At 39.7% G+C, this 72089-nt stretch overlaps 4 protein-coding genes across 12 annotated transcripts; all 4 read left to right on the plus strand.

Moving 5' to 3' along the window:
* The first annotated feature begins 8657 nt into the window (after positions 1-8657).
* LOC104437060 (peptidyl-prolyl cis-trans isomerase CYP95) lies at positions 8658-18087 on the plus strand. Of its 9 annotated transcripts, XM_039308135.1 has the most exons (14): positions 8667-8810; positions 9631-9751; positions 10327-10439; positions 10578-10721; positions 11018-11042; positions 12583-12621; positions 14035-14152; positions 14260-14387; positions 14511-14871; positions 15240-15358; positions 15981-16198; positions 16284-17083; positions 17211-17279; positions 17526-18087. In XM_039308135.1, exons 3-14 carry the CDS (start codon positions 10362-10364, stop codon positions 17830-17832), a joined length of 2406 nt encoding a protein of 801 aa, XP_039164069.1. In that variant the 5' UTR covers positions 8667-8810; positions 9631-9751; positions 10327-10361; the 3' UTR covers positions 17833-18087. The 9 variants fall into 9 exon arrangements, with proteins under 9 accessions (XP_039164067.1, XP_010048233.2, XP_039164071.1 ...); XM_039308133.1 differs by lacking the exon at positions 9631-9751 and having other exon boundaries at positions 8658-8810; XM_010049931.3 differs by lacking the exon at positions 9631-9751 and having other exon boundaries at positions 8659-8810; positions 15981-16197; positions 16289-17083.
* Positions 18088-18660: 573 nt separating this feature from the next.
* Positions 18661-19575, plus strand: LOC104439380 (U-box domain-containing protein 39). The gene has a single exon (XM_010052456.2). It carries the CDS (start codon positions 18661-18663, stop codon positions 19573-19575), a length of 915 nt encoding a protein of 304 aa, XP_010050758.2.
* A 2487-nt stretch (positions 19576-22062) lies between these two features.
* On the plus strand, positions 22063-23289 carry LOC104439379 (F-box protein At3g07870). Its single transcript, XM_010052455.2, has one exon. It carries the CDS (start codon positions 22063-22065, stop codon positions 23287-23289), a length of 1227 nt encoding a protein of 408 aa, XP_010050757.2.
* A 3920-nt stretch (positions 23290-27209) lies between these two features.
* LOC104439378 (F-box protein At3g07870) lies at positions 27210-28439 on the plus strand. The gene has a single exon (XM_010052454.2). It carries the CDS (start codon positions 27210-27212, stop codon positions 28437-28439), a length of 1230 nt encoding a protein of 409 aa, XP_010050756.2.
* Positions 28440-72089: the final 43650 nt, after the last annotated feature.

Below are 72089 nucleotides of genomic sequence, written 5' to 3' on the forward strand. Positions count from 1 at the left end.
AAGCTGGATCGAAGCTATGCAAGAAGAGCTTAGACAGTTCAACATCAATGATGCGGGAATTGACATCTAAACCAAAAGGTAAAAGCTGTTATTGGAACCAAATGGGTATTCGGGAACAAAATGAACGAAAAGGAAAAGTAAATACGAAACAAAGCAAGGCTCGTGGCCAAAGGGTATACGCAAGAAGAAGGAATAGACTATGACGAGACTTACGCACCCGTTGCAAGGTTAGAAGCTATTCGTCTATTACTTGCGTTTGCTTGTTACAAAAAATTTCAGGTTATTCCAAATGGACGTCAAAGTGCTTTCCTAAATGGATTTATCCATGAGGAAGTTTATGTGGAACAACCGCCTGGATTTGAAGACCCAAAGAAGCCAGACTCAGTCTTCAGACTGAAAAAGGCTCTGTATGGTCTAAAGCAAGCACCTCGAGCTTGGTATGACAGATTAAGTAAGTTTTTATTACAAAATGGTTTTGTCAAAGGTAAAGTAGACACTACTTTGTTTATCAAAAAGGAAAACAAAAACTTTTACTTGTTCAAATATATGTTGATGACATTATTTTTGGATCTTCTAATGAAAGTCTTTGCAAGAAATTTTCTAAGTCTATGCGGGATGAATTTGAAATGAGTATGATGGGAGAATTAACATTCTTTCTTGGACTCCAAGTGAAACAAATGAAGGAAGGAACTTTCATCCATCAAGAAAATATGCGAATGATCTTGTCAAAAGGTTTGGATTGGAAAAATGCAAAAAGATCGACATACCAATGTCATGTTCTCGGAAGATAGACAAGGATGAAGAAGGGAAGAAATGTTTGTATCTACGATATTTTGTGCTAGGTTTCAATCGGATCCTAGAGAATCACATCTCGGCCGTGAAACGAATTATCAAATACGTTGCTTCATCTTCAAGCATCGGTCTTTGGTATCCAAAGAGGGGAGACTTTAATCTTCTAGGATACTCGGATGCGAGATCGGCGGTTGCGAGAATCGATAGAAAGAGCACTTCCGGAACTTGTCAACTACTTGGAAACGAACGGTGTCTTGGTTTTTGAGGAAACAAAGCACGTAGCTCTTTCAACGATGAGCAGACGAGTATGTAGCTCTTGGAAGCCGCTCTTTGTTCGCAAATTCTATGGATAAAAAACAAACGGCTACAAGACTTTGGCATTGAAGACTCATGCACATAAATCGGATGTGACAACACCGGTGCTATAAATCTCACCAAAATCCAATCCTTCATTCAAGAGCAAAGCATATTGAGATTCGACATCACTTTATTAGAGATCATATTCAAAATGGAGAAATCTCGATTCAATTTGTTGATTCAAAAGTCAACTAGCGAGACATATTCACAAAGCCTTTGGAGAAGAATCGTTTGACTTTATCCGCTCAAGACTCAACATTTTGAAGCTTGAAGAAGTTAAAGTCTAGAGACTCACCAACTCTAAGACTACGATCTCTTAGACTCTAAGTCCCGAGACTCGGACATTCGTGGATAAAGGCGTAAGTTGTATTTCATCTAAAAGGTACTAATTGTCATTTAGTCACAAAGGTACGATCTTTTATTTAATAATTTTGGCGATTATCGATTTTGAAAAGAAGTAATCGTTCACTTTCCATTGCACCGATTGAACTTCCCTTTTCAAAAACTAAGTTATATATATATACAGCTTTTTTTCTTTCCCCAAATCTTCAAAACCCTAAAAAGCACTCTTCTCTCGATCATCGTTTCTACTCTTTGTTCATCGTCGAGAAAGTGGTCATTTTTCTTGGGAAAGCAAGTGAAGGAATCCTCCAATAGACAAAGAAATATGTCGTCTTCGAGGAAATCATCAAGAATCGCAAAAAGGGGACCACAAAGAATGAAGAAGGGACCGACTCATTTCGATCTCACTCGAGGAAGAAGACTTATGCAGTCGGCCGACAAAGTCCGATTCGCTCTCCTCCACGTCATTCAGCATCTCGCCCCACAAAGTGCAAGTCATAACTGGAAGAAGAGATAATCGAGGATGCCGACCCAAGAAGAGTTCAAAAGCCCTCCTTTTTGTATAAACTTTATCGTGCATTGAAAAGCACGAGGTACTCCATTGAACTACATAGATGACTTCCTTAAGGACAAAAATTATGGGAATGAGTATCTTTTTTCTGAAGAAAATGGAGGAATGGGGAATTGCCCCAAAAGGAAAAGCGAGAGGAAGCTCTTGCGAACATTCCAAGAGATCCTCGTATGCCGGGACAAAATCGATTGACGCGAATGATGATGACAAAATGTTCCTTGAATTTGAACCTAGAATGGGTGTGGCGGCAAAGGCGAAAGGAAATCGGATGGATTTGTTTAAATCCAAGGATCAAGAAAAAGTGTATTACAGTCTGTTGAAAAGAGGGTAATCAACCCTAGAAGTGTCGATTTTGACTTCCGGATTCCATCAACTTGAACCTAAGAGAGAAGTTGAATTTGCTTCAACTTGAGACTTTCCGCTCGACTCTGGCTGACGGGTATGATCATCCGACCGCTTATTTCTATTCAAATCTTAGCTTTTTGGATGCGAATAGAATTTCATTCATGTTCGAGACAAAGTCTATGTGGTAGATGTAAATATGTTGGAGACATAGTTGGAGTTGAACGGGGACGCTATCTCCCAATTAAAGTCTCACTGCTCGAACTACTCGGGATCTTGTCAAAGATAGGGATGTAGATAAGAAAATTATCTATTCCGAATGAACGCTATCAACATTGTGCTTCACAAGATTGTGATCAATTGTCTAAGACCTAAGTCTACTTCAAAGACTTCGTGTCTCTTTGAAGCAAAGTTGATGTATGCGATCAACTCGGGACGGAAGTTCTCTCTCCCGCACACTATTCTTTTCCATACCGTGTCAAAAGACAAAGGACAATTGCCTTATCCTGTGCGGTGACCAAGATCTTCGACATCTGAATATTGAACTGCCACATACTTTTGTGTTCGACCGTGTGATAAGATGGTGGTAGGGCTGAAAATGTTGATGAAGATGCGTCTGCAAGAACTTTCTAAGGCAATGGAGAAATTCAAAGTGAAATCTCCGGTCACCGTTTCAAAAGGGAAAGGAAAGAAGGTCATTGGTGCTTCTTCGAAAAGAGGAAAAGAACTCTTATTCTCGAGGATGAGGATGAAGATAATGAAGATCCCACTATTCCAAAGACTAACAAGAACAAGACGTTTTGTGTCTTATCCGATGAACTTCAAAGCGAGAGAAGAAGAAGAAGAGAGAGAGAAGGAGAAAGAAGTTGAGGAAGAAGAAAAAGAACAGTCAGCGTGATAAACTGGAGAAAAGGGAAATCAAGAGCATGATCATCACTCTTCCCCTTTCGATGTCCTAGAGACGGGGGAGTTAGCGAGCAAGAGAGGTCTCCACCTCATCTTCTTTGAAGATCTAAGACAATCTCCGTAAGACCCGTAAGAAGCTCGGGTCTCTCAATTGCTCGAAGAAGATGATACGACGATTCCAAATGCGGATCGTTCGAAGCGCCATCACCGCACACACACCATCTCGAGAAAGCCAATGCCGGTACACGGACGGATGATTCGTAGATCTTCGTAGTATCATGAATATTCTTCTCGGGAAATGCGTAACCGAGATATATATCTCGGACTTGTGAAATCCAATCTTTGAAGCATCTTTGGACAAGCATCTTCGATCTCTCTCGGAAGATAAATACAAAGACCTCGCTCTACAACTTCAAGCCAATGCCAAGAGAGAAGAGGTAGCTCATCTGCGAGAAGATCCGAAGAAGCTCGAAGGAGTAGTCCAGTCCATTGGGGATTTCCGGATCGTGCGCATTCCCAGCCAGACATGACTCCTTTCTCACCCTCTTTTTAATGATGACAAAAAGGGGAGAACCAATTTGAACAAACATTATTTTAAAACTTTATTTGACTTTTGTGGTTATGTTTATTTTTGAGTATGACTTGAGAACTTGAACTTGAGTGTTAGACTGAATTGGTTGTGGATTTTGATGCTTGACTGGTTGCATTTATATCAAGTATTGTTACATGGTATTACTCATGAAAGACTAACCAATTTCTGTGGATGCGAGTCTGGTTGTTTATTAATCTTTATGAGTTAGCCATATTGCTTGAGAAATGTTTTTTGCAGGTCAAAGTTGTTCAAATCTTCAAGAAAGTTTTGTCACCATCAAAAAAGGGGAGATTGTTGGAGAAATCTTTCAGAATATTTTGAAGCCGACAAAACATTTCTATCGATCTAAGTACGGATATCGATAGTTAAAGTCTCAAGATTTTATAGTCTCAAGACTTTGTTATCTCAAGACTCAAGACTCAAGACTTAAAGTTATTCTCACTTGACAGTCTTTCTAATCCGGTGTTGAAGGAAATCCAAAGTCGAGGTTTATGATTGAGGATTTGATCCTATCCTCAGGATAGATTCTTTGGTTGGATAATCATTTCGGATTCTTTATATCTTATCTAAGAACGATTGAAGATCCGATGGTCGACAAAATAATCTTGGATTATTCTATTCTTGGAAACCGAGATCCCTGATTGTATGGGCGAACAGATTGATGGGCTATCATCGATTCCTTATATAGCTCGGATGATCTTCTTGATTGATTCCGTCCAACGGGTAGATTGGAGGAATTCCTTTGGTAAGTGCCAACGGCTATGATGGCATGAAGGAGTATAAAAGGAAGACGTTCTAGTTGTTTTAAGAGTGTGATCGATAGAAAAATTCCAGAGTCGAAGATCCTTTGATTATTAGTTGAGGCGAGCGAAATTGTATACGAGAGTGTTTATACTTGGTGACGCCTTGAGCAAGTGTGGTAGATCATCTACACCTAGAAATCAAGGAAGATCAACACCGTAACAACTCTTTGATCATAGTGGAATCCAGCCAATCCATCGGTGCGTAAGAGTGGACGTAGGCTTGAATCAAGCCGAACCACTATAAACCGAGTGTTCAATTCTCTCTTTCCCTTACTCGATCTTGTGATTGAATTTTCAACATTTGCAAAGTCTCTAATTGTTTAAATATCGTGCAAACATCGAGAAATTTTTTGTGTATACCTATTCACCCCCCTCTAGGTACTCGTACTAGCTATCTCAATGGTTCGCTTCTGCAGATGTTATGTGTGTAGGCTTTAGTCTTGTTCTGTGGTTGGAGCGATTTCTGGGTGTTGATGGTCGTTTCTTCATTCAGAGTTCTGATGCTAGTGTTCTCAGTGATAGTGTCGGTGTTGCTTATTAGTCATATTGTGCAATCTGATAAAAATCAGTGCAAGAACTTGAAATTGTCAATATCTTGCTCTGTTGATGATTATCTGTTTTATTCACATGCCACTTGTCTATGGGATAACTGAGCCTGAAGTTCTCTCACAATCTAGTCCTAACTTTTTGGAAAAAAAGTTGACCATTAAGTCGTTTTGATGCATGAGGCTTAGAACTTCTTGTGTGCTTTCCCCATCATCTGAGCCATTTCTGCAGATTGCAAGAGCTACTGCTTTGCAACATCTGAATATTGTTAGCACATTCATCACCGATGAATCATTATATGCAATTGCCAATAGTTGTCCACATCTGATGGTGAGTTGCTCTGGGTGTTTACATATGAGTGTTGTACAGTAATTTTTTTGCAAAACAGATTCCAATATAAATAGGGTCAATCCTATTCCCGGACCAGAAAAAACAGGGTTGGCTGGGACAGGGTCCAATGCAAACAAGGTAGAGAACATGGTCCAAAAAAGGAGAACCGGTTATAACGGGATAGGAACAAGGTCCAGGTCTAGACCCTATCCACCTTGGACCCGCTCACCCCTAGTTTTGCTCATGTGTATGTAAATGCCATTTTCTAACTTTTTATCTAATGTTAACTTCATCTCCTATCCGGTGACTTTTATTATTTGTACAGTTGTGTACTCTAAAATCTGATTTGCACAGTCGAGTCCACTCACTTGTGAGAATTTCTTCAAGTACGTCCTTCTCATAACTTTTGTTTCAAATTTTCAATGATTTTGCTGTTTCAGCAATCCATAAAATTTTGACAAAACTTTTTTAACTTTCCATTAGTCAAAATTTACCGTCGAGTTCACTCACTTGTGAGAATTTCTTCAAGTACGTCCTTCTCATAACTTTTGTTTCAAATTTTCAATGATTTTGCTGTTTCAGCAATCCATAAAATTTTGACAAAACTTTTTTAACTTTCCATTAGTCAAAATTTACCGTAAATATGGGCTTAAGTTCGCCTGTATTCTCTGCCCACAAAACTTTTTTAACTTTCCATTAGTCAAAATTTACCTTAAATATGGGCGTAAGTTTCGCCTGTATCATCTACCCATTTTAACTTCTCAAACGCATCTAATGGAGACGAAACAGCCTCTCAATTCTAACATAGGCAAACAAAATTTATTAGACCTCTCAATCTTAATCGCGTTTCACTTTCTCAATTAGAGATGAAATAACCTCTGGACTCTAATCGCGTTTGACTTCTCAATACTTGTTGGTCATTCGATATTTTGAGCTATTGACATTTGGCATTCGGAGATGATTTATCAATTAGTATGGTAAACCATAAATAGATGTATTATTGAAAATAAAAAAGCCACGTTCAAACACCCAATACAATAAACTAAGAGTGAATAGCGTAAGAAAACCCTTAATTATACTTAAATACTTATGCCCAAAACATTTTCTTTGTGTCGCAAAAGACCCTAAATTATGCTTATTATAGCACTAATATTTTAAGCTTCTGTTATGTGTCAGAAAAACTCCTAAACCATGTCTATTTTACACCAATACCCTAAACTTTTGTCGTATTGCTATAAGTTTGGAGTATTGGTAACGAAAAAAATTCGGGATGGTAGTATGGTAGTGGGAAAACTTTTGGGTTTGTAGGTTGTAAATGGAATGTATTTTTTGTCAGATTGGCACAATTTGAAGGTTTGATGACATAAAAAAAATGGATTATTAATGTCAAAGTCGATTTAATTTACGGTTTTCCATAGTATTTTCCCATGAATGAATCCATCACACTTTTAGGTTCCATTTGTTTCACATAAAACACCTCACTTTTTTGGCATTTGAATCGCTTAGGAAAATGAGTCAATGAAAAAAAAATTAAAATGGAAAACCTATACTTAATTCTAGAAAATAATTTTTCCTTTTATAAAATCTCAAATCACTTTTCAAAATTCGACTAGTTATTGGCATTTGAACTAGAAACTTCGCACTTGGGCACAAAAACCCTAATGATTGTTCCCAAGTCCTCAATGTCTCCGAAGCCTAAATCCATCAAGATCGAGGGGCAGGATGCTTGTGCCCATGCTTGACTTGTTGATGCTCGCGATTAGGTCCATCAAGGCCAATCTCAAGACCCCAACTACACACAGGCTTAGGTCCACAAAACATTGTGCCCCGTTCACTAGTGTTAGATCTCGAGTCCTCAACACCTTATCCTAGGTCCACAAAAGCTATGTCCAAGTCCAAACTCTTAGGCTTGGGCTCCTAGTCCCCATGCCCAAATTCCCTATGCTTGAGCTTTAGATCTTGATGCTTGTGCCCAGGTCATCGAGGTCAACCTCGAGACCCCAACACTTATGTTTAGGTCCCTAGTGCTCGATTAGGTCCATTGAGGCCAAGCTTCGCACCTCGCACTTGTGCTTGGATCCCTCGCTTGAGCTTGGGTCAATTGAGGATGAGGCTTGAAACCCTAGTGTTTGTGGCCAAGTCCATATGTCTAGGTTTGATTAGCAAGATCCCCAGTCTAGCCTCGATGGACCCAAGCTCAATTGCCTAAGAAGTAAGAAATGGGCACCAAGGCCTAGAGCCCACCCTCAAAGGAATAGGGGATGGGCATTGGGGTCTCCGGCTTGCCACTAATGGACTTGGACTCAGATGCCATGGTCTCGAGCCCTACCTCAATGGATTTGGGCATGGGTGCTAGGGACCAAAGTAGGGGCACTTGGAATTGGCCTTAATGGATATGAGCTTGGGCACGGGGGATTTAGGCATAGGCATCGGGGTCTTAAGCTCAGGTGCCAAGGACTTAAGCATGGGCCCTAGGTCCTAGGCTCAACCTCAATGGGCCTAAGCTCGAACACCGAGGGACCCAATGGACTAGGGGCTAGGCCTAAGAAACGAGGTTCAATGATTGACCTTTGTGGGCTCAAGCCCCAGTGCTAGGGATCTAGGCATGGTGGGTCCTCGAACGTGGCCACTGTGGACTCCAGGCGGTTGTGCCAAAAGTCCTGCGCGGGCATTGGGATTGATGCCTCTTCTCTTGCCTGGGACCCAAGTGCTTTTCTCTCGGGTCCACAGCACCGAGGGCAATGTCCATCAAGGAAGCCTATCTAGGAATCCTCGTGCCCTTAGGTTGTTCCCGATCGTTTATGATAAGTCATTAACACCCCCAGTTACGTTCTCGAAAAAATTATCACGCTCTCCGCGAAACGAACCGGGGTATTTCCTTTCGCCCGCACCAGCATTGACAAACTCTCCCCACAGAGGCCGAAACCCCCGGAAATTACCGGAGCCCCCAACTCACAAGGCCCACGCGAGCGCGACGAGCGCATCACCCGCAGGGACAGCGCCGTAAATTCACCCGGCATCCCAATAGAAGGTACTAGGCCCGGGCTTATTAAGGCATTGCAGCCTTATAGGTTTATCTCCCCTCCCCTCCCCATCTCTCTCTCTCTCGCAGACCCGCAGAGAGTCGTCGTCGCTCGGTAGCTGCTGCTGCTGCTGCTGCCGCTGCTGCTGCTGCTGCTGCTCTTCCTTCCTCCCTCCCTCGCTCGTCGGCCCAGCGTTTTCCTCTCAGGTCGGTCGGCTCTAGGGTTTATCCTCTCGCCCTCTCCCTCTCTCGCCTGCCGTTTCCAGCCTTTCGGATTCTGTCTCGATCGCTGAATTCCCTTCGCCCGCTCCGCTTCGATCCCCAAAACCCTCGTTTCTCGCCGAACGTTTTCCGGTTTTTATTTTTTGGCGTCCCGCGGTTCGGCTTCGTTGGCGTTTGGGTAGGATTTGAGGTCCGATGTCTGTTGTGCGGTGATTCTTGATTGATTGATTGTTCGATTCGGTCGGAGCTCATTTCGAGCGACGCGTCGTGTGGCTTTCTGGGATTACCGTCTGGTGCTGCGGTGGACACGTTGAGGCTTTGCCGGTCTTTGGACGTGCGGCTTTTGCATTTGGTGTGCGGAGCTGATGGTTTGCTGAGGGCACGGTGTGATTGACTGATAGGCGGAGATTGCCGTTGCCTGATGGGGTTTGGCATTCGTTGGTTTATGCAGTTTTGCTTTGTTGGTGTTTGGCTAGGGTTTGAGGTCCGATCTCTGTGCGATGGTACTTGATTATTCGATTTGGGGTTTCTTTTCGGTTGAGCTTGTTCTGAGTGGGTACGTCGCGCGGCTTTCTCGGATTGCTGTCTGGTGCTGTGGTGGAAATGTTGAGGCTTGCCAATCTCGGCGTATACTTGACTGTGCGGTCTTGCATTTGATGTGTGGGGCTGGGGGGTTTGCTAAGGGCATGAATTGATGGGCTGATAGGTGAAGATTGCCGTTGCTTGACGGGGGTTGACATTTGTTGATTTGCTTTAGTGATTAGTGAATGGCATGGGGGATTGATTTATATCGCCTTCTTTTCAGATTAGGTTGTGAGGGGTAACTGCTCCCAAGTCTTTGTCTCGATATGCTTGTAATGAGAAGCTAATTTGGATGGTTTAACCTGGAGATTATGCTGCATGGGCACTTGAGTTGGGTTCTTCAGGTTGGCAGTTGGCAGTTGGCAGTTGCCATTTGCATTTTGCTTTGTGATTTTTGTTTCGTGATGGGGCATAACTTGTCTAGTTTGTGTCAAGTAGATCTGACGGGACTTGTAATACCTACGCAATCTGATTAGACTTGTTTTTTGATGAAGTACATCTATGAGGTGAGCTGTTGATCCACCGCCCCTTCCTCAAATCAAAGGATGGGATGTGTTTTTAAGTCATGAGCAAGCAGATTTGCTCGTCTTGTACTGAATTTTCGTTTATTAGGAAAGGGCCCATGTTGCTGATTTTACATCCTGTAATCGAGCCATAACTACTTGAGAATTGGTAACTGACTTGATTAACAATCTGTCTGCATCTCTTTTGATTATTATGCTGTTATTTTTTGTCCTTCACACGATATGTTTGACTGATATCTAGCATGCAGTTTGGATACACAGAAGCGTTTGAGTCGCATTATTTACCTAAAAGATTTTGGTACAGTAATATATCGAACCCTTGAGAGGATAATAGCATGTCTTCTGTTCTCTTTTATCTTATGAAATGTCACTCTAGCTTTTTACTAATTCATCAGGTCCTTGATTGTGAGCTGTTTTAGAGTCGGAGTAGATGATGAAGAAGAAGGATCTTTTGGTTTTTATGGATGTCTCCATTGATGGGGACCCTGCTGAAAGAATGCTTTTTGAGGTACTTATTTGTGAATGCGAATCTTAAATTTTTTTAACATCTGTATGCCCTCAGTTATTGCATTTCTTTTGAAATTTGCTGTGGTTTCTTCACAATCCTTATCTGTTGACTGGCTTTCTTGTGAATCCGGCTCAACAGCTTTTTCCTGAAGTTGCTCCAAAGACGGCAGAAAATTTCCGAGCACTCTGTACTGGAGAGAAGGGAATTGGCCAGAAGACAGGGAGGCCACTGCACTTTAAGGGGTCATTTTTCCATCGGATCATAAGAGGCTCTATGGCTCAGGTATGTTTGTTTGTTCATGTAAGAGCTTTGTTCTAGAGCAAGTTTGGCCTTTATGGTTGTGTAAGGCTAAATAGGTTCTTTTGGTCAGTTACCTTTCTTTATGCTGTAGGATACAGGGCTGATGCTCACGACTGCTTTTCTTGTGATATAGTTTTAAGGTTGTACTTACCATGTTGTCCACCCTTTGATCTTTTCTTTGGTTAACATTTCACATACATTTCTTTGAATATTATCTTTCTCACCATTGGATTTTTCATTGATTTTTTGTTATTTTTCTTTTTCTTTGCTTTTTGCAGGGTGGTGATTTTCACAAAAGAGATGGTGAGAATTTTTTTCATGGCTGTCCAATTTGTCTGTTTGTTTGTAATTTCACTCCTCTTCCTTGGTTGCTTTTGAGGCCTAAACTTTGGATTTGCTTGTTACGTGGTAATTTATTGAGGTTCTTTTTTCTTCTTTTGTCTTTGGTTTCTGTTATGTGCATCTCGTTGGTCAAGATGGACAACGCTACAAATTGCTACAGGTGAACAGGCCAATGGCCATAATATGTGATTATGTGCATATACGCGACCTGTTTACTTATTAGTTAGTTTGGATGAGTCTGGTACATGTCACTACACATTCATCACACCAATGTGTTCTTTGAAAGCTATGTTACCTTTGAATTTCAACAAAAATGCTGTTGGGTTTTGAATTAATAGTCTAATGTTCTTTGGGTTTGTCGGGGATGCATACCTTGAAGGTGTTTTTCTCACTTATAGGGCCTAAGTATGATGCTTTTTTGTGTCGGCAGATTGAATATTATCTATCATTTCTTTCTAACTTGTTTATTTAGTGAATGTTTAGATACTATCTGATATTTGCATCCAGATTACGAATAGATGAATTACTGGCTTTTGTGTTTATACAACTCTTTCAGGGCCTGCAATGAGTCTGATATAATTGGAATGTGTATTCTAAATTAAACTTGAGGTGAGTTGATGGTAATTGATGATTATGAAATGTCAAATGATAACGATAAAAGATATTTGGTGCTCTTAGTTTCGGATCTGAAAATGAGGACAGTGATTAGTTTGTTGGTGACAATGAATTCAAATGGCTCTTGGGATGCCAGTGTTCTGTTTCAGTTTTGTTAATTAATTGTAGCACATTCTCTCTAAAATTATCAGCTTGGCTGAGGTAGCGTCTGGGCATGTAAGTTGGAGAACATCGTGGTTCCAAAAGCGCATGCAGATGCCATTGAGCTAATATTTGTTTATAGATGATCTGAAAATTTGTTTGCAATCTTACTTTTCTTCCTGCTCGTACAATGATCTAGATATAATATACATGTCATGTCACAATCTTTTCTGGTGAAAAACTAAATGGCTTTAGTTATGTGAAAAAAAGTAAGGATGGATATTCTCTTCTAGTGCCCTGTTATAAAGGTTCTCATGGCTTGACCGTTTTTGTGGCCGAGTTGTGCTCTTTCCTTTCATTTAATGAACTGATTGGGGTTGTTTGCAGTTTAATGAAGTGATAATTTGTTGTTCACTGTCGATATCACATGTAGCACTTCATGTTGTCCTCTTGCTCTGAGTGTTCGAAATTTGCTTCATGTTTGGGTATTTGAATGGTAAAATTATGAATATCCTCATTGTGTCCTACATTGTTTTGTGCAAATTGGTTAGCTGTTGAACAGGCCATCTTTGATCTTCAATTCTTGGTTAGGTGATCTATGATAGAGGATTTCTCTGAAAATGTAGGACTCTAGATATGTGTGGATAATGCACAGTTATGAGATTTCCTTTTGGGTGCAAAACCTCAATTTGCTTTTTCGACATTACCTAATGAAGTGTATTTTTTTTGGGTCACTGTTTTATAGGAACCAGTGGAGAAAGCATTTATGGGGAGAAGTTTCCAGGTCAGACTGTTGAATTTGCTTGTTGTCCATGTAACATTATAGTATCATTTTTTTTAAAGTTCCAATTCTTGCTTCAATTTACCTCTCAATTTTTGTATGGATTAGCAATTTTCTGTAACAATTACTAGTTGTAGACTTGTTGATCATTTTAAAAAGATCAGAGAACTTCATTGATTTTGTCAACCTCATTAGCATTGTATAGTGTCTTCACATAAGTGGAGCATTTTGCTGGCAGAACAATGGGGTTCAAACTCTTCAACAATGTCGTTTGCTTTAAACACAAACATTTTCTCTAAATCATTGGTTGTTGAATTAAAGTATTCTCGTGGCTATTCATCTTAATGTCATCAATCAAAACTGTTCTTATACCTTTTACTGAATCGAATGGTTTAATTATTTGGGAGTCACTATCTCATTATTAGGATTTAACTCCCTGAATTGAATATTGTGTTACTCTGGAACACCTAGAATGGTGTGCTCAATGATAATAAAAATGTGATACCAGCAGGTTCTTTTACTGTTTTTCTATCATCACATGAGAGAACTGATCTTTATCATTGTCTTTTGAGGAGATATATTTAAAGTCCATTGTATTTAAAATTTTAATATATGGAAACTTAGATGTGTACAGTGCAGCTTGGTTTGGCAATTTGTGTCAAACATGTGCATTGGCTACATTTCTCATGGTTGGATCATGAAATTTTCCTGAACAATTTTACCACGTTTTGAGATTAATAATTCCAGCTGGCACATTGGTGTTGACATCAAGTTGACTATCTAGTGTAGGCATTCTTTATGCCCATAAGTGGAACTGTACTCATACTCAATGCGCTCTAGAAATTTGGTTGCAGCTTAATCCCTCTATTCTGACTTTTCTCCAATTGATGAAATTTATGGAGTTTCCTGCTGGTCATAAGATGTACTGTGTTAATAGGGTTGGCTAGATCACGCTTCTGATAATTGAACATGTAACATGAAACAATTCTGGGAAACTGTTGGTCCTATGAATTTGCAAGAGAGGAAATGAAAGTTCTTTTGGGCAGGCATTAAGACTAATAGAACAAACAGTTTACAGCTTTTTTTTTTTTTATGAATGCAATCTTGTGTGCGAGAAATAGCTGTTCCCTCTACTTTTTCATCTCACATTCCGCTCATTGTGTGGTACTCATCGTACTGATTTTACCCATGGCTGTTAAGTCTTTTATTTGTTGGGATTTGTCACACAAATTTTCTTAGATTAATGATTGTAGTTTTCCTTTTTGCTGCCATCAACAAGAACACTGCAAACACGTCTTAGATCTATATGCATGCTTTTTTGAAGTGCTTTGAAAAGTCGTTTAGTTCATTTTTGGTTGATTGGCTTGATCAACTGGCTTTATTACTGGTGACAATTGCTTCTCTAAATTTCTTCAGATGAGTCCCCTCGGTTGAAGCATGATGGACCTGGTCTTCTTTCTATGTTAGTTGCTGATCGTGATGCTTTAGGTTCTCATTTCCTTATTACCTTCAAGGCTGATCATCATCTTGACAGGTTTGTCTAAATGTTCTCACCGTGTCTTGGGGCTTATTGGAAGATATTATGATGTCTAGCATTTTATGGTCTTCTTATTCATTTTAATATTTTGGTGTACATGACAGGAAGTCTGTGGTCTTTGGGAAGCTTGTGCAAGGGCTTGAAGTATTGAAAAGAATTGAAAATGCAGGCGATGACGAAGGCAGGCCCACTGTTACTGTGAAAATAATTAATTGTGGCGAATTTTCGGAAGGTAGTGTGATCTGAGAATTCTAACACGAATCAATCTAATTTGAGGATACAATCAATTTATGATGAAGTCAAACTAAGTTCTTTGATCATGTTTTTATGTTTCATATGTGGGTTTTATGTATAGATAAAAAGAGAGCGAATAAGTTGAAAATGGGCAAGGACACAGCTTCTGAGGCTAACAGTCATGAACCGCGGAGAAAGAGTAAACGCAAGAAATCTTCCAGAGATAGAAGGAAGAAAAGAAGAAGATATTCATCTTCATCGGAGAGTTCAACAGATATTGATTCTGAGTCATCTGAAACTGAGAGCGAGTCTGACTCATATGATTCTTCATCATCTTATGTTAGTTCCTCAAGTGATGACAGGCGTAAAAGGAGAAAGAGATCTTCCAAAAGGGACAAGTCTAAGCGTGGTAAAAGAAGGGATAAACGGCGTGATAGAAAACGGAAGAGACGGGATAAGAGATCCAAGCGTAGATCCAGAAGGTGAAGCACTTGATTGTCTTGGTCATGTTTTTACTTGCATGGATAATTGACTTCATACTGGACCCCTTGTTATTTTTTTCTTTTTGGTGGAACTTTGGTGATGACGGACAGCATGCTCCTGTGCTTCTGGGAAACAACATTAAAACGTACTTGGCTCTAGAGGTTTCTGTTGGAGCTGTTAATTTGCTTCCTTTATAATCTGCCTTTTTCAGATTCAGTTGATATGATCTTTTAAGTTCATGATATGTATCCTTTTCAGACAGTTACTCATCTTTTGATGCATGACAACCCTGTATCTACTTCACTGTACTCTTTTTTATTACTGACTCACTTCACCTGACAGTAGGCTGATACTTTCCCTTTGTTAGGGTTTTGAATGGTTCTTCAGACACTGGAAGTGAGACTGAGAGTGGAAGTAACTCTGAAGATGACAGTCTGGATGCTTTCGGAAAAGATCGGAAAAAGAAAGATCCTTCTCAAAATTCTGGTAAGTTCTAACTTATTTTGTGTAGTTTCACATACATGAATGCCATTTCAGTGAGATTGAGATGCTGTATCATCCATTCTGTTGGGTGATTATTCTGATTCATAGTCAGAATTTTGTTGTTGGTATTGCTGTAAAAGCCATACTTGATGAGTTATAGAGTACTCACTCATTGAAATTTGCACATGCTCATCGTTGGTGATGCCAATCTAATGAGGTCCATAATATTGAAACTTTTGTCTTTTTGCTGGAAGGAATTAAAATTCTTCTGGGCCTTCTTCTGGTTTTTTTTCAAGGAAGGGGAGCAGGGTGCATAGGTACTGTTGATTGTGGTTTCTATACTGCATGTAAATGTTTTGGCATATGCATTTGGTTGGAAATGGCTTGCTTTCTATGAATTGCAACTTTATAAGCTATAACAAGTTAGCTCTTAACTTTACAGATGCAGTTGTATAGTTAGAAAGCAAAACTTTGTTATGCAGTTACATAATGAATCAAAATGTATGTGTGGTAATGAGTGGAATATTACTTTTTATGCTGTTTTCTCTTACTGTTTAGAGATTATCCAGGTGGTGGTAGTGTGTGGAATATTATATTTTATGCTGTTTTTTCTTAATTTTTGGAGATTATCCAGGTCCTGGTCTGTCTACTGAGTCCATCCAGAGAGAAGGTTCTGATCATCACAAAAAGAGGGAAAGTGCAAAATCGCATGGAAATGAAGCAGATGCATCCCTAAAGGTGAATGGAGATCGGCGAAGTAATGGTATTGAAGATGATGCTCACTCCAACGGGAGTCCAGATAGACGACCTGATGTAGTTGATGATCATCCAGGAAAATCCAGGTATTCTTGACATCTCAGTTGCTTTTTTTAATGGTTTATAGTTCTTCTAGAGTCTTGGGAATTTTTCATAAGGTGAAAACTGATGAAGCAGGAGCAGGAGCAGGAGCAGGAGCATGAGTCCTAGTAGTATCAGTCCCCACAGGAATATGAGCAAGAGCCCTGATGCAAGTCTAAAGAGGGCTATTAGCAGGAGTCCAAGTGTACCTAGTAGGAGCCCTAGTCCTCGTGGTGGGTCAGGCAGAAGCAGGAGTATAAGTAGAAGCCCTGTTAGAAGTGGTAGCAGCAGGAGCCCAGCTAGGAGTAGTAGCCTGAGCCCAGCTAGAAGTGTCAGCCGGAGCCCAGCGAAAAGTGTCAGCCGGAGCCCAGTCAGGGGCAGAAATGTTAGAAGTGTCAGCAGAAGCCCCGTGAGAGCTCGTTCTCATAGAACCATCAGCAGGAGTCCTGTAAGGTCCATTTCTCGTAGGAGTCCAAGCCAGAGTCCTCCAAGAACATCAAGAAGAGAGAGGGATAGTAGCCCTGTCAGAGCTTCAAGGAGCGCAAGCCGAAGTCCTGTTAAGTCCTCCCGAAGAAGCATGAGCAGAAGCTCAGGGAGGGTCCCTTCAAGAAGAAATGGTGGCAGGAGCCCTGTCAGAGCACCAAGTAGGAGTGACCGTCGTAGCTATTCTCGTAGTCGTAGCCCTCCTTTGCGTCGTGCGGCTAGATCCCCACCATCTGTTCGTAGAAGGAGTTATTCTCGAAGTGCTTCTCCAGGTGATTCTCCCAAGCGCATTAAAAGGGGGCGAGGTTTCAGTGAGCGGTACTCTTATGCTCGTCGATACAGGACTCCATCTCCTGATCGTTCTCCAGTGAGGTCCTACCGTTACGGTAGCAGAGCTGACCGTGATAGGTAAGTTACATTCCGATCAGGTTTTGATTGTCTCTCTCTCTCTCTCTCTCTCTCTTTTAAAAATGTCTTTTGCTTAATGTGGCAAGCGGATTTTACATTGTCTGAGCATGCCTTCAATTCCTTCTAGGTATCCAAGCTACCGGAGGTACTCCCCAAGGCGTTACCGAAGTCCTCCTAGAGGAAGAACTCCTCCAAGGTGATGTGCGCCAAACTCTTGTTAGAACTCAAAACCTTCTATTTCTCTACTCTCAAGCCCAGCTTAAGAATTATCATGAGATGGAAATCAGAAGAGTTAATATTATTCAAAAAGTTCTCAATCAAGCTAACATACAATGGAAGCTGGCTAGGATCTTCCTTGACTCTAATCTGTTTACAAGCCATGGAATATAAAGACACGAATGCCTATTATTTCCTGTTAACGATCTACTTGCTGGAACTGCAGATACAGAGGCAGACGGAGTCCTTCTGTTTCACGTAGCCCTCGTTATCGAAACCGTCGACATAGTCCAAGTCGTAGCCCCATTCGCAATCGTTCCCCAGTTGAGGTGTCTAAATCTCGTTCTTCCCCTCGCGATGAAAGGCAGAAATCATCTTCTAGGAGTCCAAGCCGTTCAGCATCAAGGTCTTCAAGGGATTCACCACCTCCTAAGCGTGCAAGCAAAGACAGATCCCGGTCATCATCCAGGAGCCCAGATGGAGGGGGTCTGGTAAATTATGAAGATGGTTCTCCAGATTCTAGTCGAAGATGAACCTGTAATATGGGTGGTTGTGTCATGGAGCTCGAGCTGTCATCTTATATCCGCGTGTGAGGTCTTTACTCGTGTAGTTCATACCCTATTGAATTTAGGCAAGTGCCTTGTTGGAATCAGTATTTGCAGACTGAAGTTTTGAACTATAGTTCTCAGTAATGTTTTTGTGAATTTGAATGTTTGGTATGGCAATTATTGCAAGGATAGAACGAAGGATCTTGTCGGCTAAATTAATTTGTCGGTTGGGGTTGGGAATTTCCGGCTGTCGAAATGGTGCGAGCATGGCATAGCTTTGCTGTTGATATGCACTTAGTTCATCTTATGCTCTTGAAGCACTTAGTAAAGACCTCGTTCTCTTGCATTCTAGCCCTCAATGCATCTCATCTTGATGCTGGTTTTTACCGATCTTTCTGAATTGCTAATTATTTCCTCTTCGAGTTTCACGTTAGCTTACAATTTTTTGTCTTGTCCTGATGACGAGAGCCGTTTCTCCTCTGCTCTTTTGCTTTTTCTTTCCTGATTAGGATGCAAGCGTCGGACAGCGGTTTGTAGGTCTTTATGTGTTTTGACTAGACAATAGATTACAATCTGCTTCTCGAATGCGTGTCCGCATTGATGATGCATGCAAGGGCGTTTTTGCTTTGTTCGTGCTTGTTACAACAAAGCAAAGGAGATACTTCCGAAGCTATCACGCCTTGGAACTATCTCCACCTTAATCATCATCACCTAGGTTTGCAGGAGTCCCACCTTTCTCCTATCGCCCATCCGAGCGCCTCGCCCCCCATCTTTCTTTGCAACAACTTCGTCGCCTCCAAGAAGACGCAAGACATGTCCACTGCTCGGACTCGCGACACCATCTCCGAATGCATCTCCCAAGCCCAGTCGGGCTCCAACGAAGCAAAGGAAAGAGCCCTTCAGACGCTCGCCAAGATCACCAAAGTCAGCCCTCTAAACCGGAGCCTGCTTGCTCAAGCAGATGGAGCGATCCCTGCTTTCCTCAGGCTCACTGAGTCCGACTCTCCCGTTGTTCGAGCCCTGTCGCTCTCCATCCTCTTCAACCTCTCCCTCAACCCGGACCTCAAGCGGCCCCTGGCAGACATGGAGACCATCAACCGTCTCAACTCCATCATCCTATCTCCTAGCTCCCCTGAATCCAGCAGGCTAGCAGCCTCCCTCGTTTGCAGCCTCGCCATGCTCGACAAGAACAAGGCCAAGTTTGGGGTCGCAGGGACCGTCCAAGCATTAATCAAGGCGATCTCTGGCCCAAACAGCGCGGCCTCACACCACTTGCTGAGCTCACTGGCTGAGCTCGTGCAGTTCCACGGCAATTGCACCCTGGCCGTCCGATCGGGCGCGGTACCAATGCTTCTCGGGTTGCTGGCCAGCACTGATGGCGAGGACTTGGTCGGGACCTCCTTGGCCATTTTGGGCCTGCTAGCCCGGTTCAATGAAGGACTGAATGCTTTGATACGGACGGACAAGATCGTCGTCTCGATGATGGACGTGCTGAAAGGGAGGTGTATGCTGAGCAAGGAAGGCGCAGCCGAGATCCTTGTCCGGCTCTTCGACGAGAGTGAGGGTTGCACTCGAGAGGCTCTGAGATTGCCGGAGTTCTCAACCGTTTTGGCCGATCTTTCGGTCCGAGGGTCGGCGAGGGCGCGGGAGAAGGCCAGCTTCTTGATGAGGAGGTGGATGGAGGGTGACACTTATGCTGATGGGAACCAGTTACTCCTCCAATGGTAGCTGAGGTTGCTTTGCCCTTGGCTTGCCTAGTGAACCTACTGATTTATTAGGAATGGTTAGGTGCAAGCAATAATCAGTTTGTTCATTTGATTTCAGCTTTTCTATTCTGGTCGATTATATGAGAATTGTTATTCATGATTTCAATATATCTTGCTAAATTAGGACGACATAAATTCAATTAAAAGGTAATTATTATTTTTTAAATTATCATTAAATAAAATGCGAATTCATATTACTAGAAGAAAAAAGCAAATAAGCAGGAGATTAAACTCCCAAAATTAATAGATTTCGATTGGAAGTCTCAAAATTATTTCTCACTTATATACCTTTGTATTTCTTACATAAAATATACGTTGAGTCGGGAGTTTCGAAAAATTTATAAAAGGGCAAGAGTTGAAAATACAAGTCGCCCCGGACATGTTTTAAATAAATAAATAGATAATTCCAAAGAAATTATTTCTAGATTCAGTCATTACTTGCATTTCTATTGTCAGTATCCTATGTTTCATTAAAGTAATCTCCGCCTGCGAAATCTCTTTCTTGCGGCGGTACTACATCTGCAGCAATTTATTATGGCAATTTCATGGCAAACTTCTCCTGCCACCGGAACAATAGGTATCCAGTTGCATAGTAAAAAAATTTCTATTATCGACTTATCTTCAATTGTTAACAACTTACTAGGCGTTCCAATAAATTAGCAAATTACCAACTTTTATATGAAATCACTAATCTTAATTTGAGAGGGCTCTCGATTTTTTTATGATAAAGTAACCAACTAGTTTGAGATTATTTATTTTTATTTGAACTGCTTATCATGTTACCAATGTTGATTGTATTTTTTCGGAATTACCATTTTCTCTAATGACATGCCGATTCTATTGGAACTACCATGTCCTTCATGGTATCAACAACTTTATTTAAAAGTACTTACCGGCTCTTTTTCTCGAATGCAGTTATCAATTAGTTTTTGATTATCTACTTATATTCGAATTACTTACTTCTTTTCATTTGATCAATGTAATTCATAGTCGAGTTGCGGCAAATCAAAAAGTTGTTTTCACCTTTCAAGAAAGCATTTTACATATCGTTTACATAGCTGACATGGTATAATCAATCCATGTAGTCTATGTGGTATGCCTAACCAACAATATATTTGAATTTGAAAATTTTCACACGTCACCTTGCTTCGTCACCACATGATAACCTCGGGCACATGAAACACCTCGTGTTTTAAGGACGACTTAATTACAAGTTGCCTATATCGTCCGGCCGTATTTGGAATAGAATCAGGGACAAAATCATTTATTAAGTAGAAGGAGAATCAGATTGCCTTCCTTTAACCCAACCTAAGTTTGAGATTTTTCTTTTCCTCCGCATTACTTCATCTACATCAATTTATTATGGCAATTTCACGGTAAACTTCTCCTGCCATCGGAACAATAGGTCAATCTAGTTGCAGGGTAAAAAATTTCTATTATCGACTTATCTTCAATTGTTAACAACTTACTAGGCGTTCCAATAAATTACCAACGTTCACTTCCACAACATATTAACATGTTGAAATTACCAACTCTAATATGAAATTACTAATCTTAATTTGAGAGAGCTACTGATTTTTTTATAATAAAATAACCAACTAGTTTGAGATTGTCAAATTTTATTTGAGCTGCTTATCATGTTACCAATGTTAATTGTATTGTTTTGCAATTACCATATTTTTTTAATAACATGCCGATTTTATTGGGACTACCATTTCCTTCATGGTATCAACAAATTATTTAAAAATACTTACCGGATTTTTTTTCTCGAATGAAGTTATCAAATAGTTTTTGATTATCTATGTATATTCGAATTACTTACTCCTTTTCATTTGATCAATGCCATTCATATTCTTGAGTTGTGGCGAATCAAAAAGTAGTGTCCACCTTTCGAGTAAGCATTTTACATACTGTTTACACAGCTGATGTGATGTAACTAATCCACATACTTTGCGTGGTGTGTCTTGCAACCGACAATGCATTGAATTTGAAAACTTTCACACATCACCTTACTTCGTCACGTGACATTGCCACGTGATGACTATCGACACGAAACATCTCGTGTTTTGAGGACGACTTAATTACAAGTTGCCTATATCATCCGGCCATATCTGGGATAGAATCAGGGACAAAATCATGTATTAAGTAGATGAAGAATCAGATTGCTTTCCTTTAACCCAACCTAAGTTTGAGATTTTTCTGTTCCTCCACAGCATCCTAGCAATAATTCTGAACATATATATCCATTTTTTCTTGAAATTTTTTTTGGGCCGTCCTTTGCCTATTTAACTAAACGGCTATATCAATCACCGCGGACATATATCAACTATATGCTTCACCAAAGTCCCACAAATTTTCTCACAAGTTTTGCCAAATTGCAAGATCAGTGAGTTTTTCTTTCTCCTGTCCTCTTTGATTCCTAGAACCGTCACCCGGTCCGACGAGTACCATGGAATCGCTCTCCTGTATCCTTCCGTCCGATATCATGGTGAAAATCCTTGCTTCCTTACCGGCCCGGTCTCTCGTCCGGTTCCGCTGCGTCTCCAAGTCGTGGCGTTCGCTCTTGTCTGAGCCATACTTCTTGACAATGTGGATGAATCGCAGCGGGACTACCCTCCTGGTGGTCCCGCTGGAATGGGGAAATCGCGATCAATGCTCCTTAGTGTTTGAAAACGTGTCCATAGGAGTGAAGAAATTGAAGCTGCCATTTGGGAACAGATGGTTCTCCTTATCCGTGGTTGGTTCATCCGGCGACGGCGCTCTAATATGCTTGACCGGGCTTTCGTACGTACGCCGTCACGAGAGCAAGCAAGCGGTTATCCTGTGGAGCCCGTACACGGGCAAAATCAAGGCCCTTGGCAACGAGGGTTGCGTCCAATGCCGTCGGTGGCCCGTTTGCACCGAATCTCTAGTTCAGGGCTACAATTCGGCATGCTGCAATCGATATGTCGTCCATGGTTTCGGGTACGAGCCGAATGCCCGGGACTACAAGGTCGTGAGGATTACTTATTCGTACGGCGATGTGAGACAAGTTTATTCTCTGGTAAGGTCATGGCATGTCGAGGTTTATAGCCTAGGCAGGGACACATGGAAGAGCCTGGGCAGGCCCAATTTCACCTGGACGGTTCGTGGCAATTCGCGGGCATTTGTCAATGGTTCCGTGCATTGGCTCGCGGCGCCTTATGCGAACGCGTGTTACAGCTCGATCGTGGCCTTCAATATGAAGGAGGAATCATTTGGAGATTTCATCTGGCTGCCCCGATCGGACGATCTCTTGCAATTCTCTCTGAACCCAAGAGGCAACGCGACACTCTCGGTATCATGCGGTTCACTGGCTCTGATTGCTTTCGGCAAATGGAACCGAGAGGAATGCGGCATTTGGGTGATGAAGGAGTACGGTGTGGCTGAGTCGTGGACCAAGCAGCATCACATTGTGCTACCGATGGGGCCGGTCCGAGCGGTGTTGGGACTCACCGGGCGTGGCAAGATGTTGCTACGCATGGTGGATGAGAAGTTGGTGTGTTGCGATGTTGAGGATAAGCAGATGAATGAGGTTGGAATCCAGGGAGGCAGCCCTGATTCATCTTTTGATGTAATTGATCTGGGAGGAGCAGATCCTACTCTCAGGAACCAAGCCGGGGGACGTTCAATGTTGACCATAACCAACCTCCAATAAAGAATTAGGTTTCCATACATTAGCAGAAAATCTACATATGCTTTTTCAAAATTAGATAATTTTCTAGTTTTTGTTTTGGTAGTATTGATGTTGTGCGCATTTTGAAACCAATCCGTAAAAGTTTGGTAAGAATTATTATGATTAATTAAGTTATGTATTCTTATGCATCATTTAGAAATAGTTGTCATCGCAAATTTATAAGTTCTCTTATATATACACACACATTTATACCGTGAATGTCACAGGAAATAATGCAATTTATTTCCTATGGGTGGTCAAATTTGTTTACTCAGGATGAATATGTTGTACCCTTTTTTTGTCCGCACCAGAAGTTTATTTATTCCTTTGCAATCAAACTTTGTTCTTCCTCGTATTGTTCATTTCAAACGCCCGTCACACTTTCACTCGACAATAAACTAATTCCATCTGCTTATTAATGGCCGCATATATGAAAAGATAAGTGATAAAAGCGACCTCAGAGTTTTCCATCACCAAAAGCAAAAAAAGCTAAGGGAAGAACTAGCGGGGAGGATGACGGGAGTTTTAAGACTTAAAAGCACAAAATAAAAATTTGAAGGCTCAAGATCCGAATTGATAAAAGTTTTAGGAATCCTATTGTAATTGTCCCATTCAAAATGATAGTGAGTTCATGTGTTCTAGAGATGAGCCCAAGAAATCTAATTTATTGGCATCTTGAATGACAATGCGCCTATGCAAATTAACTGTCTTCAATATAACCAATTTTCAATTATTTTGTAATCATGAAAATATTCACGCATAAAGTATTTGAACTCTTGGACATTAAAAGACAAAAGCTTACCTCAATGTGATTTGTTTTAGTGCGGCTCATGAGTTACATAAACGAGTTCTTAACACTAATGTACCAAATCCAACCTCCGAACAAGTCTTTGTACACTCATTTTGGCTAAAAATACTTCTTTTTTACTTATCAGGAACTCATCCCCTCATGTTAGTTTCTTGCCGCCATCTCTTCCATTGATCGAGTGTTTATCGATGATTTCATCCTCCCAATATTAATAGATGACAAAGTTTTGTTTGTTTAAGGATATAAGTAAAGTAAGATAAAGTTAAAGGGTTAATATAATGAAAAACCCCACATTAGTATTTTTTTTTTTCGAATCTCCTACATTAGTTCATCTATTATAAATTTACCAAAAACAAACCTTAAACTGGAAACATTTATGAAAAATTTATCCTCTGTTGGTTTATGTCAAATTTATCGTCAAAAAACTAAGTTTGATGGCATATGGTAGTTGATCGGTGTATTAGTTTGGAGTTTTACCCTCCTTTTGTCATAAGTATTAGTTTGTGATTTTTGTAATATTATTCTAATTTAACATAAATTAACATAAGGCTAATTTTTTTATAAATGTACAAGTTTGGAATTATTACATCAATAGTCCATAATTTGAAGTAAGTTTATTATAGGTGTACTAGTTTGAAGTTATTAGTGGTCAAAAATAAATTTGAGGGTAAATATGTCTTAGGTGTATTGGTATGGGGTTTTTTATGGTAAAAAAATTAATTTGGGATAAATTTATCATAAATGTACAAATTTGGGATTTTTGTGATATTAACTCAAAGTTAAACTATATTTTCATTTGTCTTATCTTGGTTTTTGCTAAAAAGAAATTGTTGGTTAGGTGGTAAAAAGTTCATCTCTAGGGTCTTATCAAAGCATCCTTTGGTTTCGTGAAAAATTAATCGTTTGAAAATTATTTTTCTAAAAATACGTGCTTTGTATAAAATAATTAGTCAATGAAAAATATTTTCATCATTGATATCAATTTATTTCTAAACATATCATTTAGTTTTTAGTGATATAAAACAATCATTTTTAAAAAATATTTTCAAATCATTTATTCTCAACGAAAAAAATTGAGCCGAAGTGCTTAGTGATTTTTTATGAGCAAATCAAATTCACGGAGAAACTAGGAATAGTTTTTTTTTTTTTTGATCTCCTTGTTCAATCTTTTGTTAATGTGTTGAGAATAATGCCATACTTATCTTCCTATGTTAAAATATCAATATTTATTTAATTATAATACCATCGTAAGCGTTCCATTAAATTACCAATATTTATTTCCACAAAATTTGCAGTAAATGAATAACTAATCTCAAAAAAATTAATTTCTAGATTTAGCAAATCATTTCAACAAAATCTAACAATTTCTAGTTATTATCGTGATATTATTATCTATTTCTTCCCTTGAGTATTTTCATATTTATATCATTGTTTCATTAAAGTAATCTTAGTTTGTAGTCTCTTTCTTGCTGCAATATTACATCTACATCAATTTATTATGGCAATTTTGAGACAAACTTTTCTCACCATCGGAGGGATAGGTTAATCCAATTGCAAAAAAAAAAAAAAAAAAAAAAAAAAGAAGAAGAAAATGGAAAATTCCAAATAAGGGCTTAAAGTACCATTTTAAAAAAGAAGAAGATATTTTTTCAAATAAGGGCTCGAATGCAATCATTTTCTCAAATAATGGCTTAAATGGAGTTTATTTCAAATAAAGTTTTGAAGTGACTATATTAATCTCAAAGAAGGGTTTGAAATCACCAGCTCGTGAAGGGAAATTTTATGTTTTAATTTTTTTTTTGTTTTTTCTTACTTTTTTATTTTCATAAAAAAACCAACTAAAATTTAAAAAAAAGCAAAAATATGGGTGGGAGGGCTCCCTCCTACCTAAGGCCACACCCCATTGTCGATGGGGTAGTGAAGATTGCTGCGGGGTTAATAATAATAATAATTTTTTTTTTTTCTTCTAATATTTATTATTATTACTCTTCTTCTTCTTCTTCTTCTTCTTCTTCTTATTCTTATTTTTATAATTTTATTTAAATTTAAATTATGTTTGGACGAAAATATCCTTGATCAGCTAGGATATTTTGTAGCTAGCAAGTTAGGCCCTTATTTAAAATAGCTATGATTCCTTCAGGGTTCTTTGATATTGATATAGCTATTTTGGGCTTTTATTGAAAGAACATTTCAAATCATTATTTGAGAAAATAAGGGCATTTTGGGCACTTATTTGGAATTTTCCTTGAGAAAAAAATGTGTTTCGACACTATTTTTGTGTTGAGAGTCAAGGACGTCCTATATTAAATTACCAATATTTACTTAATTATTAACAAATTAGTTAGCATAACAATGAATTATCAAAATAATTTCCTAAGCATATCAATGTGCTGAAGTTACCAACTCTCATGCAAAATTAGTAACTTTATCATGTTACCGACTAGTTTGAGATTACCAATTTTGTTTTAGCCACTTATCATGTTACCAACATTGATTACATCGTTTTAGATTTAGCTAATTATGCGTTCTCCTTTTCAAGAAGCATTTTATGTATCTTTTATATGACTGACGTGGCGTGACCAATCCACATTGTCTAGGTGGTGTGCCTCACAACCAACTACGCAATAGAATTTGAAAATTTTGACAAGTCATCGTACGTGGCATTGTCACGTGATATCTCTGACGTGCAAAGTTCCTTCTCATCTTTTAAAGACGAATTAATTACGAAGTTACTCTTATTGTGCGGACGTATTTGGGATAGAATCAGGAACAAAATCATGTATTATGTAGATGGAGAATCAGATTGCCTTCCTTTGAAGCAACCTAAGTTTGAGATTTTTCTTTTCTTCCTAGTATCCTATCCATATTCATGTTTTTCCTTATTCAGTAATTTTTCTTAATTTTGGGGCCAGTCTTTTGCCTATTTAACGGCTCTATCAATCACCACAAACACAAAGCAAGTGCTTGCTTCACCAAAGTCCCACAAATTTTCTCACAAGTTGTGTAATTGCAAGATCAGTGGGTCTGACCGGCACTTTTTCTTGCTCTTGTCCTCTTTAATTCCTAGCAATCTGTCTCCCGGTCCCCGAGTACCATGGCATCGCTCTCCAGTATCTTTCCATGCAATGTTGTGATCGAAATCCTCGCTTACTTGCCAGCCCGGTCTCTCGCCCGGTTCCGGTGTGTCAGCAAGTCGTGGCGTTCGCTCTTGTCCGAGAAGTACTTTCTGACGATGTGGTTGAATCGCAGCGGGACCTCCCTCCTGGTGGTCCCGTTGGAATGGGATATTCGCGACAAGTGCTCTTTAGTGTTCGAAAATGTGTCCATTGGGAGGGAGAATTTGAGGCTGCCAGTGGGCAACGACTGGGTTTCGTTATCCGTGGTCGGTTCGTCCAGCGATGGCGCTCTAATTTGCTTGACCGGGCTTTCTTTCGTTCGCCGTAATGCGAGCAAGCTAGCCATTATCCTTTGGAGTCCGTTCACTGGCGAAGTCAAGACTCTTAGCCACCATGATTACATCTATTGCCACGAGCGGCCCCTTTGCGCCGAATCTCAAGCTCAGGGCTACAGTTCGGGATGCTGTGTTCGGTATCATGTCCACGGTTTCGGGTACGCGCCAAATGCCCGGGACTACAAGATCGTGAGGATCACTTACTCGCGTGGCGTTGCGAGGCGGGCTGTTGCTTCGATAAGACCATCGAATGTTGAGGTTTATAGCCTAGGCAGGGACAAATGGACGAGCCTGGGGAGGCCTAATTTCACACGGACGATTCGTGGCAATTCGCGGGCATTTATTAATGGGGCTGCGCATTGGCTCGCGGCGCCTAGAGAGGATGCGCCTTACAACTCAATCGTGGCCTTTGGTATGGAGGAGGAATCATTTAAACAAGTCATGCCGCTGCCCCGAAAGAGAAATATCTCGCAATACTCTCTGCATTCGAGAGGCAAAGCGACACTCGCAGTGTCATGCGGTTCACTGGCTCTGATTGCTTTCACTGTATGGGACCGAGAGGTATGCGGCATTTGGGTCATGAAGGAGTACGGCGTGGCCAGCTCCTGGACCAAGCAGCATCACATTGTGCTACCGATCGGATTGACGTGCCGAGCGGCCTTGGGACTTACTGGGAATGGCAAGATTGTGCTTCGCATGGTGGATGAGAGTTTGGTGTGTTGTGATTTGGGGGATAAGCAGATCAGTGAGGTTGGAATCGGGGGAGAAGGCACTGAGTCATCTTTTGATGTCATTGATTTGGGAAGAGGAAATCCTTCTCTCAGGAACCAAGTGGGTGGGGGCTCCCCGTTGACCATGCTCAACCCCCGATAAAGAATTAGGTTGCATAACATTTACAGAACTTAGAATATGCTTTTCAAAAATAGATGATCATCTATCATTTCTGTAGTTTCGATGTAATGCGCATTTTATTATAAGTTTACTTATCGTCCAATTTCGGCAGCTATCGCCAAAAGTGTAGTAAGAATTATTATGATTAATAAACTTATTTGTTTGTGTCATTTATAAATAGTTGTCATTACAAAACTAAAGATTTGCTTTTATATATATATATGCGCGGGAGCGCTTGTGTGTTTCACTAGAAATCGGTACCTATTCCAATTAGTGTTATGCCTTTTACCAAATGTTGATCTTTGGTTTTTTGTTAAAGGGGTTTAGTGGCGATTGTGATAGGAATCAACTTGTGCAACAAAAATCAAGAACAACAAGGTTTAAGGAAAAGAATGCAAGTACTGGAAATTAAAATATTGATAAACTGAAACAATATGTAAGTTTTTGTGATGATGTTCGTGTCTTACAACAATTATACACGGCTTTATAAACTACAAAGTACAATCACTAACAAGCAGCAACTATTCTAATGATGATTACAACCGTATCTCCGTAACTTTAGGCTCCACCGTTGCACATTAACTTATCGAGTCACTGGGCTCATCCATTGATCATCATCATCATCTTTATCTTTAGTCAATGTCTTCATTCTACCTCGTTTCTTCTTTTCCCTCCAATGCGAATTGGCATCATGTCGATTCCAAATATATGATTATTTGTTAGTGTTGGAAATATCGGATTCCCAAAAACCGGATTCGACACTAAATCGAACCTCTAAAACGAATGTGGAAGACAAGCCTAAGAATAACATGTATCACCGATCGAAAGTTACACTACATAATCGAGCGTACCTTATTGTCCACAGATTAAACACCGATGTTGAAATTCGAGGAAGAATCTGATCCCGGTCTACCAATGAGCCTACTGTTGATTCAAAGGGGGAACTTACGTTGATTTTGGGAGAGAGAAAAAGAAAATCGCACGTACGTCCAAAATGTGCGTTTTCTTTTTCTTTTATCCTCTTAAATACGTCTTCTCCAAAAGACGTGTCCTTTCAACAAAAGACGTCCCCCCCAAAAATTACAACTTTTCAACGTATCCCTCCATCCATGAACTCTAATTTTGTGAGCCAGGCTTTTAAGTCCAACATGGACAGACGAGTCAACTTAGGCCCATCATATTAATAATTAAAACCATCAGTTAGTGAAAACATATATTATCTTTTAAATATTGGAAAATATACAAATGATTACTTGGTGAATTGATTAGACGTGCATTAATACCCCTAACATTTAGATTTCCAGAAACTGATGGTACTTACGTGACCAGCCACACCGATATGTACGATATATGTACTTGATAATTTTTTGTTTAAATTTTTGCGTTCATCTTCAAACCTCCAGCCCACAGGCTCTGTACCACGCACTCCTTTCTATTTTAAACCTCCATTGTTGTCCTCTTCAAGCTCATTTCACTTGCGTTTCGATGGCTTTGAAGACTCAAGCTGCATTAATGCCCTCGACATATCTGTCATGCTTCAATAGACTGAAAGAGGAGGGCGAAAGCAACGATCTTCTCCAGCTCCTCCACAAACAGGATGAAGGTGCCCAGCAGCAACGTATTCTTTGGTCCCTCAGGAACTATTTTCCTGACATGCTGAGGCAAACTTGCTCATTCATATGACCTCTATTGTTGAGTATGCATGTTCTGTTAAATTATGTCTCGAGTTTGAGTTTATATACTAAACCAATCTGGTGTGCCCTTTGATCCGAATCAAAAATTGGATTTAAGAGGACGGTGAACTATAATGTTTATTTTGAAGGTTTGTTAGAATCCTTTTCTTTGTTGGAGTGTAACCAAGTGGGTTCTTACTTCCAGAGGATGGATTCTTCATTGGCCGTATATCACAAAGGGACCACATATTCCATATATAAACTTGTTGGAGACCGTATAGCTTTTGATTGGGCTTAAATACAGAATGATTTGTGTTTTGAGTTTTACATCAAAATCCAAATTGTATTGTTTATTTATAAATATGGAAACACTCGAATGTATAAATAATTGCAACTCTAATTCTTCGATCATAGTAGATTATTTGATGTTGACTTTTTCTATGAATATAGGTACCGATATTCGGATTGAGTTATGTAAATCATTAGTATTATTTATTGCTTCTCATTTATTTCTCTAATGAATTCGCGTTGGTTTAAATTGCAAAATCCTACCAATTTCCGCGTTAATTTTATGATATGGGCCATTAGGTCTTGATTGATTTGAGGCTATTTCTTCTTTTGACCTAAGATTTTATCAGTGGTATCTTAGGATGAAGTCCCATGTGTATTTGAGAAAATGCCAAAATCGATGTGACTCTTCAATTAATTTTTACGACTTAAATCTGGACCTTGGCCTTCCGAGGCTATTGTCAGCTTTTCGTCTCCATAGATCAATTACTTTTTCTTCCGGATGGGGCCAATTTTCGATCACCCCCTTAATCTATTTGGTATCCCTGGCCTTCGTTCGTATGGGGTTGGAGTTGGAGATTTGAATCTTCCCAGTGGCAATATTTTAAGCATGTCACCGATTCTGACGTCTCTATGGCACATTCATAATCAATTTCATCGAGAGTCTGATGAAATCCCCTATACTGAACACACTCATTTCTTGTCGTATTGGTTTTCTCGGTATATTTTTTTATTTTCATCCATCGCTCAAATTCTCCAAGGACTTTGTCGATATCGCTTCCTGCCTGGTCCAAGACATACCAATCACACTGGGTCAGCTTGTTCTTGCTGCCCTTTACATGGGCCTTACCCCTGCATGCTTGTGTTATGGGCCAGTAATTCCTTGGCCATAGGATAGCCGATGTGGCGCTTGGCAAGTCAAGAAGACATCGGGCCAATCTTCATCCTACAGTTGTTTCAAAAACAGTACCACGAATAGTACCCCGATATGGAGATCGTTCCACGTCCAACTAGCTCAAGCATTCAATCTTTCTAGTGAGATGCGTGTAACACTTTAAACACAACAATTAGTTTTGGTCTACTATAACCTCATCAAGAGAGTGACATCAGCTCCTGACCAATTTGTGCATAGGATGTCAACCTACTTTTCGAGTTTCATAAAAATACAATCGTTCTATCCTAGAACTCTTAGCACAATTTCTCCGACACTACTCTCACAAACCAGCTGTATTATCTCTTTTACATCACTTGCTTTTCACTCTAGTGACACCAAAATCCACTCACAAAGGTAAAAAAAGTATGGGAGGATCACAGTCCATGACACTTTTCTATGCATGGATATAGATATGGTGTGTCCTTTGCCTCATTTGAGTACTCCAAGCTTGGGCTCTTACTATCCTTTCCATTTTTTTCCATTTTTATTCTCTGAGTAGAAATACACCCTGACCAAATCTAGTGAATTAGAGTTCAACCATATTTTCCTGATGTTTATTCCCGAAAATCTTTCCCCTTTGAAGTATTTCCTTAAGTTTTTCTGCCATCACCCTACTCAAGGATTGAATTTTTGTCCCCTTTATTCGGATGTCTTTGATTCCCCCTTTTTTTTTTTTTTTCCAATTTAACCGTCCAAACAGAGCCAAAGCCAAAAAACTCTGGCTCATGATTACCCCTGTCGATCTCCCTCAAAGGATATCGATAATGGGTAAATTTTATCTTAAACTTGAAATCTACTCTTCCTAACACTATGCTGGACAGTTTGGGCTTATCCAGGGTATTCATATTTTGATCATCTACTCTCTCGTATATCCCTTCACCAGGAAGAACAAGTACAAAGAAAGTGATGATGTACCTTTCAAGTGCTGTTTCGAGATCATTGAGAAGTTATTTGATCGGTATACTATTTTTGCCTTTAAACCGATTCCTCAAGCGGTATTGCAATTCAGCGATAGATGGGCCCGTTATACCATCGATCACTTCAGTGAAGATTTTGTGTCGATTCTGGCAAAGGTAAAGGAGGATAACCCGTTTGCTAAACCTGTGGCTACTGACGAAGTACCCGTAGGGACCACTGAATGCTCACCGATTCAACCATCTCCGATTAGATCCCAAAAGAGCCAAAGAAGAAATCAAGTAAGAACTATCTTGACAGCATTTGTATTTCCTTTGCATATATTTCGCTCTTTTATTCTTGCAGCGGCAATCAAACCAGCAAGATCAAGTGGGTTCACAATGATGGAGTGGCTGGGGGAGAAACACGTGAAAGACCTGCGCCCTCAGTGAAGCTCAGAAGGTTGGTGTTGTAGTCCTCACCAAGTGTTGATGTCATCGCAGATGTCGACGATGGGAGATTGTACCTAGCCCCGAGGACATGGATGCTCACACTGATGTTGATGTCAACTGACATTTGTAAATAAAAAGAAAAAGAATATTTTTTCATTGACTACTGAATAATACACGTACCTATTTATAGGCTTTACATAATGACTATGTAAAGTAACAAATTAGGATCAATCAAATAGAATATATAGAATTATAAAATCACATAACATCCTAAATATATCTTTAACATTCTCCTTCAAACTCAAAATGATTTGAAAGATGTCAACTTGAGTTTGGAAAATAGATCTAGAAAACGCTTGGGTGGACAAGTCTTATAGTCTGATTAGTGGAAGAAGTAGAGACAAGTTGAACAATGCCGCGACAAATGTGATATCTAATGAAATGATAGTCTATTTCAATGTGCTTGATGCGTTCATGAAAAACATCAGTTTTTAGAATAGTAAGTAGTGATTGCACTAAAAATCTTTCATAATATTAGAACCAGGAGGTTCTGAGTTCGAATATTCCAAGACTCTATTTGCCCCCTAATTATATTTCCATAATTAGTATTGGGCAAAAAGATCAAACTAAATGTGAAAGAGAGTATTAGAATGTTTAAATAATAAGCCACATGTTTATTTGAGAGTTATAACTTATTATTTTAGAATAGTTGGTGGTGATCTCGTAAAATCTTACAATGTTGATAGCATGCAAAATTTATCTTACTCGTGTAGGGAATAAACATAAAGCAGTTGGTACCAATGCCATGTCCCGATCTTCGAGTGCGCGTACATCCCTCTTTGGTTGATAAAAATTTTGTGACTTCCCAGGACGAGTCACCGACCATTTCTTTTTATTGCACATGCGGAAGCGAATAATAAATCCCCTGATAGTAATCATCTCGGGATAGAAAAAGGACAACGTATTTTCAAACAAACATGTTTTTAAATACACACCGAGTCAAATACAAAAGTCTACAGCCACAAGACTTCAAATGATTGACTCTTAAAAAAAACTGTTCTATCTGACTTACACTTTAAATCCCCTCAACTTGGCTCCAGGTCTTTCACCCTACAGTCCTGAAAAATGAAGCCCACGATGGGGTGAGATATAAATCTCAGCGAGTTCACGCTCTAAACTCCGATTAGAAAGGTAATACGCCTAAGACGTCTTAATCATACAATCATACAATCACAGATACTTACTTTGTTTCAGATCCTCCTTGTAAGTCAGCATAGTTCTTATCACAACTATGTGCATATAGCAAATTTACACACCAATTTGAAATGTCCAAACCAATCATTACTCACATGAGTAAGAATCACAATTTAATTACTAATCACACAAGCAAAAACTACCGATACACATCAAAGCAAGAATTATAATTGAATCATTGCTTACACAAACAAGAACTACCAAAACACATCAAAGCAAGAATTATCGACACACGCCGATCCATCAATTCAACTTAACATGCATTCCAATTAATTAACTATTACTACTCATACGAGCAGTTTTATTTGACACACGCCGGGGAAGAATAATAATTACCGACACATGCCGGGAAATAATAATTACCGACACACATTGGGAAAGACTAATAACTACCGACACACGTTGGGAAAATGGTAAAATCCACCGACACACGCTGGGAAGGAATAATAACTATCGGCACACGTCGAGAAAAAGTAAAATCCATCGACACACGCTGGGGAAGAATAAAATCCACCGACACACGTTGGGGAAGAATAACAACTACTAACGTCCACCAACATACGATGATGACGGGTTTTCTTAACTATTAATGTCCACTAACATACGCTATGGACATATTTTTTTTACTATTAACGTCTACCAACATATGCTGGGGACATATTTTCTTAATTTTCACACGATTATCAAGCATAAATTCTAGGCATATTACAAACTAACCATATATCATCAAATGTGCAATTTCCAGCAATCAAATCCTCAAGAACCATCACAAACTCATAATCGGCCATAACCGGCAGAATAGGCTCACTTGCACGTCTCCAAATTTAAATCCAGATGTCTAATCATATGAGTTTGGAAAATTCCTAAATTTGAATATATTGTACAAGACACATAAATCACTCAATCCAGTACAAAAACTGTGTCCGTTTTGTAGAAAGTCTGTTTTCAGAAATCAGTTTGGTTCGAGATCCAAAACATTTGACTTGCAATTTGAGTATGTTAAACTAGAAAATATGACAAACAACTTTTGCGAAGAAATAATTTTGAAATTAGAACCTTAAGAGTTGATAAAAACTCATAGAATCCTAATAGGTCACAAGTTCCAGCAAAAACTGAGGCTCTGTTTGTAATGACGGAGCTGATATTTCATTCTTTTAAATTACTAAAAACCTTGAGAAAAATATATGTTGTAACTAAGGATGCCTAAAACATTTCTCAAGAAGATATCAATCTCAAATTCGTATTTCATTTCGATCTACAAAAATGGCAAACAACGAGGGTCCATAAGCCAAAACTGCAGGAATTTCACTGGATTTGACTAATCCATCATCAACGGTACAAATCTCATTAATTAAGTTAACACTAATCCATTTTAAGGCTAATTTAACCATTCTAGCTTATCAATAATCCATACTTAAACTAATCTAAACAACCATTAAGCATAATTAACCTACTAAGTAAGGTTTAGTGAGCAAACTCATCGGTTTAGTGGTCCGGTGAGTTCACGGCGACGGCGATGTGATGGTGAGCGAAAAACAAGCCCACGACGACACCAAGCGAGGTTCGAACGGGCCTTAAAGCGCGCCTAAAAGTCTCAGCTCTTGCTAGAACTTCTACTTTTGTTCTTGGGTTGTAAAGGCTGAACCGAAGGGGCTTCACGGCTGAAACGGGCTGGAAATGGAGAGACGGTTCGGCGGGCTGCTTTGTGGGTGATGGTGGGACTTTTGGTGGCTTGAACAACAACGGAGGGGTTTGAGATAGTGAGCTAGGCTCGCTAGAATAGCAATCGGGCGTGCGACGAGTGCGCGGGACGCGCGGGCAACAGTGTGGCTTGCGGGTGGCTTGACGGTGCATGAACGGGCGGCAATGAGCTCCGGCGGTTGCTGCTGGCTCTTGGCTGGTCTCCTATGATTTTTAAGCTCTCAAAAACTCCAACAATGGATAAAGCATACTCAAAGAAAAATAAGAAGCCAGCTGAATTGAATGGGGCACAATTGCCTCAAAAGTCAAGTTAAATATCCCAAAACACTCAAGCACTTGCTCCCACTTGTTGCTGCCTTATCCTAAACTATTTCCTCATCTTTGGCTTCCTCAAGAAGCTTGCCAAAGGGTCCAAAAGGTTGATCCCCCCCTGGGCTATGAATTTGTGACCTCTCCCATTCAATTTCATTCAATTCTTACTCAAATCAATCAAATTGAAGTCTAAACAAATCAGCCAAGGTGTCTACACTTAATCCATGATTTTTCCTCATCAATTGAATCAACTTGAATCCCAAAAATCCACCCAAAAACGGTCTCTGATATTTTCTGAACAAAAACGACCCTATCTCGACTTTTTCCCAAAAAGTCTCGATTTGCAGAAAAATCTTCGAAGACTGAGTTGACATTTCTAAAATGACTTGTGATATGACAGAACTTTAAATTTCTGAAATCGGATTCAAATTTGCAGTTAATTTCAATCTGGCGCGATTTTAGCGTGGCTTAGATTATCGGGTAGCTTTTAGAAATTTTTAGTGTAAATGACATGTGGTCAATTTTCTTCGAATCACAATGAACCCCTTCGATACATTGACGAATTTTGGTGGTTGTGACAATCTTGAGGTTTCAAATACGGACACGGAGTACTAAAACGATAGAAAAATCAATCTAGTCCCGATCGACGAGAATTTTGTAATTTAGTGGGATCACGCACATTTAACCACATATCTCAATCGAATCGACCTATCTCTAATTTCTAATCGATCTTACTGTGCCGAAATGATCTATGCAGATGAGCACGGTCGAGTAGACAATTCCTAGTCGAATCCTCAAGTCTATTACTTTAGAATCTCTTAATGACTTTCCTAGATAGTCTAGTTATCTCATGAGTGGCCATCTCAGAGAAAAACATTATAGGCGCGTCGATGAAATGCCCAACTTATCCAATCAAAATCAGAACCTGAAAAATCAGGATGTCACAACCAATGTCAATGTTGATATCGGCGAGCATGAAGTCGTTAGTACCAATTGATGCCGATGTCGTTGAGCATGAAGTGGTCAATTCCAATACCGAAGTTAATGATGTCGATGTCAAGTTGAATTAGCCTGAGGGAGTGGCTAACATAGATCAATATTTTTCTAGTAGCCTAAGTACCTATAACCTTGGTGCCAGTTCTGGCAACAGAACCAAGTATTGATTGTGGACTACGATCTTGAAGAATAATAATATTCCTGTATACCGCCTAACTATGGTAATCTTATCGATATATGTTAATTTATAATATCTCTTATTGATAGATTTAGGATTTTCCTCAGTGATTTCTACTCCCTAGGTCATCATATTTGACTCCTCGAACACTCGATCTAGTCTTTTAGCTTTAATAGTAAGGTAGAAATGGCAGTTGATGACGAACCTAAAGCTGTGGGATTGGAGGTGGCCGCTAAAGACAAACTCGAGGCTGTTGAGGCACAAGAGCCTGCAGCTATTGATATAATCAGCGTTGCATTTGCTAAGGAACCTGTCCCATATAAGGATGCAATGGGAGGGAAACTAGCAAGAGTTGCCAATCAACTTCGCTGGAATTGTTCCCCTGACAAAATATCTTTTATCGAGAGTTGTTTTTTGGTTTTATTAAGGGGACCAGGGTTGTGCTTTAACTCCAGATAGATGATATGTCATGCAAGAAGAAACTAAACCTCTTTAATCCAAACAACACTGTACAATCTCAGACTGAGTAGGAATTTAATTAATAACAAGACCCAAAAGTTATAAAGCCAGTATCAAACTATGTTGGAATCCAATTGATGACACAACTTGAACATATTAAGATATGACGTTGGAATTTAAAAGATGATAAGGTATCAGGATAAAGACATATTCCGAAATCTAATCGACAACACAAATTTGAGATTTATAGCTAAGGAAATTTAAAGTGCAATGTAGGAAAAGTACAGATAATTTAAACATGATGTCTCAACCAATTTTTCGTCGGGTGGGTGAACCACCTAGGGTTTGGCTAATGGATTGTTAAGCTTAGACTTAACTTGGGCTCTCCCAAGCCCATACCAATTCGTGACTTAGGTTTGAATTGTTAACATGCAATTTTAACAATTAGGAGTCGCCACTAATCTATTTTTGGTGGGTCGATTAGAAACCCAAGTAAAGTAATGGGAGATTTACTTTACTTCTACGAACCAGAGATTATGGGTACGGGGACTTGGTTACACTAGATTTCTCTAATGTCCTTTCGGTACCATTCTTTTAATTTTCAAAAATGTTTGGCAATTGAATTGATTTTAAACTAACTTCCTAACATGTGAGGTGATCATACATGTGCGCATACCACCAATTTAACACTCAAGAAAGCAAATGAATAAATGATGCAGAACTTACCTCCTGCAATGTTAGTTTAGAATTCACATCAGCAGTCCTAAATATGATTTCTAATTAACACGCAATTTTTTGTTTTGTTTTCACTTAATTAATGAAAATCATGCAATATGCAATGCATGCCACTAATTTAACATGAATGATATGACATGGCAACATGACTTAGCTATATGATCTAAGTAATATGACATAACTAAGCATATGATCTATCCTAAGCATGAGATGATTTATTCTAAATAATTTTTTTTGTATTTTCTATGAGATTCGAAATTAAAGAAATGCAACATTTAAATATGCAATCTAAATTAATCTAATGACCTAATTCTAATGACGGGCAATTTCTAATTAAATGCACCTAACAAAAATCACTAAATGACATGCATTGTATGAAACTAATTTTATATGACGTGCACATGATTTTTATTTTCCTAATAAACATGCAATCTATTTAGGAGAAATTATCTAAACCTATAATATGCAATCTGAGCATGCAATGACGTGCAAAGAATGCTCTAATTCTACATGACATATGCATATGACATTTTTTATTAAAAAAATGCAATCTATCTTAGAAATTGCAACTAATTTATCCTAAGACAAATTTTATGAAATTTCAAATGATCTATAGCTAGATTAAGATTCTATCTAATTTAAACTAGGGATTAAGTCATATTAAATCCTAATTTAAACTAAGACATTATTTAAATCTAAAATGCCATTTATCTAAAAAGATGATCTAAATTTAAAATGAAGCATGCAATTCTAATCTAATATGCACAATGATTTTTTATGTTTTTTTTAATTAATTCGAAATTAAAGTTTTCACATAATTAACATGCAATTCAAATAAAAAAACTAACAACTAAATGAATGCACTTTTTTATTTTTTATTTTATTTAAAAATTCATAATAAGATTGCAATCCTAAATATGCAAGATGACAACAAACCTAATCCTAATTAAGATTTTTTTTTTTGATTTTTTATTTTACGAAAATAAGATTCGACTTAACTAACTTGACGATGGCAAATTAAACAAGATAAGATTGATATCCAAAAATTAGTGAATCATATCTCGCGCATGAGATCGGGTTGGTAATTTTAAATTAAATCGCGAATCGAATCTCGGCCAGACGGATTGGATTGTCGATTTTGTAAGGGATTGCGAGTCGGATTTCGGGCGCGAAAATCGAACTATCAATCCCTAACTTGAGGACTATTTCATATTGGGATCTCAATCACATATTTAAAGGGAACAATTTCACTAAAGAGATAAAATAGCAAAAATAATAAAACAAAAATAAGATAAAGAAAATACCTAAATTTTCTTTTGCTTTTCTCTTTTTCCTTCTCTTTTTTTTTCTAAAAAAGAAAAAGAAAAATAAAGCTGGTGGCCGGTCCGGCGAGGCAGGGGCGGCACGGGCGAAGGAGACAGTCGGCGTCGGGGTACGTTGGAGCAGCAACGTGGGCAGCCGGCGTCGGAGTATTGGCGCGGACTGGGCGGCAGCAGCAACAGAGGGCAAATCGGCTCGGCGGTACGACTGATTTGGGGCTCCAGTGGCGTCGCGATTTTGGGGCACGGGCAGTACTCAGAGGAGGGCACACGAGTCGGCACGGCTGGGTTGCGGTGCGGCAAGGCGGTAGCTCCGTCGGACCGGTGAGAGGCAAATCGGCGCTGGGCGGTCGCGGACAACCGGCGGAGCGGCGATGGCTTGCGGTTCAACTGCCGGCGGTGGTGGAGACGCAGTAGGCGCGACAACGAGCAGAACAGGAGCCGCAGCAACGTCGGAAGGGGAATGGGCAGTGGTCGCAGGGCTTCGGCTCCGAGTAACAGCAGGCGACGTTGAGCGGATCGATTACCGGAGAAAAGCGGAGGAGGGCGTCGGGCTTCGTGGAAGGCGAGGAGCGGTGGTGGTCGCACACACGTCCTGCAGCGTGGCGAGGCGAAGGAGCTCTGAGCAGTGCGGATGGAGCTGCAACGAGCGTCACGGATGGAGCAGCAACGTGGGTAGCAAGTTGGGGGAGACGATGAACAGTAGGGGTCAAATCACCCCCTTTTCACTTTACCTTTCTCTCTCTCTCTCTCACGTCACTCTCCCTCTTCCTTCGCTTTTCTGCAGAAGCTTTTGGCTTTCTTTTTCTCTTCTTTCCTTTTAACCTCCACGGATGGCTTCTCTCCCCTTTCACTTTTTTCTGAATTTTTAAAAAAAAGAAGCCCCCTTTCCGGACGAAGAGAAAACCACCCCCATTTATAGAATGAAAACTTAGTCTGCTCAACCTACGAAGATTTGCATAACAACTTAATCGCTGAAGATTATCTTTCGAGATTATCGTGTATCTTGACTCACTCTACTATTGAAATCATCTATTAAAATCTTCTAAAGTTCGACTTACTCAATTATGAATATTTTATATCGACTCAAGATTGAAGATAAACGTAATTTTTTTGTGAAGATTTTCCCAAATAATTCACTTTAGATAAAACTCCATTTCCAATTCTAAAATCTTTCGAGATATCCATCCGCAACAAAATATTTTAGAATATTCCTTATCCTCCTTAATATTCCCAACTTTAAGATTACAGTGCGAATTTTTAATTTCCAAAAATTATCATAATATCGCATCAAATCTTAAATTTTCAAAAGATAATTAATTAAACATAACGACGGGCTTGGGTTAATTTTCTTCATGGGCTTAGTCCAGCCTATTAATTTAAAACCCAAAATCACTAATTCAACCCATCCACCACCGGTCCAGTAAATGCAAATAAAAAATAAATGCACCTACAACTAAATGCTATGCAATTAATATATATATTGATAAAATTAAACCCTAATTTCCTATGTAATAAATAACTAAACGGGTAGCCAAAATTTAGGTATCAACACATGACATTTTGTTTGATTTGTATAGGGCTCTCTTGTTGGATAGTTGGTGGTATTTATAGTGAAGGTGCACTAACCGCTCTTTGACTATGCTCAATGTTTGCGTTTCTCTGAATAACTTCCATTGGTTTGGCCCACAGTCCTTTATTCTCACAAGCATCACTTGCCCACGTTCTTGAGTAACTGTCCTAACTATGTGATGATGGTTTTTGCAGTTATTGATGATCGTTTCATGACTGGGTGTTTGAATGGTAACTGCTCCCTCCACAATGTGCATTCTCAATGTCAATCGTTTTGAGGGTTTCAAGTTTTAAATAGTATTTGAAATACTCTTGATGAAAACTTGCTACCGTGCCCATATAGGTGGCCACCAACCGTATGTTATCATATTTCAACAATTGTTGTTGTGGTATTAAAGAACATTGTTATCGATCACTGTGTTAACTTCTGTACTTGTTGACAACTTAATATGTACAAGATGATGCCGATGTGTTATGCATGTCACTATTTCTCATCCTTGCTCATATGTCACCTAATTCTTACTCTTGTGCCAAGCACGTGCGTGTAAATGATTGAATCAATTTTTGGTGTTAACAATTAGATTTTCATCTGTCTTATTTGGTTTATCGCTAGCAAGAAATTGCTAGTTAGGTTTTAGAAGTTTGTCCTCTAGGGTTTGGTTGAAGTATTTCGTGATCTATTATGAGCAAATCAAATTCATGGAGAAACTAGACTATTTTTCAATGGGAAAAGTACATTACAAGTGCCAAAATTTGATACGGATAGATACTTAAGTGCCGAAACTTCCAAAAAATATATTTAAGTATCACTTCTTTTGAAAATTGGGATACTCGAGTGCCAACGCTCGCAAGGGTAACTGAAAATATGAGGTGGCTTATTTCAATAATATAAATGGTCTATGTAGCTCGTCGGAATGCTTACTCAGCAATGAACATGCAAAACGATGTCATTTTTCCATAAATTTATTAATTTAGTATTAATTAAAAATAAATTAAAAAACTAAATTATTATAAAAAAGGGTGAGGGAACAACGTTTGATGAGGATTGTTGCGAGGTCCTCCACAGCACTCAATGCCGTCGTTGCCTCACCATCATCAGAAGGGGCTGGCGATGGTGGGGCGAGGGTTGGCCAAGGTCACAAGGCCTTGGGTAGTGGTTTGTGACCTTGGCCAACCATCGATGAGGGCTTGTAGGCCCTCACCCATATCTAGGGTGAGGGTTGTGGCCCTATTTAAGATCTGACGAAGTTTGTTGGCCCTCGGCTAGAGGGGCCAAAGGTCGTTGGTTGTTGGTTGGCCTAGTTCAGTGATTGGCCAGGGTTGCTAGCCATTGCCTAGGCTCGGCGACACCGGCTAATCCTTGCGCAACCATCGTTGACCCTTTCCGGCAATGGTGAGGCGGCAACGGTAGCAAGGGCCGTGGAAGCCCTCGTCAAAGCCATGGCATCCTCCTCTCTTTCTCTCTCTTAATTTTTTTATTTAATTAAATATTTATCTTAAAATTTAATTTTGGGGGCTTACAATGTCATGTGGACATTTTTTTTTAAATTTCCATGTAAATATTTTTTTTATAGAATTGCCACATGGATATTTTTTTTTTTTAAATTGCCACATCAGTAAACAAAAAAAAGTTGTTGGAAAATGCCAAGTTAGCATTTTGGCCGTAATTTCTCACTATTGGCACTTAAGTGTTCCATTCTTCTATGATTTGGATACTTAAGTGTACATTTTGGAACTTTTGGTACTTAAGAGTCATTTTGTGTCAAGTTTTCGCACTTGCAATGTCCACACCCCATTTTTCAATCTTCTCGTTCAATCTTTTGTTAATGTTACCATTGCCAATATTTATTTCCACCAACTTTGAAATAAATGAATAAAATAATTTCTAGATTTAGCAAATGATTTCAACTCCAAACTATTTCTAGTTTTTGTCGTGATTTCTATTTCTTCCCTTGATTATTTTTATAATTATATCCTTCATTTCATTAAAGTAATCCCAGTTTGTGAAATCTCTTTCTTGCTTACAACAATTTGTTATGGCAATTTCAAGACAAACTTCTCCAGCCACCGGAATAATAGCTTAATCCAGTTGCATGAGAAAAAAAATTGTGGTCTGACACTGTTATTGTGCTGAGAGTCAAGCAACCATCACACACTCATCCTCCGACATCAAATTACCAATATTTACTTAATTATTAACAACTTAGTTAGTTACCAATAAATTATTAAAACTATTTCCCCAACATATCAATGTGTTGAACTTAACAACTCTCATACAAAATTGCTAACTTTATTATGTTACTACCTAATTTGAGATTACCCATTTATATTTTAGCCAGTTATCATGTTACCAACGTGGCTTCGGAATTACCAAATTGTCTAATAACATACCAATTCTTAGGGGTATCCAAATAGGATCGGAAGTAGAACCGATCCAAATTTTCATGCATTTTCAGTTCGATTCAAATAATGAAAAATAACCTCTCTTTTTAAAAAAAAAAAATTTAAGTTCTATTAGAATATATAAATATTAAACCATGCTTTCATCTAATAGTTTCAACTTTTAGAAAAGTTGGTTATGGTCCCGCCAAATTTCAAATGATATCAGAGTTGAAGATTCTGAGTTCAAATTTTATTAGGTCTCATTTGCCTTTCCAATTAAATATTTTCATGCCTAGTTTAAGCAAAAAAGACTAGATTAAGCGTGAGGGGGAATGTTAGAATTTATAAATATTAAATCATGCATTTATCTAACAGCTTATGCTTCTAGAATAGTTGGTTGTGGTCCCACCAAATCTCACAAGTTTAGATAGTTTTGGTTCAGTTCATTTAACTAAGCTAAAAATCGCTAATCTTCTTAATATTACAATTTATGCAATCTTTCTCTTTTTCCACTAAACCTCTTTTAACATTTCAGAAAAGAAAGTGGAAAAGTTGAACTGAACCAAACTGAACCAAGTTTTCATTTTGGGTTATAGTTGGTTCGAGATGCAGTTTGGTCCAAAGCTAATGCATACCCTAATGGTTTGGTTTGGTTTGGGTTTTCAAAAAACCCAAATTGAACCGAAGAAAACCCGAACTAAACCGAACCGTTGACATCTCTACCAATTCTATTAAAATTTCCAACTATTTTAAGATATTACTCTTTATTTGAACTGTTTACCATTTTTCTTGATGAAGTTACTAAATAGTTTCTATTACCTACTCTTCTCCGAACCACTTATTAATATTTATTTGATTAAAGTCATTCATATTCTTGATCTGTGATGAATTAAAAAGTAATGATCTCTTTTTGAGGAAACATTTTATGTATAGTTGACATGGCCAATGTGGAGTGACCACCCACATTGTCCACACGGTGTGCCTCACAACCAACTATACATTGAAATTTGAAAATTTTGACATGTCATTGTCTTAGTTCGTACATGGCATTGCAACGTGATACCTCCGACACACAAACTACCTACTCATCTTTTAAAGACGACTTAATTACAAGTTGCTCTTATTGTCCGGGCGTATTTGGAATAGAATCAGGAACAAAATCATGTATCGGGTCAATGGAGAATTGGATTCCTTCCTTTTTTGTTTTTTTGGTCGAAAACAGAGGCCCGTTGTATTTATATTAACCAAAGGTGCCACTATAAGGTAGAATGTCAGTACAAAGCAAATCCAACAGAGGTGGGGGAGGAGAATGGGTCCAATTCAAGGGCAGACTTTGGTGCCCATGGGCCTTGGCAGCCCAGTCGGTAGCTTGGTTTGCCTCCCTCCTGCAGTAAGCGATATTTAACCTAGAGAAACAGGGGAGGAGCGCCGCAGCTTCAGAGATGAGTGAACGAGCTTCCCATGGCGCCGAACATGGATTTTGCACGGCGTTGACAAGCACCCATTAGTCGGATTCCACAGTGAGTTGCTTCCTTTCCATTTTTTTGTGCAGCAGGTTTTGTAAGGTAATTGTAAGGGCTTGAGCTTCTGTCTGCAGCGCCGTAGTTGCTGGAATTGTGTTTGTAATTCCGTCAATAAGTCGGCCAAAGTGATCATGCCAAATAGACGCCACAAATCCCTCATTTGACGCAAAAGGAAAGGCTCCACCAATATTTATTTTGATCGCTTCAAGATCCGGAGGCTTCCACACTCGATCTGAGTTCGGGAGGCTGGGTCGAGAGCTTGTCCACACACCATGGTATCGACGAGCAGATTGGGCAGATGCAAAGGCTGCTGTGAGAACCTGTGCTGGGTCGGGAGCAGCCCTATGAAATACAAAATGGTTTATGGATTTCCAGAGCTGCCAGAGGATATGCATCGGGGTTTCTAGATCAGGTGTGGAATTCTTTTTGCATAAAAACTCTGCTAACCAAGCATCCATACGATTTGTATTAAATCTGTTGGGTTGATTCATACCGCTGAATGAGACCAAATCTTGTGCATCCATGGACAATGAAGAAAGATATGTTTCGTTGTTTTTGGGCTGTGATTTTGACAAATCTGGCACATAGGATCTGTGATGATTTTTCTGTGATATAGATTGTCTCTTGTTGATAGAACATTTTGGCATAAGGACCACATAAAGACACGTATCTTCGGGGGGTTTCATATTCCAAATCTTGGCCCAAAGTTGTCGGGGTGGTTGGTAAGAGGAGGATGCGAAATTTTGTGCCTTGATTTCTTTAGTAGATCGTAGAGAGTTGTATCCATTCTTAATAGTATAAACACCATTCTGAGTTCCCTTCCCAATAAGTCGATCCTCTGTACAATGAGTCTGGATCTGGATTGTAAGAATTTCCTCAACTATTTGATCATCAAAGCTTTTTGTAGAAGGGGTTCATACCAGTGGTTGCTATCCGAAATAATGAAATCAGCAACCCTTGGTGGTTCTCCTCTTGGTGCAGGTCTACCAATGGGATCGCTATTCAGCCACTTATCATCACGGATTGAGATCCGTTTCCCATCTCCTACTAACCATTGTAGGTTATTCAGAAATGAATCTCTGCCAGTCAGTATACTCAGCCATCCCCAAGAAGGTCTTGGCCCTCTGTTAGCATGCCAGAACTCTGAAGAGTGATGGTAAAGATCCTTAAGAGTTGACTCCTTAAAGAGGATAGGTTTTGTAGGAGATGCCACACCTGTTTTCTTAGTAATGCTTTATTAAAGGCGATCAGGTCATGAAAGCCAAGTCCTCCAAAATCTTTTCTATCCTTAAGTACATCCCAACATTTCCAATAGATGCTAGATTTATGTTGATTGTTTTGCCACCAAAATCTGGCAACTTTCTTCTCAACAGTTGTACATAAAGACATAGGAATCTTGAAAATAGACATGGCATATTGAGGGATTGCTTGTATTACCGTTTTGATTAGTGTCTCCTTGCCACCTTTAGAGAGGAAATGTTCTTTCTAGCCTTCAAGTTTTGAATTGACTCGACTCAAAATCTAGGCGAACATCTCCTTTTTTGATTTTCCCCAATCTGATGGAATCCTAAGGTATTTTCTAGTCTTCGTTAGCACGGGTATCCTAAGTTCTTGGGCTAGGTTTTCCGAAGACGAGCAGGGTAGGTCTTACTAAAGTAGATACCGGATTTATTCCTATTAACTGCCTGACTTGTTGTTAGGCAATATTGGTTCAGGATGTTGGCTAAGTTCTGACATTCCTGAATTTTCCCGTCAAGGAAAAAAAAAAGCATCATCAGTAAAAAATAGATGGGAGAGAGTAGGACACATCTGTTTAATTTAATGCCATTGAGATTATTCATGTCCATTGCTTGATGGATAAGTATTGACAGCACGTCTACCACCAGGATGAAAAGATAAGGTGAAATAGGGTCTCCCTGTCTTAGACCCCTTGATGGGTTGAAAAAAGTTAGATTTTCACCATTAAATTTAACACTAAGAGAAGCAGTGTGATGCATTGCATTATCCACTTAACCCATTGAGAGTGAAAGCCCAGATGTAGAAGATAGTCCTGAAGGAAGTCCCATTCAACTCGGTCGTATGCCTTCTGCATGTCCAACTTCAGAATAGCCTGAAAGGATTTCTTTCAACTTCAGAATGGCCTGAAAGGATTTCTTTCGCTTTCTAATTCGAAGCTGATGCAAGACCTCTTGAATGACTAAGATGTTGTCCTGAATTTGTTACCCAATTAGTCTTTGTAACTTCATATACAAAGTCATCTCAAAGATTCTGGCAAACCGCCTGAAACCTTTCCTACTTGAATTAATCTCTATTGAGCAATCTGCCTTTGTTAGTGGGTTTAAATTGATCCTTTCCGGAGAATTAGATGGTCTTCCTAAACAAGCCTTTTATTTGGTAGGTAACATCAATGAAGCTACTGTGAAGGCTATGAACTTAGAAATGGAGAGTAAATTGAAGAAATGACCTTAAATCTTTGTGTACTAACCCCTAATCGAATTGTTTGAGATTTAGAAGTGAAAGAAATCATTTTATCTACTAATTCATCCATGTTTTTACTTATTCAGTAATTTTTCTTGATTTTTTGGCCTTCTTTTGCTTATTTAACCAAAGCCCCGCAAATTATCTCACAAGTCTTGTCTAATTGCAAGATCGGCGAGAGTGACTGCCACCGCTTCTTGCTCGTCGTCTTCAAGTCCCAGCAATCCATCTCCCGGTCCACGAGTACCATGGCATCGCTCTCCGGTATCTTTCATCCAATGTTATGGTTGAAATGCTCGCTTGCTATCCAGCCCGGTCTCTTGTCCGATTCCAGTGCGTCTCCAGGTCGTGGTGTTTGCTCTTGTCCCGGCCGTACTTTGTGAAAAGTGGTTGAATCGCAGCGGGACTTCCCTCCTGGTGATCCCATTGGAATGGGAAAATCGCCACAGTGATCTTTAGTGTTGGAATGTGTCCATCGGGAAGGAGAATTTGCGACGACGCTCTAATCTGCTTGACCGGGCTTTCTTACATACGCCGTGGTGCAAGCAAGCAAGCCGTTATCCTGTGGAGCCCGTTCAGGGGCAAGGTCAAGGCCCTTGGCAACGAGGGTAACATCCATTCCCACTGTAGGTCCCTTTGCTCCTAATCTCTAATTTAGGGTTACAATTCCGGATGCTGCAATCATTATAATGTCCACGGTTTCGGGCACGAGCCAAATGCCCGGGACTACAAGTTCGTGAGGATTATTTATTCGGGTGGTGTTGCAAGGCGAGCTGATTCTCCGATAAGACCGTGGCTTGTCGAGGTTTATAGCCTAGGCAGGGACACATGGACGAGCCTGGCCATGTCCGGTTTCACGTGGATGGTTTCTGGCAATTTGCGGGCATTTGGTAATGGTTCCGCGCATTGGCTTGCGGTGCCTTATGCGAATACACCTTACAACTCAATTGTGGCCTTCGATATGAAGGAGGAATCATTTGGAGAAGTCATCGAGCTGCCCCAATCAGAAGTCTCGCAATTCTGTCTGAATCCGTGAGGCAAAGCGACACTTTCGGTGTCATGCGATTCACTGGCTCTGATTGCTTTTGGGGAATGGAACCAAGATGAATGCGGCATTTGGGTGATGAAAGAGTGCGGCGTGGCTGAGTCGTGGACCAAGCAGCATCGCATTGTGCTACTGATCGGGTCGACGGTCCTAGCGGCGTTGGGACTTACAGGGCGTGGCAAGATGTTGCAACGAATGGTGGATGAGAAGTTGGTGTGCTGTGACGTGGATATGCAGATCACTGAGATTGGAAGCCGGGGAGGCGGCCCTGAGTCATCTTTTGATGTCAGTGATTTGGGAGGAGTAGATCATACTCTCAGGAACCAAACGGGTCGAGGTTCACCGTTGACCATATTCGATTTCCCACAAAGAATCAGGTTTCATACATTCACAGAAAATCTACATATGCTTTTTCAAATCATCTATATTTGATTTTTTTAGTTTTAATGTGTGCATTTTACAATATCTCTAAAGAAACTTAACATCCAAGTTTGGAACCTATCCACTAAAGTTAGGTAAGAATAATTATGACTAATAGATTTATGCATTCTATCATTTAGAAATAGTTGTCGTTTCAAAGGTAAAGATTTTTTTGTATATGCGTGTGTTTCACTAGAAATCAGGACTTATCCCATTTCAACAAAAGTTGATCTTTGGATTTCGTTAGTGTGGCGATTGAGTATTCATTAAAATTAATTTCACTTCGTGGAATGTCGTTCTTGCTGCGAATTTGTGCTGAGAGTCAAAAAGCTGTCACACATGGATCCTCCTATATTAAATTACCAGCATTTATTTATTTGTTAACAACTTAGTAAGTGTACCAACAATTTATTATTAAGATTATTTCCCCAACTCTCATACAAACTCGCTAACTTTATTATGTTACCGACTCGTTTGAGATTACCAATCTGTATTTTAGCCACTTATTATGTTACCAACGGTGATTATGGCATTTCAGAATCACCAAATACTTTAATAACATACCAATTCTATTGAAATTACCAACTATTTTATGATATTACTCTTTATTTGAAGTGCTTACCAACTTTCTTGATGAAGTTATTGACTAGTTTTGTTACGAACTGATATTCAAACCGCTTACTAATGTTTATTTGATCGAAGTTATTGACTAGTTTTGTTACAAACTCGTATTCGAATTACTTACTAATGTTTATTTGATCGATGTCATTCAAATTCTTGAGCTAGTGACAAATTAAAGAGTTATGTTCTCCCTCGAGGAAGCACTTTACATATTGCTTACATGGCCAATGTGGTGTAAATAATCCATATTGCCCCCGAGGTGTGCCTTGCAACCTAGTATGTATTAGAATTCGAAATTCTCACATGCTATCGACTTGGTTGGTCCTTTGTCACTGCCACATTATACTTCAAACTCATAAAATACCTTCTCAAATTCTAAAGACGATTTAATTACCAGTTGTTCTTTTTGTTCGGAAGTATTTGGGAATAAGTCAGCAACAAAATTATGTATTGAGTAAATGAAAAATCAGATTGCCTTCCTTAAACCAACCCAAGTTGGAGATTCTTTTTGCCTCAATTGAGTCCTAGCAATAACTCTAAGTATTTCCATATTTTTCCTTATTTGGTAAGTTTTCTTAATTTTTTTGCTGTCTTTTTGCTTATTTAACTATTCCATGTTTTTCCTCGTCAATCACCATAAACAAATACCGTATTGCTTCACCAAAGTCCCACAAATTTTCTCACAAGTTCTATCCAATTGCAAGATCAGTGAGTCTGACTGCCCCTGCTTCTTGCTCTTGCCCTCTTTAATTCCTAGCAATCTGTCTCCCGGTCCACGAGTACCATGGCATCGCTCTCTGGTATCTTTCCATCCAATGTCGTGGTCGAAATCCTGGCTTTCTTACCAGCCCGGTCTCTCGTCCGGTTCCGGTGCGTCTCAAAGTCATGGCGTTCACTCTTGTCCGAGCCGTACTTCGTGACGAAATGGTTGAATCGCAGCGGGACTTCCCTTCTGGTGGTCCCGTTGGAATATGAAAATCACAACCTGTGCTCTTTAGTGTTCGAAAACGCGTCCGTCGGGAAGAAAAATTTGAATCTGCCTCTTGGCGACAAATGGTTTTCGATATCCGTGATCGGTTCGTCCAGCGATGGTGCTCTGATTTGCTTGTCCGGGCTTTCGTACAAACACCGTCGAGCGAGCAAGCAAGCCGTTATCCTGTGGAGCCCGTCCACAGGCGAAGTCAAGGTCCTCCCCAACAGGGGTTGCGTCCATTGTCACCGCTGGCCCGTTTGCACCCAGTCTCTAATTCAGGGCTACAATTCAGCATGCTGCAGTCAATATCTTGTCCATGGTTTCGGCTATGAGCCGAATGCCCGAGATTACAAGGTCGTGAGGATTACTTATTCTCGCGGCGGTGTGAGAGAAGCTGATTCTCCAATAAGGCCATCGCTTGTCGAGGTTTATAGCCTAGGCCGTAACAGATGGAAGAGCCTGGGCAGGCCCGATTTCACTTGGACGGTTCGTGGCAATTCACGGGCATTTGTCAATGGGGCCGCGCATTGGCTCGCGGGGCCTGCAGTGGAGGCACCTTACAACTCAATTGTAGCCTTCGATATGAAGGAGGAAAAATTCGGAGAAGTCATCGAGCTGCCCCAATCGGAAAATCTCACACAATTCTCTCTAAATCCGAGAGGCAAAGCGACGCTCTCAGTGTCATGCGGTTCACTGGCTTTGATTGCTTTCGGCATATGGAACAGAGAGGAATGCTGCATTTGGGTGATGAAGGAGTATGGCGTGGCCACGTCCTGGACTAAGAAGCATCACATTGTGGTACCGATCGGGTCGACGGTCCGAGCGGCCTTGGGACTTACCAGGCATGGCAAGCTTTTGCTTCGCATGGTGGATGAGAAGTTGGTGTGTTGTGATGTGGAAAATATGCAGATCAGTGACGTTGGAATCCAGGGAAGCGGCATTGATTCATCTTTTGATGTCATTGACTTGGGAGGCGCAGATCCTACTGTCACGAACCAAGTGGGTCGAGGTTCGCTGTTGACCATACCCAACTTCCCATAAAGAACTAGGTGTCAAACATTCACAGAAATTCACATATGCTTTTTCCAGAGACAGATAATCGTCTATTGTTTTCGTAGTTTTTATGTTCTATGCATTTCATTATGTTCCCCAAGATCTTATCGTCTAAATGTGGCACCTATCAAAGATATATATGTTATCAAAGATATATATGTTATGTATTGTGTCATTGAGATATAGTCGTTGCTGTAAAATTTTTAAAAAATTGTCTTCAAGGATTTTTCATGTTGCGGAAAGCGAGTCTTTAAACAATAAAATAAATAGAATAAGAAAATATATAGGACATCAGATTTTCATGGTTCAGTCATAATGACAAGGGGTGAATGCAATTCTCGGGTATGAGCCAAGAAAACACAAGTTCCACCGAGAACAACTCTAATGGGGAACTCCTTGACACTCGCCCGTGGCGAACATTTACTCCAAAAGCCTGAAGGCTGACGAGATTCAAGAGCACACAAGAAATGTCGAGCGCATTACTTAACAAGAGAGAAAGAAATGCGCACTCAGCTCGAACAAACACATGGCGAGGAAAACCATGGCAATCTCTCGTTTCTGCTTATCCCTAGAAAAACCCAAACAACTTCATCGGTCTAGACTCTAGAACACGTTGCAGCCGCAGACAGAACTAGACCCAAGTAAAGATTTTTGGCAATTCGACAACCGAAACTCTCCACGTTAAGCAGCATGCTTATCAATCCCGAATCGTCGACCTCGAGTAATACCCACGTCTCGAGCACAATTCGACTCGACTTCCACGTACCCCGTTCCTGCTCCCGTCGGACATCGCAGACGATCGCAGGAGGGGTCAGACCGTTCCCGAAGACGTGGAAGAGAGAGAGTGAAGAGGGCGATTTGTGATTTATCCATGACCTGCGGTTACCGGAGCTCCTCCAAGGGAACGAACGGGCGAGCCCCAGACGAATCAGCGACGGCGAGACAGGCTCGATCGAGGCGGGACGCGAGGGATTGTCGTTTGATTGCGGAAGCTCTCGCCTCCGATCGAAGCTGGACCTGAACGTTCGCGATGAAGGCCGAGACGCTTCGAGCTGCAGGCAGATCGACCTGAACGGTTTCGGCTGGAGCTAAGGGGCGGCGCTTGCGGCGAGCTTACGGAAGAGGAGACGACGGGAGTTCGCGTTGGCGAGTTCCGCCAGAGCAACCGCCGGAGTTTGGCACCGGGGGACGTCGGTGGACTTCGTAGCCCAGTCTGTAGCGGGAAAGTGAGAATAAACGCGAATTGAACCAGATGCTTTTAGAGAATTTTATTTTTAATGAGGTTTTGATGAGAGGGAAGATGGTCATGTGGCATGTAAACGAACGCAAAAATATAGTGTCGCTCGACACCAAAAAAATTAAAAAAAAAAAAAATAGGAAAAAAAATTTAAAAATACAAAACTTATCTCATCCGAAATTTCTCTAAGGAAGTATTCAAAATCATTGTATACTCTTCAGAATATGATATATATATATATACATAAAGGAAAATAATTTGAATAATTTTTTTTATTAATAATCAAAATATTTTTATTAACTAATTATTTCAAGCGATTATTTTAACGAAAATTATTTTCAGATCAATTTTTGTTTGCAAAACAAATGCATCCCAAGTCACTGAAAATCATAATGTTAAGTTATGAGAGTGAAAAATGACATTGTCACTTCACTTATTTCGTGAAAAAATAAATAATTTGAATAACATTTTCCTAAGAATGATTGTTCACGTTTCTTAAAATTATTGTTCAAAAATGGTGGCATTAAGGTCTTATTTGAAATAAAATCCACTTTATATCCTTATTTGAAATTTTCCTTTTTTCTTTTTTGCTAAAAATAAATTAACATAAATTTTAGCCCAGCTACTGTTGGGGAAAAATGGCCCAAATGATCTTAATATATTAATTTGCTCATTATAATCTCTAAAATTTTATTTAATAATATATAATATCATTTTTAAACTCTTTTAATTTCTTTTAATTTGTTTAATGTCGTCCTTGAATTTTGATCCATTGTTTAATATGATCTTGAAATTTTAAATATTTTCATAAAATCCATGGACTACACTGAACAATGACTAAAAAATCAAATACCATATTAAATAAATGAAAAGTTTGTGGATAATATTGCATGTTAAGTATAAGTTTGAGGACCGTATTGCATATTGAATTATTATTGAAGGGCCAATACTATCATTATCCCATGCCATTTTGTTATGAAGTAACTCTTGGGACATGATTTGATTGTAATTGAATACATAAAGATTAAACTTTGTATGGTACTACAAGAAGTATGCTTGAAAAGCTTCTAGTGCAACGATGAATGTATGCAAGTGTAGTAAGTTCCTAGTAAAAGCCTTAGTACAAGGAATTTGTGTCGAAAGAACGCCGATGGGGAAAATATTTGGACCCACATCTAAATTTCTAATGTCAAAGGAAAAAAAAAATGATATGGACTTTGTTGAATCTGTGTTGTCCTCTGCCCGCCATGGTGCTAAATCAAGCTCGTTGAAGAATCAAAGACGAGACATTTTCCAGTGATACATGACAAAACCGCACCACGCTGCATTAGAGAAGAAAAATTGTAAATTGTTGGTTGGAAAGGAACTGAAGGCTTTCCAACAGGGGATGCGTACCTATCAAGCATCCTAGGAGAGAAGTCATGGTAATAGTTGACAGAGGATGAGTCATGGTAATAGTTGACAGAGGATGATCTTTTAAGGCTATGGCTATAATCTTGTCCATCACATCGTCCGCAAATAGGAGAATAACAAATCCAAAACTCTTGATCATGGTCGGTGTGGAGAAAATCATGATCAAGATGACAGCGATATTCCAAAGGCATATGGAGAACATAGGGCCAGACACCGGGAACACGATGCTCATTCCCGACAGAGAGCAGATCTTACACGAAAGAGCGACACTGCAAAAAAAGAAGAAAAAATATACATGTATGTATATGGACAAGATCAATGACTGAATCTGAGAATTTGTGATGTCAATTTTTCTAGTTCTAAACATAATGAGCAAGACCGTGTCTGCTACCTTGGTGGTACAGTAATCAGCCAGAGAGGCAAACGCTCCGAGTTAAAGTAGTCCCTCCAATACAAAAGTTGGATCACGGTCATTCCCAGGGCTGCCCTGGCATCCACTCCTCCTCCAATGAACGAGAGCCGAACCGATGAGGTACCATACATGAAAAGATGAACTCCAAAGCAATACAAAATCATGCTCATTAACCCGAAACCCCAAAGAGCCTTGCCTTGCAAACATGGTGCGCGTGTGAGCAGCAAGTCTATAAAATAAAACGCAAGTTTTCCTCATTATTTGTTGAGGTAAAAGTTCTCAAAAGCGAAATATATAAGCGAAATTTATCAAGGTGATATTACGTAGACCATCGATGGCGGTATGGAATTGCTTAGAGATCTGCATATTTGGTCGTGCTCCCCGACCTGCATCCAGTAGAAGCGTACGTTAAGACAATGACATTATACGGAACTTGGGCAGTGATTGAATCCCATGGCTTTTGGTACAAATAGACATTTAAATTCCAGACTTCAATTCGTTTTGCTATAATCAGAAGCAGATTTATGATGCCAAAACAACAGAATCTCGAAATCAAATAACCAAAGACATAAGCGACAAACCAAACACTAAAGATTGTCCGTAACGCTCGAGTGTTTGCTACACTTAGAATATGCCCGAACCCAAAAGTGTTCATTTAAGGAAAAAAAAACTTAATTTGAGTACAAAACTCACCGCAGCAATCAAGGAATGTATGAGTTCCGACACAAGATCGTCTTCCGCGTTCCTTGTTTTTTGTTTTTGCTTTTACCGCGCGGCGTCTCCTTTTGACTTGTGCGGCTGCGGCTTTTTTAGGAAAGAGGAGTAAAAGGAAACCCCTTTTTTTCCTCCTTTTTTTCTCTTATAAAGACTTGATTTAGGATTGGAATCCACCGAATTTTAGATTCGCTTGTTATTTGTGTGGCTTTTAAATCAGATGCTCAATGTTCGAAATATAATATAAAGTCCAAATAGGCAATCAAAGGAATTGAACTCTCAGATCAAATCTTGAATAGATATCGATAATGGCATTTTAACTATTTAAGGATCCATTCGAAAATTTCAATCGACATCATCAGATTCTGTTTGGATTACGTACGCCGCTCAAATTAAGCCAATCGCATAAAAATTAATTGCCAAAAAGAGAACGACTTACCACCCAAATAATTCGATCAAGAGACAAAAATGGCCAATGCTTTGCGTGATGCTAGGGTTCTGCAGCCGAGCCGATACCTCTTCTTTTGTCCTTTGCTTATTTCGGTTAACCTAAAAATTGGCGTCATCTTCCTATCTTCAAAGAAATTACATAATATACTCACGCGTATCTATACAAATACATGACCGCTCAGATGACCAAGAAAGAAGACCTCAAACATGGCCTTCGTTTGATGAGAGCACCTGAATATAAAAACGGAGTTAGATATATGAAAATCGCTACGTTAGGCAATACAATATTGACATTATTCGCTTACCTGAGAATGAAATTACAATTTGTCATGTTCTGAGTATGCCGATGTGTGTAAATAGTATGTGTGTGCATAGCACTATCGATACCAAATGTCCGATTTATATTAAGCACTCTCCCAGAGGAGATACTCTTGAACAATATAAAGTGACTCCACCAAAAGGTTATGATTCGTCGGTCCTACTGGATTTTTGCACTATACTTAGCTTAATTCAATGACACAAACATAGACTGAATTCCCAACCCATCACTTTAAATCGAATTGAAAATTTTCTTTCTCTATCGTCCATTCGTAATTTGCGGGGTCCTGAATTCTTCATAGGATCAGGTGAGGATGGTTGGCGGTGTCTCTTCGGTACTCATGGTCGATCGTTAGGCTGCATTGGGTCGGTTAAATTTGAAGTCTACGAGTCAAACAAGAAACACATGGTTCTCCTTCTTGACCTGGCAGGATCAATGTCAAATTCAAAGTGCATGTTGGACTTTCCAACCTCAGTAGCCGAAGGCCCCAAAGCATACTAATAAAACTGATTTCCCAAATTTGATTCTTTTCTTTCGATATTTGGTTTTATCCACAACTCAATTCAGATTGAGTTCTTTCAACGGCTTAAACTAGAGACATTTAATATTTTTTAACTGATGAATGTCACAGGAAATATGCAATCTTATTTCCTATGGATGGTCAAATTTCTAGACTGAGGATGAATATGTTATAACTTTTCTCTGTCTGTACAGTAAGTTCTTTCATTTAATTCTTGACGGAGGCACAATCTATAAAAGTTTATTACTTTGTCATCAAACTTTGAAATTCTCAATTTGTTCACTGGTTACACTTTCATTCGACACTAAAACTAATTACATTTCATGAAGAACAGATCTTATTGTCTGAAATGAATCAAGATGTACATACAATAGGACAGATCACCGGAGGATGACGGTGGAAGTTCTAAGTCATGGGCTAATTAGTCACTTTCATTCATGAACTTTTTTTTTTTTTGAGTCATTTAGATTTTAACTTTGTCGATTTTTCAGAAAATCTGCGTGGCTAAAATTAAAGAAAAGACTAAAATTGAAAAGTAAAATGAAACTGGCGAAGAACACAGGGCACAATCTAACCCTAATCGACTGAGCTGGCATTACGCATAGAAAGGTCTTCAGTTTTGGTGCAAAACATATCATCATATATGTTTGGCTTCCGTATATCATAAGATATTTTTCTAGGTCTTGTCCTTGTTATTTCCCGATCCATTCGAATTTCGTGTTATCGCTATCCCATATCCTTCTACCGGATGTTACCGGTAAACTACTCGTGTCATTGCCAGTCAAGTCTCCGGTCATAAATTCATGTGCATTTCTAAGGCGTGGCTTTCTCCCTTGTCCAAACCATACTTAGCGACATTGTGGATGGATCGCGGACGAAGCGGTCTCCTAGCAATTCAGTCGAGTACATCCCGACATGGAATGTGTTCTTTTGTATGCGCAGAAGTGCAAATAAGCCCCAAAATTTCGACAATACCATTTGCTAACAAAGGTCCCTGCCTATCCATTATTTTGGAGACTTCATCAAATTATAGTGCCCTAATTTACTTGATCAATCTCTTCATCTGAAGGCGATTGCATGACTAAGCAAGTTGTTACTATTGGCAAATTCAAGACTCCTGACAACGAAGGTTACGCCAATCGCAGTTGGCCTTAGCTGCACCGTATCTCTTATTCAAGGCTACACAGGGGGTGTTGCGGTCGATGTCTTATGAATGGTTTTAAGTATAGGCTGATTCCTGAGGGTTACAAAATTATGAGTGTTAGAAAGCCCAATCCACACACTTAAACTAATGATGAAGGGAGACCATATAAATATTAAAAGAATTTAGGTTATCAAGCGATGTAGAGTAATATTTCAACACCTCCGTTCACATACAAAGCTAGATTACAAGCAACATGTGAACTTTTGACTAGTCACATTCGTGAAAGGGATAACACTAGCTCTGATATTATGTTATGTTTTATGAGACTACTACCAACTATTTTAAAAATTTAAACTATTTTTTAAATATTTTAATACTCTACCTTACATATAGGCTGGCCTTTGGTCTAAGGCTAAAGTATATAAATATGTCATTGGGGAAGCAAATTGGGGCCTAGATGTTGGGAGTGCACAACGGAAGTTTGATACCTTCACCTAGGAGACTGTCAAGAGGGGGCTCAAGTTCAAGCTCGTTAACACATCCAATTGGACATAACTTCACTCAAAAACTTATACCAATGAATTATGGGTCAATTAAAATATATTAATTGCTATACACCATATCCATTCTTCAATGTGGATTTCTATAATACAACTAACTTGCGCGTGCATTTTAACAATTTTCCCCTCACATGTGAGCTTAGTGTTATGTCCGCTTATCCTTAACTCAACTTCTTACGAGCTTACATTACTATACCACAATGCTCACCTTCTAACAATTTTCCCCTCACGTGTGAGCTTAGTGTTAGGTCCACTTATCCTTAATTTAACTTCTTAGGAGCTTAAATTACTATACCACAATGCTCACCTGTCCACTTATTCTTAATTCAGGCATCCTTTTGAATCAACTTCTTATAAGCCTATATTGCTACATTACAATGCCCACCTGTCGGGAAACCGCCACCATAGGCTCGAACCATAGGCCATTTATTTGGAGTGCACAGCAGAAGTTCAATACCTTCACCTGGGGATATCGCCAAGGGAAAGCTAAAGTCCAAGTTTGTTAACATATCAAATTAGACCCACATTCACTAAAAAATTTAAACAAATGATTTATGAGTCAATTAAGATATATTAACTACTCTACACCACATCAATTATCCAATGTGGAATTTATCTAATACAACTCACTTGTGTGTGCATCCTAATACTGGAAGAATTTGAATTAAGGATCTCTAACTCTGATACCATATAAAAAATTCAACTCAAAAACTTAAGTTAATAAGTGAAAAAACAACATGAATATTAAAAGTATTTATGACTCGTTATCATTACATCAATGATGAAGATTGCTTATTCCTGCAAAAATGAAGGGGACTTTATGCTCAATTGAGAACATCAGACATCGAAATTTATCTAATCAAGGACACAAGGAGAAATTTGGTGGGACACAAGGAGAAATTTGGTGGAACCCGATTTTATGTGCTTAGTTTTAGGCAATTTGCAGGCATCTGTTAAGGATCAGTGCATTGTTGCCAGCACCCGAAAGCACACGAGATTCAGTTCCATAGTGTCCCTTTTTCCAGAGGAGGAAGTATTGGGGCGAGTCACGACACCAGTTTCCGAGTATCTCTCTAGATTCCATCTAGATCCAAGAGGCACCGTGACGCTCTCGGTGTCGCGAGATTCACTGGCTCTTGTTGCTTTTTCTGTATCGCACTATGGAGACGTTTGCGCCATTTGAGTGATGAGAGAGTATGGCGAGGATGAATACTGGAGCAAACAGTGTCACATTGCTCTACCAACAGGACTTGTGGTAACAAAGGGAGATGGTACGGCTTTACTTGACAGGCTGGTGTTTAGCAATATAGAAAATACGCAAGTCAGCGAGGTCAGAGTCTGGGGAGGCTCGTGGTCACGATTCGGCGTCATTGATTCTGGCGAAGAAGGAGAACCTAGTCTTACTCTCGGCAATACGTGGGTTGAGGCCGTGGCTGGCGAGTGATCATATTTTACCCCTACACATTCTGGTTGCTACTAATTACTACTGGTCTAACTCTCATACTCTGCATTGTCTCTCTTTTGGATGTCTGCATTGAACTTTTAAGAGGATTCACCAACTGTCCAGGGCTTCCCTGCTTCATTCGGGTTTCGGTCTTTCCCTTCTTTTGACAACTCTATAAAAGAGTCCTCTCTTGTTGAAAATGTACGTATCTCATCGTTGACGAATACCTATAAGACTGAGCTAAAGATTTATTCGACTTATTTAACATGGGTGAAATTAAACAATAATTATAAGTAAACGTAAGTTCAATTACATAGTAAGCAAATTATTATTTAGCTTTATTTTGTCTTGTGCCGGTGGCAATAAGGGAGTTAGATGTCGCAAAATCGATAATAAGTTGATTTACGACTCAGTTGATATAATTAGGGTCAATATCCATGAATTTTAATTGATTATATGGTGTTCAGATGGCGAAAAAACTAATTGATTTATAGAAAAAGTTTCCATAAACTGATATCAATTTTAGATTTGGGAAACATGACTTCTCTTTATATACGTAATTTTCAGTAAAACAAACATACCTATAGTAGAGATATTTAACATTGGTTACTCGTTCCAAAATAAAGCCAACTATAGGCTTAGCATGATTGTTTTATGATTAGACACATCACTGCGAGAATTAATTATCCAAGAGCAAGCTTTAGATAATTGACACATACGTGTTTTAGTTTGGGCGTGGACTATTTCCGTTCCTCCCTAATGCGACTAAATTCATCCCACTTTCGTTAGATAGACAAAATCAACTTTAGATGATTTCCATATTTTCACGGTTTTCTTCAATTTAGTTATTTTCTTATTTCAGGTCCCTTCGCAACTTAACTTATCACTGTTTAGAAAATACAAATTGACCTCTTCTTCATCATTGCTCTTATCTTAAAACATCCATTCTTTCTTACTCAAACATTGAAGGCTCACTTTTATGGTCGATTTGTGACTTGTTATATTAAATTATGTTTCAAGTTTTAGCCTGTGTACGAAATCTGAGCCGTTTGGAGGATTTTGGTTTGTTCAATTTTAGTGTAACCAGTAATCTAATTTAAATTTGGGTTTTGTTGAATGGTGGTTTTGTTTTTGTTTTTGTTTTTTTATCATCAAAATAATATTACATTTATTTTCACCGAATTACGAAAGAAATCACACAGTCTTTGTAAATGTAATATTATCATCAAAATAATATTACATTTACAAAGACTTTCTTGAAGTGATTTTTGTAAACCTCTCTCGAAAGCCTTTTCTTAATTCTTTCTTTTACTTTAGGAAAATCAATCAAGGGAATTGTTTCTTGTCATACCAGACCGGACTTATTGAAGTAAGGTCTTTGTCTTTGAAAGAATTTTCTCAAGTTTTTCAGATCCCATAGAAAATTTCTTTGATATATTAGATAAGTTCTGTTTTTTTAGAAAATCATTTTCTTTTAAAAGATTTTCTTCATTTTTTTAAGATTGGAAATGAGACAAGTCTAGACTTTTAACTCTTTCGCTAAAATATTTTCCTTTTGTTTTAGAGCTGAGTTTTCCTTTTTTGTTTGGAAATACTTTTGAGAGAAGTCTTAAGACTAAAGCATAGTTCCTCAATATATTTAGAAACTTTGACAGGAATTTTAAAATTACTTGCCTCAAATTCACCGTCCGAGTCCGATCCGAGTCCGATCCAGTCCGAGTCGATTGTGCCATCGACATAGATTGGCATATTCATTATCACTTTCTTCACACTCGTATCACTCCAGGTTTCAACTTTGAGAGCTTTTCGAAATTTTTCAGCTTTTCCTTTCTTCTTCTTGAAGAGAGGACGGTTAGGTCCCGATGTGTCCCTTTTTCTTGCATTCAAAGCGAGACTACATCTTTGTTTGGTTCCTCATCATCACAGACTTGGTCTGGCTGTCTTTGAAAGCCTTGTTTCTTTGAGTTGAACCTTCTTCCTTTTCTATTTAGTTTTCTGAATCTTCTTATCATGAGAGCAAGCTCCTCATCGTCCATATCATCTTCAGAACTGTAACATCGAATCATCATTTGATTTTAATGCAATGGATTTCTTACCTCTTGGATCTTCATCTTCATTGATCCTTTCCACTTCATAGGATTTGAAGAGTTCCAATCGGCTCATCAGATAGTGGCATAATTCTCTGCGTCTCTCTTATCGAAGTCTTTATGTGATTCCAATCCTTGGAGAGTCCACGCAGTAGCTTGTTTACCTTCATGGGATCAGAAGTTGGTTGACCTTGATTTTCAAGACCATTCACAATATCTCGTAAAACGACTAAACATGTCGATATTGATTCTCCCGGCTTCATTCGAAGGCTTCGTATTGATCGAGAAGAATGTTGATTCTTGTTTCATTCACTCGTCTGTTCCTTCATAGGTGATATGCAATCTGTCCCAAACTTCTTTGCTGTACCACAAGAAGATATTCTATTATATTCAGTTGGTGATAAAGCACAATATAAGGAATAAATTGCTTTTGCATCGAGTGTCCGTCTCTTGGTTATTTCTTCCCGAGACATTCCGCTGGATTCTTTAGTTTCTTTTCCTCTTTCAGAGACTGATGCAGTGGTAGGAGTAATTCCTTTTTCTACAACGTCCCATTCCAGAGGATCCTTTGATCGTAGGAAAGCTTTCATCTTGTTCTTCCAGATGTTGTAATCCTTTCCATCAAAGTAAGGTGGTATGGTATTGCTTTGCCCTTCCATCAGCCCTGGTGCTAGCATACTAGCCATGGATCTTTTACTATGAAGTAAAACACTTCAAATAAAGTAAGTACACATGTGCTCGATACCAATTGATATTGCTAGTATAAACACCTAGAGGGGGTGAATAGGCGCACAAACAATTTTTCTCAAATACGGACGCAATTCTTAACAGATTGAAATACGATCGAGGTAGAGAGAGTAAGGAAGAGAAAATCAAACACATGATTTATAGTGGTTCGGCTTATTCCAAGCCTACGTCCACTCTTTCGCACCGACGGCCCACCGGCTGGATTTCACTATGATCAAAAGAGAAGTTACAGCCACGACTTTGCCTTGATTTCACGGTGTAGATGTTCTATCACACCTCCTCAAGGTCTCTCACAAATATAGACTCTCTTTTGTATACAAGTATTCGCTCAAGAGATTTATCTAAACAAATAGGAGCTTCGAGACTTTGGAATTCTTCTATCGCGCACTCTACTTAAACAACTAAGAACGTCTTCCTTATATACTCCTTTATGCCATCATACCCGTTGGCACTTTCCAAAGGAATTCCTCCAATCTACCTGTTGGACGGAATCAATTAGGAAGATCGTTCGAGCTATTAAAGGAACGTGTTGATAGCCCATCAATCTGTTCGCCCATACAATCGGGATCTTGGTTTCCATAAGCGAGAACCTTCCAATAATATTTAGACAATCATCGAATCTTCAGTCATTGAATCAATCTTGATCAATCAAAGGATTCGATACATCTTCTCCAGCCACGAGATCTTCTCCGGATGATAAGGTTAAATCCTGAACAAAACATCCAGGTTCGGGATAACCTTTCTTCAACGGATCAAAGACTTGTCAATGAGGATAGACTTTGAGTCTTGAGTCCGGCTGTCCGGAAGTCTTCGACTTTAACTAACGAGAGTCCGAGACCTTCGGACTAGATCGACGGAAACATTTTGTCAACTTCAAAACTCTTCACGAGGATTTCTCCAACAATCTCCCCTTTTTGATGGTGACAAAACATTCCTGCAGATTTGGATAACTTTGACCTGCAGAACATTTCTCAACCACATATGCATATCTTATAGAAATAAATGGCTAATAGAACAACACTAGAATCTGCAACCACAGAAAATAGGTTAGTCTAGTATATGATTAAGCCATTCATAAGATATCAATATTGATTAATAAAAGCAGTAAAATCAAGTCCAAGTCTAGGCGGTTCTTATCCGGACACAAAACAAAGTCAAAGTCCTGTCAAAAACAAACAAGACAGTTAAACACAATCCAACAAACAGTTAAAAAGATTGAAAGTTTTCAAATCATGCATCTCTCCCCCTTTTGTCATCATTTAAAAGGATGAGATGAAATCAAGATTGCTTGGGAACGCGGACAAGCTGGAAATCTTCCATAGATCGAACAATGCCTTCCAGCCTTTTAAAGTCTTCCTTGTTGTACAACCTCCTCACTCTTGGCATTGGCCTGATTCTGAATAGAGAGGGCTTGCATCTTTTCATTTAATGAACAGGAAGAAGCTTGACTTTCATTCTTCAAGCTTTGAACTTCGCATCCCAATGTATAAATCTGACCTTTCATCTCCAAGAGAATATCCATGATTCTGCGAAAATCTGCTCCATTATCGCTCCGAGTACTTGCTTCGCTCGTTCGATGGAGTAAAGCGGACGATGGTGGATCGGCATAATCTCGCAGGTTGGGCGATGAAGCTTCATGACCTTCCTCTGGAAATTGAGATGCATAAACATCTTCGGGTCCGCACGCGAGCGATCGACTCCTTCACTTTCATCCGGAAATGAAGATGTCACTCCTTTCTCCCGAACTCCCCCGTTTTCATGCCTACGAGGTGGAGAAGAGATTTCCTCGGGTTCTCCTTCTCTTCTTTCTTCTTGGTCTTTCTTGCTTTCTTGCTTCTTGCTCTGTTTCTCTTTCTTATTCTTCCTTCTCCTTTGCTTCTCTTTCTTCTTCTTCCTTCTCCTCTGCTTCTTTCGTCTTTTGTTCCGATTCTTTTTGTGGAACAGGACGACTTAAGTTCTTCAAAGCCATTGCAGAGATGGTGATGTCATCGTCATCATCTTCATCCTCAACGAGGAGAGCTCTTCTTTTCTTTGATGGAGCAGCCATGGGCTCCTTCCCTTTTCTCTTAGCAGCAGAAGAGAGTTGATGAGACTTGGCAGGAGTCTTCTCCTTGAATTTCTCCAATTCCTTGCTCGGCCCTTCGGACGCATTTTGGTCACCATTTTCAGTCCTACCACCATATGATCGCATGATCGAACACAAAAGATTTGCGGAGGCTGAATATTCGAGATGTCCGAACAACTTCGTAACAAGGCTTGGGTAAGGGAGTTGACCTCTCGTCCTTCATCATCGCTCTATACATGTGAAACATGACAAGTATGAGGGAGAGAAAACTTCTTTCCACGAGAGGATGGCGTACATCAACTTTGCCTCGAGCTTGAAACATCGGTTTTGGAAGTTGATTTGGTGAAGGCAATTAATCACAGTCTTGTGAAGCAAGATGTTGAATGCATTCATCCTTGAGTAGGTGATCTTCTCTTCGTTCTCCCTGTCTTTCACCAGTTCAAGTGTGACCCGAGCAATGGAAACTTTAATCGGTTGATATCTGCCTTTCTCAACTTTTAACACATCTGCCAGCATATCCATATCCATATCCACAACATAGTCTTGTTCTTTGACACTGAAGGAAAATCTATTCGCATCTAAAAAGCTAAGATTTGAATAGAAGTATGCAGTCAATTCAAAGCATAAGCCTCGGTTGAGTCGAATGAGAACTTTTCAAGTTGAAGATAACCGAACTTTTCCCTCAAGTTCACTTTCACAAAGCATCCAGAAAATCAAAGTCCACACTCCTAGGGTTTATTACCCCACGCTTCAAAGCAATTTTGAGTACGAATCCTTTTGTTCCTTTGATCTGAACAAATCTCCCATTTTTCCTTGAATTTCAGCCGCAATACCCATTTTCGGTTGAAATAGACTCAAATTGTCATTGTCATTCCCATCTACAGGATTTGGCCCCGGTCACGAGGATCACTTGGGATATTCGCAAGGGTTTCCTCACCACCCCTTTACGAGCGATTCCCAAACTTTTCATTCTTTTGAGAAAGATATATTCGTTCCTATATCCTTTTTCTTTAACAAAATCATCAACATAGTTCAAAAAGAGTACGAATTCCTTTTAAAGCACGATATAGCTTGTAGATAAAAGCGAGGCTTTTGAACTCTTACGGTCCGCTTCCTCGATGATTTCTTTCGATCTTCGATCAACAACGCCTTGAGGACTAGATGGTGGAGATTGATGCTGCTGAGAATGTTGTGGGCTCGGTTGCTGATCCGAGAAACTTCATCTTGGCAAGACCGAAGTGCGTAGGCCCCTCACTCATTCTGTGGTCCCCTTTTGCGATTCTTGACGACTTTCGTGAAGAAGACATCTTTAATGGTGTTTGGAAGTTTCTAGCTTGACTTTCCCGGAAAAGATGATAACTTTTGAAGATTTAGCGAAGAAGACAAACGGGAATGGAAGATCGATGCTTTCTAGGGTTTTTTGAGAGAGAAGAGATTAGAAAAGTGAAGAGAAATCGACAGTGTTCGTTTGGTTAAAAAGAAAAGTAAACGAACCGTCACAAAGGAAATAAAAATATGCCTTTTCAAAATAACTGTTTTTATCCGTAAAAATAGCTATTTCAAAAATAACTTCCCTTTTGAAAATGAATCGATGTAATATTTACGGCAACAATTTAAACACAGTCTGATGATCGTACATTTTCAAGATAAGATTGGAGAGAGAAAGACTTACAGTCTGAAGGTCGAGACAAGACTATTGATAAAGTCTTGTAAGCCTGAGTCTGAAAGTCTTTAGACTTTGATATCCTCATACCTCAAAATATTGAGTCGGGGTCCGTATAGACTCAAATTGATTTTTCTCCAAAGGCTTCGTGAGTATATCAGCCAGCTGATTCTTTGAGTCAACAAATTGAATTGAAACATCTCCAATTTAAACATGATCTCTAATAAAGTGATGTCGAATTTATATATGCTTCGTTCTTGAGTGGAGAATTGGATTTTTGGTGAGGTTGATAGCGCTGGTGTTGTCGCAATTAATCTCTGTGCATGAGTCTTCGATTTCAAAATCTCTTAGCTGTTGTTTTATCCATAGAATTTGTGAACAACAGCTTCCAAGAGCTACATACTCTGCTTCTGTTGTTGAAAGAGACACAATACTTTGTTTCCTTGAAAACCAAGACACTTTGATTCGCTTCCAAGCAAGCGGCAAGTTCTGAAGTGCTCTTTCTATCAACTCCGCAACCGGCTAGATCTGCGTCTCGAATATCCCGGAAGTTTAAAGTCTCCCTTCTTAGGATACCAAAGACCGATGCTTGATGATGAAGCAACGTATTTAATGATGCGTTTGGCAGCAAAGACCGAGATGGGATTCTCTAGGATCCGATTGAAACCTAGCACGAGATGCAAACACTCAACAAAATATCAGGTCTAGAAGCAGTAAGATAAAGAAGTGATCCAATAATGCTCCTGTACAGCTTTTGATCAACTTTCTTCCCTTCTTCATCTTTGTTTATCTTTAAAGAACTTGACATTGGTATGTTAGTCTTTTTGCAATTTTCCAGTCCAAACCTTTTGACAAGATCATTAACATATTTTTCTTGAAAAATGAAAGTTCCTTCCTTCAATTGTTTTATTTGAAGACCAAGAAAGAATGTTAATTCTCCCATCATACTCATTTCAAACTCATCCTACATAGACTTTGAAAATTTATTGCATAGACTTTCATTAGAGGATCCAAAAATAATATCATCCACATATATTTGAACAAGTAAGAAACTTTTATTTTCCTTCTTGATAAATAAAGTCGTATCTACTTTACCTTTGACAAAACCATTTTGTAATAGGAAATTACTTAACCTATCGTACCAAGCCCGAGGTGCTTGCTTTAAACCATACAAAGCCTTTTTCAGTCCGAAGCGAGTCGGCTTCTTTGGGTCTTCAAACCCTTGCGGTTGTTCCACATAAACTTCCTCATGGATAAATCCATTTAGGAAGGCGCTTTTGACGTCCATTTGGAATAACCTGAAATTCTTATAACAAGCAAACGCAAGTAATAGTCGAATAGCTTCTAACCTTGCCACCGGAGCGTAAGTCTCATCATAGTATATTCCCTCTTCTTGCGTATATCCCTTGGCCACGAGTCTTGCTTTATTTCGTACGACTTTTCCTTTCTCGTTCATTTTGTTTCGAACACCCATTTAGCTCAATGTTTTACCTTTTGGTTGGGATGTCAATTCCCAAACATCATTTATGCTGAACTGGTTCGAGTTCTTCTTGCATAGCTTCAATCCAGTTTTCATCGATAAAGCTTCTTCTATGCTCTTTGGTTCAATTTCGAAACGAGTGCCACAAAGACTAGACTCTTCTCACCTTTTGGATCAGTGCGAATTCGCATTCATTTCGCCGATTATAAGATCTTTGGGATGACCGGACTTATGCTTCCAGTTACTTGTTGATTTGTCCGGTTGATGATCTCTTTCTTTATTTGGATCTTCACTAACAACGATCGATGCTGGTTTTCAAGAGTCCGAGATGCTTCTTGAGTTGTAGACTTTGGAGGGTGCAGTAGGTTGATTCTTCTTGATGAGTCGACTTGATTCATCTTGCATTGAGTCTTGAAATTTGACATTCATTGACTCCTCTACGATCGACTCTTCTTGTTATAGACTCGTAAGCTTTGCTTGAAGTAGAATATCCAAGGAAGATACCTTCATCGATCTTTCTTCAAACTTACCAACTCGATCTTTTGTATTTTTCAATATAAAACATTTGCAACCAAATACATGAAAGTATGAAACAATAGGCTTCTTTTCTTTGAATAACTCATAAGGGGTTTTCGAAGAATAGATCTTAAGAAAACTCTATTGATGATATAGCAAGTTATGTTGAAACAAACGCCCAAAATCGAGAAGAAATTCTACTTTCAATTAAAAGAGTTCTAGCCATTTCTTGAAGAGATCTGTTTTTCTTTCCACAACTCCATTTTGCTTTGAGGAGTATACGGAGAGGAAAACATATGCTTACACAGATTCATCACAGAATTTTGTAAAATCTTGATTTTCAAATTCACCTCCATGATCTGTTCTTATACTAGAGATAACACAACCTTTTTCATTTTGAACCTTTTTAGCAAATTTTTCAAAATACGAAAAGGTTTCGGACTTACTTGAAAGGAAATATACCCAAGTAAAACGAGAGTAATCATCAACAATTACTAGGCAATACTTCTTGTGACATCCCGATTTTTCTCAATTTTATTTTCAGTCAATTGAGTCGGGCAATTCATCCGTGCATGGAACTCGTCTCTTAGAGTTGGCCACTCACGAGGGAACTAGTTTATTGAGCGAAGTAATTAAGGAATTTACCGCGTCGGACTTGGGGTGATCACCCTCGGGTTTGATGCAAGAAAATTTCCCAAAAGCTACTCAATGGATTAGGCGAAAGCTGAAATAGCATCGGATTGAATTCAACCGTAAAATTGGGATTGAACTTAGAAGTTGGAAGCCGGTCATGTCACATACCCTATTAGGAACCTTGGATTAAATTATGGACTTTGATTTGGACTCAATTGGAAGAGAATTGATGGAAATTGAAGTAATTAGATGTGCAAGGACTTGGACCCCGGCGGAAAATGAAATCGAACCTATTGGACTAAAGTTGTGGAAGGTTTGGAGTTAGTGGATGATGATGTCACTAGTGAGGTCATGGATGAGGCAAGATGGGCTAGGGTGGTGACAAGTGGAAGGTGGGGATGAGGACTTGGAAAGGTGGGATGTCACTTCCCTCTTGTCCCCATCACCCTCAAGCTTTGAATTTGGAGGGAGAGAGAGGGAGTGTGCGTGCGAACCGGAGGATCGGCCGAGCTCCGTCCGCTCCTTCGCCACTCGACCGTCGCCGCCGCCTCGTCCGCCGTTCGCCGGAGCTCGTGTCGCCGCTCGCACGCGCGCGACCGCACGCCCTCCCGCGCCGAACCGCTCGCCTCCGTCTCCGCCGCGAGTCCCGCACCGTCGCAGCTCAAGCCGTCCGCTGCTCGCCGCCGCGGGCTCCGTCGCCGCCGTTCGCCGCCGTAAGCCACTGCCCGAGCCCTAGCTTCCTTCGCCGGTCATTCTCCGCCGTTTCTCCGTCCGTTCAGCCGCCATTCCGCCGCCCCTTCAAGCCGGTTAGTTGCTGGAAAGAAAACCGAAGGTCTAGCATCTTCCGAGCTCGTTTTGGTTCCCTTCTAGTGCTCATTTGGTCTTGATCCGTGTAGGTTTGTCGTCGGCGTCGTCGAGCTCTTCGCGGAAACCCGTCGGAAAGCGATTCCGGTGAGTTTACCTCACTAATCCGCGATTAGCGAGATAATGATGCCCTAAGTATGTTTAGCTTAGGTTGATTGAGATTAGGTGGATAGATTGGCTTAATTGGTTGTGGATTATATTATGGTGATTGTTTAAAGTAAATGATGTTTAGTTTAATGATTAAGTATGTTTATTTTTAAAATAAACCTTGATGTGACTTAAAGGAGTTTATTTACGAATTAAATAAATGCCTCGAAATTGTTGGATTATTTAACAATATTTCCTATTCCGAAATTCATTAAAATATTATTTTTATAAAAAAAAAAAAAACTCGAAAAATTTATTTTGACCCTAGTTGCTCAGTATGTCGTGCCGATCATTCTTTGTGCTTGTAGAATTTGAAATTTATGATTGGTTGTGGCGAATTGAATGTGATTTCGATTTATGAGGATTCTTTATATAATCCTAAATGTGGGAATTGAGGAGAGATGAGGTCGTGAATATGCCACCTATTAGAGGTCGCGCCCAGTGGGGCCGTTTTATGCCACCTATTAGAGGTCGCGCCCGATGGGGCCGTGATATGCCACACGATAAAGGTCGCGCCCGATGGGGCCGTGATATGCCACCGATAAAGGTCGCGCCCGGTGGGGCCGTTTTATGCCACCTATTAGAGGTCGCGCCCGATGGGGCCGTGATATGCCACACGATAAAGGTCGCGCCCGATGGGGCCGTGATATGCCACCTGATAAAGGTCGCGCCCAGTGGGGCCGTTTTATGCCACCTATTAGAGGTCGCGCCCGATGGGGCCGTGAATTGCCACCTGTTAAAGGTCGCGCCGAGTAGGGCCGTAGTTGAGAGCAATGATTGATTTGCTAGAATGACATGTAATCGGCCGAGTCGATTGATCGCTGAGACGATCCAAGTGGTTGAATTGGTTTGGTGATGTGATTGTACCATGGGTGTTTGGTTATCATAATTCCAAGTGGTTGAATTGGTTTGGTGATGTGATTGTACCATGAGTATTTGGTTATCATAATTCCAAGTGGTTGAATTATATAAATTGTGCTAACCTGCAGATGAGGGCTAAGCCGAGGTAAGTCTTCTATATGTTGTGGCTAAGCTACTTCGGGGTGTATTTACTTTCTAATAGAGGTTTAGGAGGGGTTGAACTTGTTGAGACAAAGTCTCATCCCGGTTTGGGGAAAAAAATTACAGGACCGTAGATGGCGAGACCCCCGGAGATGAGTGGCCTGCCAACGGAGATTGACCAGACGACTGAGAGTACTCCTGACCCCGGGAGCCCCTGGGTCTATCAGTTGGTGAGGACCACCATTTGGGTCGAGGTGAACGTGGATAATAGAGTACCTTACTTTTTAGGGCTTGGTTTCGTACCGGAGCGAGACAATGTTAGGATTGGCCCCCTTGACGGCATGGACATTCCATGGCGGTGATGACTGCCATTTTGGGAGAAGGTGTAGCGAGATCATCGATGGTCGAGTGATCAACGCTTCGCCCCCGGCCTCTTGGGTGGACCGATCCCGAGGATGTAGGGTCGACCAATGGGGACGACCAATAGTCCTAGGATTGTGTCTTTTCCTTTTGGGCGGCTGATTCGTCTTTGTGCGAGGCTAACCCTCTTTTGATGCACATAGACTCGACCCATTTTTGGTGCATAGGCCCCGGATCCGGTTGATGTATGTAAGCCTGGTTTGTTAATGATATATGAAAGTATGTTGTTTGATTTTGAATTGATGTTCCTGCTGTTCCTATCCCGTATGCTTTTGTAAGGGGTTTTCTTAATATGTTCCGCTTGCGCATTAAAGAAATAAATTGGGGTCGGCGACACTACCTGGGCATGTCGCATTTCCACGACCATGGCGGGTTGTTTCACGTGTCTCGGGGTTCGGGGCGTGACACTTCTTACCCCTAATACTCTGAGTTCTGGATGGTCCGAAGAGATCCATATGCAGCAACTGTAGAACATGATTAGTAGAGACATGATTTATTGGCTTAAAAGAATTTTTTACCTGCTTTCCCAGAAT

Source organism: Eucalyptus grandis, chromosome 3 (assembly GCF_016545825.1).
Source record: "Eucalyptus grandis isolate ANBG69807.140 chromosome 3, ASM1654582v1, whole genome shotgun sequence".
Taxonomy (NCBI): Eukaryota; Viridiplantae; Streptophyta; class Magnoliopsida; order Myrtales; family Myrtaceae; genus Eucalyptus; species Eucalyptus grandis.

What these genes read in the sequence shown, in the direction of transcription:
- LOC104439380 (XM_010052456.2), top strand. Translation starts at nt 18,661, where the DNA reads ATGTCCACTGCTCGGACTCGCGACACCATCTCCGAATGCATCTCCCAA.
- LOC104437060 (XM_039308133.1), top strand. Translation starts at nt 10,362, where the DNA reads ATGATGAAGAAGAAGGATCTTTTGGTTTTTATGGATGTCTCCATTGAT. An exon ending in CTGAAAGAATGCTTTTTGAG is followed by an intron (nt 10,440 to 10,577) that starts GTACTTATTTGT and finishes CCGGCTCAACAG; the next exon opens with CTTTTTCCTGAAGTTGCTCC. An exon ending in TGATTTTCACAAAAGAGATG is followed by an intron (nt 11,043 to 12,582) that starts GTGAGAATTTTT and finishes ACTGTTTTATAG; the next exon opens with GAACCAGTGGAGAAAGCATT.
- LOC104439378 (XM_010052454.2), top strand. Translation starts at nt 27,210, where the DNA reads ATGGCATCGCTCTCCAGTATCTTTCCATGCAATGTTGTGATCGAAATC.
- LOC104439379 (XM_010052455.2), top strand. Translation starts at nt 22,063, where the DNA reads ATGGAATCGCTCTCCTGTATCCTTCCGTCCGATATCATGGTGAAAATC.